The sequence below is a fragment of the Prionailurus bengalensis genome, chromosome B1 (assembly GCF_016509475.1).
Source record: "Prionailurus bengalensis isolate Pbe53 chromosome B1, Fcat_Pben_1.1_paternal_pri, whole genome shotgun sequence".
Taxonomy (NCBI): Eukaryota; Metazoa; Chordata; class Mammalia; order Carnivora; family Felidae; genus Prionailurus; species Prionailurus bengalensis.
In genome coordinates, this window is record NC_057344.1 from 113,198,303 (window position 1) to 113,269,554 (window position 71,252).

Consider the following 71,252-nt stretch of genomic DNA (forward strand, 5'->3'; position numbering starts at 1 on the left):
TATGTGCCGTATGTCAAAGTTACTCCTAGGCTCAAAACAACGTAATATTCAGCCAAAAATCATCCAGCAACAAATCCCACACTTGTGATTCATCTTCAGGCTGAACATTAGGCTGGACAGTTTTTACACATTACCATATCCTAGGACCTTCCACGGACTAATGAAATCAGAGGTTCTGGGGATGGAGCCCCAGCTTAATTTTTTTTTTTTTCTTCAAAGCTCTCCCCGTGATTCTTCTGTACACAAAGGTTGATAACCTCTGCATTTCAGTGGTTCTCCAAATGTGTCCCGGACACCAGCAGCCCAGCCGCATTACCTGAGAACTTGTTGGAGATGCAAATTCTCAGGCCCCACCCTAGATCTACTAAAGCCAGAACTCTGGGGGTGAGACCCAGCGAGCTGTTTTAAGAAGCTCCCAAGTGATTCTGGCTCACACTCAGGTGTGAGAACCAATGCCTTAAAATATTTCATTTATGATCAATCTTGTTAAACATCCAAAACGCCTCCTAAGCTAGTTCATTTCCTAACAGTAGAAGCCATGAACTACTTGAAAAACATACTTTGCATTTGGAAAAAAAAAGAGGGCCATAGTAAATAAATTGAAACGAAATGCTGTAGGGGCGCCTGGGTGGCTCAGTTAGGCGGCCGACTTTGGCTCAGGTCATGATCTCGCGGTCTGTGAGTTCGAGCCCCGCATCAGGCTCAGAGCCTGGAGCCTGTTTCAGATTCTGTGTCTCCCTCTCTCTGACCCTCCCCATTCATGCTCTGTCTCTCTCTGTCTCAAAAATAAATAAATGTTTAAAAAAAAATTGAAACGAAATGCTGTAGGGGGAAGAAACCATCACTTCAGTTAACTTTTTCTGAGTTTTTCTCCCATTTTTCACTGGTTTTTTTCCCCTTCTGTTTCTGCTGATCAAATGCTGAAGGTTTCAGAGTGCTAGCATAATGTAAATGAGTTCCCTCTCTCTTTAATTGCATGAGACACATGTGACTGCAGAAATATGAGTTACAGATTTATATGTATTAATCTTCGTGAAAGCAGCATTCTCCAAGTATCATGCAAGCCTCATGTGACAGTCTTGGGTGCCACAGGCAGGCATGAGTTGTTTACATTAGCAAATACATTTCAGCAAAAACACATGTTGGCAGTTAGCGCTCTCTCAGCAACTCACACAAGCCATTCTGTGGGCAGCAAGACTCTGTTAGAAGAATTTTAAAGTCCTTCTTTTATATTTGCTTCCTCACAACCATCTGAAGATCTCAAAACATTTTCGATATGTCAGATTTTCAGTTCTCTGTAAATACAAAGGTTTAATATGACGGATCCAAAACCAGAGGGTAAAGTAAGAAATTTAGAGGTCTGCAGGCCACCCTTGGAATGAACATCTTAACGTGAATGTTTTTGGGGGAAAGGCGTGGGAGTAACTTTTCATTCAGAAGCCAACAAAAACAGTCCATACCGTGGAAATGGGGACATAAGTAGTCCAGGTAAGTGTAATTCTGAAGAGCTGAGGAATGACATTCAAGTGACATAGGATAAGAACGAGCAAGCCATTTCCATGGGCAGGACTGATACTCAGCTGGTGGGGCCAAGCTATTGGTACAGGATGTAAATACTTCTGTGTTGACTGGTACAGAGTTGATGCTCTGAGCCCCCATAGTATTGTCTCATTGCCATGGCCACCCCCAATGCTCCCTGTCCTAGCCTGGGCCCTTCTGCTCTCCCCACCCCAATTCTGCAGCTGCACAGGCAAGGTCAGGAAGACCAGGGAGCTCCTGGGCCCTGCTGAAGCCCTGTAGCTGATCTCTTCTGACAGCCAGTCCCCATGCCATATAGTCTCTTGAGTGTTTCGAATATCACTCTGTGCCCATCTAGGCCTAAAAAGGACTCAAAAAGGAATGAAATAAATTTTAGGTGATTTAACAAATTACAAAAGCATTTAACGTCACATGGTATGGTTTTGTTCTGAAATGCCTTTGAGCCTATATACATTTTTTTAAGCGGGGGGTAGATTCCGGCACACGAGGCCCTGTTCCTGACAGTAGCATCGGCATCGGCAGCATTCCTGGTGGTCATTGTGGTGGCAGTCACGGTCACAGTTGCACTGACATTCCACCTGTGTAGCTTCTGTCATTGCACACACTTTCTAACCAGAGGGCACCGTGGGCCACCAAACCCAGGGAAGCGTTTAAAGGAGCACGCGATGTCTTGGGAGAAAAAAAAAAAAAATGCATAAACATCTCAACCTTTCGAGTTCGAGTGTGAAGACTTTTTTCCGCTTCATTCCAAAGCATTTGGTTCTGCTTTCTTGTAGGGAAGATTCTCCCAGTGGACGTGTTCCAATGGGCTGTAGATGACCTGTGTGGCAGAGTCACAGGCCAGGAATGCCCTCCTGATTGACCCTCCCCACCCTTCTCTTTCAAGACTTTTTGGCGAATCAAGAGAGGGGAAGGTGGAAGGAAGCACATGGTACTGTATAGTCCAGCACGGTGTATAAACTCCTGCTCGACAGGACCTAACTGTCTGAAGCAGGCTCAGACACAGTCACGCAGCCTCAGAAACATTTTGGAGCCCCCACCTCCCAAACTGGCTCATTCAGTTTTGCCTGTTGTCTGACCCACACCCATCAATTCTCTCCAGCTCTCCGTTTTCATTCTCTGCCAGCAAACTTAGCCGGGGCTTTACCAGTTCTTTTACTTCCTGTCCCACCCTTGACCCCAGTGTCCCATGGCTTTATGTTCTGCAACCTGGGGACAGTCGCTTCTATACGCTCAGCCTACGTTCCTGGAAGCCAGCCCGAGCAGAGCTCCCAGACCTGCTTGCTTGGCAGGGGGAGTGAAAGAGCCTGGTTTTATCTGCATCACCAGGACATTTTCACAAGAGGAGTTGCAGACCTCTGGATCATTCACTCCCCTACACCTTGCAGCACCATTTTGTCTGCTAACCACCTCTAAGCACCAACTCTTTACCAGTTACCTTCTCAGGGCTGCGGAATCTGTAGCTTACCAGTACCTAAATTATTCACGGCAGTAGTGGAGTCAGAATAAACATAAAAGAGATATTTTAAGATCTACGCAGAAAAAAAAAAAAACTATTTAAATAAATGTAAGTAGTTACCAGCATGGAAAACGTCCACTTTACATGCCTCTTCTTACACAGTTGCTAATAAAGAATTTCTAATCAAAAGAAGCCCCAGGGGCGCCTGGGTGGCGCAGTCGGTTAAGCGTCCGACTTCAGCCAGGTCACGATCTCGCGGTCCGTGAGTTCGAGCCCCACGTCAGGCTCTGGGTTGATAGCTCAGAGCCTGGAGCTTGTTTCCAATTCTGTGTCTCCCTCTCTCTCTGCCCCTCCCCTGTTCATGCTCTGTCTCTCTCTGTCCCAAAAATAAATAAACGTTGAAAAAAAAAATTAAAAAAAAAAAAAAAAGAAGCCCCAAAGGTATGTATCCCATTGAAAGTTCTGTTTCTCTTTTTTAGGGTACTCATTTGTGAGAAATTGTAGGAAATGATATTAATTTAGTGCCCAAGACTTTACTTTTGCCTTGAGTCCTCTCATCCAAATTCTGATGAGGTTTACTATGTAAAGAGGATTAACTTTAAGATTTAATTTAAGTACTCTAAGGATTATATTATCCATAAATGTCAGTAAATAAGTATTATCTTTCTCCTTTGGTATACAAGGTATAACACTCCTGTACCACACTTCTTTACCGATACCAGTTGGCAAGGTTGGGGGTGGGGGGGAGGAGGGGGCTTAAGAAACCGATTGGAAGGAGCAATATAGGGCTAAGATGTATCTGGCATTTAAATTCCTTTATCTTCCATTCACTCCAGGCTTATATAAGTTTTGGGTTTTAATAATCAGCCCCATGGTGATATCATTAATATCATCTTTGTCTTCTGGATTTTAGTATTTCAAGTACCTTCATTTTATAAATCCCTGCTGGTGAGAAACACTACAGTAGATAGATCTACTTTAGCAGCAGAAACCTTCAGTCTAAAACAACTTTGCTAATTTATTTACCACAAATATTTTCTTTTTGTTTCTTCTTAACTTTATTATCGCATTCCCTGTTGTCACGACTCTGCTAACAGATTTGCTTATAAATTCCTCAAAACCAGGACTTTCAAGAAATTTCCTATAAAATCGTTATCTCCAACCACTGTCCTAAGTCTCATCTCTATTAGAATTATAAGAATAATAAAGCATTTGATTTTCAATGTCGCTTAAAATTCTTATTTTCTTTACTTGTCAATTATTTCATTTTGGAGTTACAGTACAATATAAACATCAGGGGTTCACTTCACTTACAAAACCCCTGCAGAACCTCCAGTGACCTTATGTAGAAATACACTTACAAAAGAAGGTAATGCGATAAAGGAGTTATAAGGCAAAGAATTGGAATACCTAAAAGCAAAAAGAAGAGAGAAAAGAAATAACCAGTGCTCACTTGGTTTCTAACCGAAGTTTCACTTTTGAAAATGGTATAACACAACGATCTGCTTTTTCATGGATTACCTTTTTTTTTAATTTTTTTTAATGTTTATTTTTGAGAGAGACAGAGACAGAGCTTGCGCGGGGGAGGGGCAGAGAGATAGGGAGACACAGACTCCGAAGCAGGCTCCAGGCTCTGAGCTGTCAGCACAGAGCCCGACAAGGGGCTCGAACCCACAGACCGCGAGATCATGACCTGAATCGAAGTCAGACACCCAACCGACTGAGCCACCCAGGTGCCCCTTTCATGGATTACCTTTAAAACTGAAATCAATTTCAATCACTTCCCCCCCCGAGTGTATTCATAATAATAGCTACCGTAGCACAGTATCAGCCACCTTTTACATGTCACCTCTGAGCCTGTGAGTGCCAGCTGCCTCTGGGACTCTAGGCCGCCTGTTTTGCTTCAGCTGCTTGCTCTCAACCATCTCTGCAGGGGCTCCTCCCAGTCACCTGGGCTCCCCAAGCCTCAGCCCCACCCACAGCTCCTCACCTCTCATGCTCTGCACACCTGTCACCTTTCACCTCCTTGGCACCAGGTGCCCAGGACTTGTTCACCACCCTCACACGAGCAACCCGGAAGTGAAAGGTTTCCACGGAGGAAACCTTTGACCAACGGAGGCTAGGAAACAGGAAACTAGAAAAACGAAATTGTTTTCCCTTTCCATCCCCATGAGTTTCCCTACAATGCAACAATCCTCACGTCCTTCAAAAGACGGTGTCAGGAGAGTGTCTGTATGCCCAGTAGACCCAGGCTTGGTAGCATCCCCTTGTATTTGTTCTGCCTCCTTCCTAACCCCTTTCCCCTCACTCCTGTTTCCCCAGGACTGCATTCCTTTATCATTCCTCTACCCCTCTATTTAAGAGGGGTGGCACATGACTCTACACTTCAGTCTGTCTACTCTCTGAGAAACCTTGGTACACTCGTTAGCTATGCCTTCGTAACACAACTACAAAACCTCGGGGGCAAGTGACCAGCAGCATTTAATTCTCACTCACAAATCTGCCAGTTGGCTGGGCAGCTTTGCCTCAAAGTGTGACCAGCGACGTGACTCTGCTCCCGGCTGTGGGTCCGACTGGGTTTGGCTCCTTGCTGCAGGCTGGGTTCAAGTCCACTCCACGTGTTTTGTGTATTAGCCATGGAACTTGGACTGCAGGAGCAGTGAGGAAAGTTCTTCTTACATAGACGGCATAAGTGCAAGAAGGCAGCACCGTAGCCCCTGCTTGAGTCACATCATATAACATCTCTCATAGACCAAAGCAAGCCACATGGCTGAATCCACGTAAAGAGGGGAAGAAATGCACCTAGTGAGAAACTGCCAAGTTTCACGGCAAAGAACCTGGGTATAGGGAGAGGTACAAAAAAAAAAAAAAAAAAAAAAATCAGGCCAATGATTCGATCTACCGTGTCTGGCTACGATAAGCAGTCTTGTAACAAATTTAAAAGGTTATCTCTAGGGGTGCCTGGGTGGCGCAGTCGGTTGAGCGTCCGACTTCAGCCAGGTCACGATCTCGCGGTCCGTGAGTTCGAGCCCCGCGTCGGGCTCTGGGCTGATGGCTCAGAGCCTGGAGCCTGTTTCCGATTCTGTGTCTCCCTCTCTCTCTGCCCCTCCCCCGTTCATGCTCTGTCTCTCTCTGTCCCAAAAATAAATAAAAAACGTTGAAAAAAAATTTTTAAAAAAAAGGTTATCTCTAGCGTACAGATGAAGAAATAACCATCCCCAGAAACAAAGGAACGTTATCCGTTATGACTGAGCCAGGATACTAACACAAGTCAGGTCTGTCCGACTCCAAAGTCCATTTATTCGGAAATTGCGATTGAGTGCACCGTGTGCCAGGAAGTATGCAAAGTATTGGGGATACCAAAGTTAATTTATAAGTATCATTCTGACCCCAAAGAGCTTACAGACCAGTGGAAAGACATACTGATGTGCATGTACGATATAATCAGGTAATTACTCTAATGGGAGCTTGGGAGACTGGGCACCTAAGCCAGAACTCTCAGGAAAATCAGAGCAGCACTCATTTTCCGCAATTTTCCAGCACAGCAAGCTGCTCATCTCCCAGCACAGCATGTTTCCTACCTACCTCCAGAGCATTTATCCAGTTTAAGTTAAGACATTCCAGCATGGTAACATCTTACTACGTAGGAATGCCCTAGGCTTTATTTACAGGAAGATAGCAATGTGGACATTCCTTCTCCAACTGAGATCAGTTTCTTGTATAAGTAATAAAAGATAAAGTGGACCTTCCTGACACACTTTCTTGTTTTCCCAGAATTTAGGCTTATGTCACTGCTTGTGCTAACAGTCATAAAAATTACTTTTTTAATCCAAAAGTGCAATGCTGTCTATTCAATAGAATTTCAAATTACGGAAAGACATTTTATATCTCACAACACAAAATATGCTGCAGATGTTTAGGTCGAGATACCTTCCGGGGCGCCTGGGTGGCTTGGTCAGTTGAGCGTCTGACTTCGGCTCCGGTCACGATCCCACGGTTCGTGGGTTCCAGCCCGCATCAGGCTTTGTTGGGGTGGTGTGGAGCCTGCTTAGGAATCTCTCTCTCTCTCCTCTCTCTCTGCCCCTCCACCACTCATGCATCCTCTCTCAAAATAAAGAAATAAAAATTAAGGAAAAAAAAACAAGAAAGATAACTTGTGAAATACTGTATTTTTATCTTTCTTCTTTCCAAGCATTGCCATCTTTGTTCAAAATACTTAGAATGAAATTATTAAGAGCAATGAAACGAAAGAAGATATTGGAGGAATAGAAGGTTTTGTCCTACTGTTAGTTACCACCCAGAATCTGCACCAGCGGTTTTCCATCTTGGCTACATATCAGAATCAGAATTTATTTTTAAAAAAGACTGATGTTCAGGCCACATAGATGAAATAAATCAGAACCTCTGGATGGGGTCTGGACATCATTATTTCATAAAAGCTTCTTAGGTGATTATAGTGACCAGCCAGGATTGAGAAATACTGTTCTTCTATACCAGTAACCTAGATTTTCTTTATTATAACGTGATTTATTTCCTTACTTAGCATGAAGTCGCTATTTGAGATATTTGAATTACAACTAAAAATGTTGTTGTGGGGCACCTGGGTGGCGCAGTCGGTTAAGCGTCCGACTTCAGCCAGGTCACGATCTCACGGTCCGTGAGTTCGAGCCCCGCGTCAGGCTCTGGGCTGATGGCTCAGAGCCTGGAGCCTGTTTCCGATTCTGTGTCTCCCTCTCTCTCTCTGCCCCTCCCCCGTTCATGCTCTGTCTCTCTCTGTCCCAAAAATAAATAAACGTTGAAAAAAATAAAAATGTTGTTGTAATTCACTCATTCCACAAATATTTGCTGAGTGCCTGCTACATCCCCCGTTCTACATATAGAGCAGAGGTAAAGAGTACTAAGCAAGAGCCATAGTCCCTTCCTTTAGGGAGGTTATGGAACAAAAAGCAAACATTTAACAAGTAAACAAAGACTATTTAAAAAGTAAACCAAATATTATAAATTATAATAAGTGCCATGAAGTAAAAGCCTGTCTGGGGACAATACACGGAAGCTGAGATTTGAGGGATAAATGAGAGTTTACCAGACAAGGAGCTGGAGGAAGAGTGCTCCAGACAGAGGGAACGGCATGTGCAAATGTGCCCAGGCAGAGAGTCAGGCTGGTTCAGGGAACTAAAAAAAGAAGCTATGGCTGAGACAATGTGAAGTGGGAGAGGGGGCTAAGCTGAGAGGTCTGCGTCATTAGGGACTCCAGTTGTGTTAAGAAATATGTAGTAGAGAGGCACCTTGGTGGCTCAGTCAGTTAAGCATCCAGCTTCGACTCAGGTCATGCTCTCAGTGTCCTGAGTTCGAGCCCTGTTTCAGGCTCTGTGCTGACAGCTCAGAGCCTGGAGCCTGCTTCAGATTCTGTGTCTCCTTCTCTCTTTGGCCCACCCCACTTGTGCACCCTCTCTCTCTCTCTCTGTCTCTCAAAAATAAATAAAAACATTAAAAAAAGAAGAAGAAATATGTAGTAGGGGGGCCTGGGTGGCTCAGTTGGTTAAGCAATACTTCTTGATTTGGGCTCAGGTCATGATCTCCCGGTTTGTGAGCTCAAGCCCATGTCCATCTCTGTGCTGTCAGCACAGATCTTGTTTGGAATTCTCTGTCTCCCTCTCTCTCTGCTCTTCCTCTGTTTTCTCTCTCTCCCTCAAAAACATATAATAACTTTTAAAAAAAGGAATATTTGGTATACTCAAAGTACAATAGGAAGCTTTCAGGTATTTAGAAATGGGGAGAGGAGGTGAGGGAGAGTGACAAGATCCAATTCACCTCAGTTAAGGAGACTAAGTGCTCCTCCTTAACCTGCCAGGAGACATTGTAGAGTCAAATGCTCACAAAGTAGTGAGTCTGTAGTTAGTGGAATAATGTAACATAGTGTTTATGAAAATAAAGCACATACTTGTAAATCACACATACGTACATGCATGCACTCACACACACACACACGCGCGCGCACACACACACACACTACTATCACCTAAGGGTCATTCATACTAGTAGTAGATAAGTTCACATCAATACTCGGCAGTTCTGTGTCTTTCAATAACTGATTTTTAATACAGTGCTTGCTATTCTGCAAAATTGATAAATGGTGTTTGTAATCACCCTCTTTTATTGCCAAACCTAATTGCTCTCTTTGTTAATTATAGAACCTGGGTTCCTCCTGAGGAGAAACACTTCATCCATTTGCCAGGAAAGGCAGTAACATTTAAGCAAAATGTTGATTTGATGTTCATTGATGAACACTAGCCAGTTGATAAATCTTCAAAGAAAAATTTATACCTACATATAAGCACAATGGATTTCTGATATGCTAATAGGATCGGTCCTATGAAGAATCTCAGCAAGATAAATATACTCTGGGAGCAAATGGATTTTTTTTTGAAATGACAGATTAATGGTTTTAATGACTTTTTCCAAGTCTTCCTTCCATAAATATGGTGCCTGAGAACAAGTCACCAGGTGTGTGTTTAAATTATCATTTTATGACTTAGATGAATCTTCTATTTGTTCATTAAAAAAATAATAATAAGTGTGATCCTTTATAACACCTTCCCGGGAATGTCATAAAAAATTCTACAAACTTGTTGGCTTACAGCAAAAGCAATGTGTTCTCTCACAGTTCTGGAGGCCAAAGTCCAAAATCGCTGTGATAGCATGCTTTAGAGGAAAATCCTTCCCTGCCCTTCCAGCTTCTGTTGGCTCTTGACATTCCTTGGCTTGTAGCAGCATAAATCCAGTCTCTGTCTGTCTTTACATGGCCTTCGTCTCGGAGTCTGTGTGTCTAGTCTCCATCTTATAAGGACACATCACTGGATTTGGAGCCCATCCAAAATCCAAACTGACCTCATCTCAAGATCCTTAATTATATCTACAAAGATCCTGTTTTCAAATAAGGTCCCATTCATAGGTACCGGGGATAGGACTTGGATATATGTTTCTGGAGGACACAGTTGAACCCACTACACTCTTGTAAGCTCTGTAGTTAATAGTATGATTGGCTGCAAATGAAAGAAATCTCAAAATAATAACAGCTTAAACAAGAAAAATTTATTTTTCTCCCAAAGTAAAGCTCAAGTAGGAGGAAATGTCAATATAGCTCATATATAGCCCATGTTGTTAAGAACTCAAACGGTTTCTATCTTGTTTATAATAGGATGGCCTCTCTTCTTAATTTGCCTTATGGACCAAGATAACTGCTCTATCTCCAATCATCGCTTCTGCATCCCAGACACCTAGAAGGTAAAAAAGATAAAGGGAAGAATACAACCTTTTACTTTAACAAAATTTCCTGCAAATTTTTCATATCACTAGTATTTACATCTTGTTGGCCAGAATTTAGTCATATGGCAAACCTAGCTGCAAGGAAAGCTAGGAGTTCTTGTTTATTCTGGGCAGGCATTTGCTCCATTAAAATTTAAAGATTCTATTACTGAAGAAGAAGAAATGGAAAATAGTATTGAAAAAACACCTAAACATCTCTGTCCCAATAGTCAAATAACCTCCCAAGATTGTTTTTTTTAAGAACTAAACATCCTGAATTGCTATGTTCTATAAAAAATTGGTGCCTCTATAGGATCTGAATTTACTCTAACCTCTGCAATGATCACGCTTTTACAATAGTTCCCCTTTATTTTTTTATTTTTTTCCTTAGTACTACCTATTTGCTTGTTTGACCTCCATAGAATACTGTGATGTCTCTACCAAATGTACCAGTTAAAAAGTTATTACATTTATTGACTAGTGCAATAGTCGTTTCAATTGCCTTGATTGCTAATCCATTATTGAGGTAATATTCCCTTATATCTTATTGGGGTAACTGTCAAAACTGACACAAATGAAAGCAAATGATTCAAGTAATAGTGGACTGCATCCCAAAGAAGGAAACAAGTGAACTTGGGGAAAAATATATAGAAGAAGCAGCAGCTTCCATTTCAGTAGGAAATAAGCAGTTTGTTTCACCCCCAAATGTGGCAAAAGAACAACTGTTTAACAATAGAAACTTAAGGCCAGTATAGGTAATGGTGAGGGGGCATCTCATCTGAGCTGATGGAAGAAAGAAATGCTTCAGGATCTCCTAGAATGGTAACACTCAGAGTTAATTACAGACCACGGCATCAACTGGAAGAGTTAGCTTAACATAATATAAAGGGGGTGGGGGAGGAAAATCTGCTCTAGGAAATAGGATTTATTGGAATGAGATCAGAAACGACCCCCAATAAGCCAGCCAGAGTAGTGGGTTGCCCTAACTCCCTACTAGAGACCAAAAAGCTAAGACAAAGAAAACCAGAAATGAAAGAGCTGTGACGTAGGGAGACAGATTGTCAGAAGGCTCGACCAAAGATAGATTCAGTTGTGTTGGGGCACCTGGGTGGCTCCGTCGGTTCAGCATCTGACTCTTGGTTTCAGCTCAGGTCATAATCTCACAGTTCCGTGAGTTCAAGCCCCTCATCAGGGTCTGCGTTGGCAGTGTGGAGCCTGCTTGGGAATCTCTGTCTCCCTCTCCTTCTTCCCCTACCCCACTTGCACTGACTCTGTCTCTCTCAAAATAAATAAATAAACTAAAAAAAAAAAAAAAAGATAGGCAGTGTGGAGCCTGCTTGGGAATCTCTGTCTCCCTCTCCTTCTTCCCCTACCCCACTTGCACTGACTCTGTCTCTCTCAAAATAAATAAATAAACTAAAAAAAAAAAAAAAAAGATAGATTCAGAAAACTCTTGTCAGGTATTGCCAACCACAACCACAGAATAGAGTATCTTCTGGAACTTTGTCCTAAGGATCAAGCAAGCAGAGGATATCTGCCCAGTAGTAAGTGAAGAAAACATGTCTTAATACCTTCATAGGTGGAAGTTCCAGCACAACCTGCTGGCGACATCCATTTACTAATAGTGAGGACAAGTCCCAGCGAGAGAAAAATTTACTACTACTTTCTCAAACACGTGTACTTTTGTATTTAAAGTACCATGCTAATGTCTTCATTGATCCGCATCTGATAGCTCCAGTGTTAATCCTAAAAATAAGATGGTTCCTGTAATAAAACCAACAGCTAACTTATTTCAGGTCTTCAATTTTTCTGTTCCTAGTCATACAACGTGTATACACTCATCAATGAAAACGGTGTTTATTACTCCCTTGAGTTTAACTAGAGAGACAATCCTCTTATTCTGAGTCATTATTAAAATGAGCAAATCCATATTTCCCATTTATAAACCTATGGAGAAAAATCCTCTGAATTCAGGCACTAGTAGAAGAATTCACGTGTTTCCAAAATGCTAGAGAGTGAAAGGGTTTTTTCCAAAGTCGTAATTTGGAAGGCAGATTTCATAGTCCCCAAGACATTAAAAAAGAAAAATTAGCTTAAGTAACATTCCTACCATTACCAAAAGTGGCAGAAATGGCTGTGTGATTAAAGAGAACTTCTGTCTATTGTTGGATCAGACATCCATCATCAGACCAGCTATAGGTCAGGTAATTTTTTTCTTTCCCAAATGTCCTTTTTCCCCCCACATCTATAATAAGGGGAGGAAAATCCCTTACAAACACCAGAGTTCACATAAAAATCATATAAGGAAACAGGTGTGAGGGCACTTTGTGCGGCACAACGTAATATATAGATGCAAGATGTTCATATTTCAACAAAAATGAACACTTCCCTCTAGGAGTACTTTGCTCACTCTGACTCACCACAGGACCAGAGTAATTGCCAGAGTGTTGAGAGGATTTTGTTTTACGTTCATCGTTATATAGTTCGTGTTCCCATTTCATCTTTTAGGTCTTTATCTTGATTCTTTGATTTGTTTGCTGAATTTTCATTTGCTTGCTCAGGAATAAAAACCTTCTGTTTGTGATCCCTCCACGGCACAGTTTTCTCATTCCACAGCATGGAATTGTTGGTGTGTCTTTAAAGGCTCCTTTCACGGGAGGGCATGGCTTAAATAAGGAGAGACTTCAGTTGTTCTTCCCTTGCTGATTAACTTAGCAAGTCTTAGAAAGACAAGACAAATTAATTCTGTGGATGAATAGCGGGAAGAGGAGAGCATGGGTCTTCAGCCTTGCATTGTGCCTTCAAACGCTGGGAAGGATTGGAGGCACCTACTGAGACACGGGGTGTTTTCCTTCAAACAAGACCCCATCCACCCTGGCCTAAGATTTTCCCGGACACTAACAGTCACTGGGTTTTTTGAAGGACCTCAACTTGAGCACTGAACCAATAAGAAGTAAGGCAAAAGAGTCAGCTAATGAGTGAAATTACCAACTTTATTACCCATACCGACTGGGTTAGAGGACTTAGGTTACTGTGAGAACCCGAATGAGCTTGTTCATTCTCAGTGTTCAGCCTCATCCTGAAGGGACCACGAGGCTGACACACTTGCCCAGGTCACTGTCTCCACTTCTCCAAGTGGGAAGTGAAAAGAAAGAGATCAACTCCCCTCATGCTCAGGACTTTTAATAGAATAGCTCCCCACAATCAAGGCACTTTGAGTAATGGCTGTCCCTAGGCAAATGCTTCACCAGGAGGAGCAAGGAATTGGTCCAAAGGTTGGGAGTACACACAGATGACCACACTCACAGAAACAAGGAATGAGAGTAGGTACTTCTCTGGAATAAATACTAATAGCTAACATTTCCTGTGTGCTAGGAACTACTCTAAAAGCTTTACCTAGATTACCTGATTTAATCCTCACAACAAGCTTTTCCTCTAAGGAAAGCGCCAATGTTGTCTCCATTTTACAGATGAGGACACTGAGGCACAGAGAGGCTCAGTAAGTGAATGAGAGAAAAGGAAATCATGTCCAAGTAGAAAGCTTACCAAGAGGCAAACAACATTCTATCACCTCTAGAAATTCATGGACAGTCCAGCCCAGATGGAAGAGCGTCATTTCTTCTCTGTTCAGGGTTTCTACTCCCAGTACAACTGAGACTGTAAGAAAATATCTACACATAGTGGTACTCAGGAACTGGGCTGGCCTTGATGGACATGACAGGAAGGACAGGAAGAACGTTCTTCTCTCTTCAAAATGTCTCCCCCTTAGGCTGGCGTGGAACCTGCATGAAATCCCCACTGATTTCTCTGCTGGGGTTAATGCATCCAAAATCAGTTGTGAAAAAGAAGTCTGATTAAAACAGGTATAACCATGATGTATAAACTCCTGGCAATATATTCATGTGAAGGTGGGGGTTAGCTCTAGGGAAAGAGCCCTGAGGAAATGAGGCAGGTTGAATAAGGGTGAGAAGAAGGAAAGAGAGTTCTCAGGCTGGGGAGCTCATAGGGCTCACAGGTATCCAGGAAGCAGTGCAAGGGCACCAAGGCTGAAGGAATGTCAACACAAAACAGAGAATGGTCCGCCCCTCTCTCACACCTTCACTTGATTTGACTGGATGTTCCCAAGCCTTTTGAGGGGGGAGTTTTCTTTTTTTTAATTTTTTTTTCAATGTTTATTTATTTTTGGGACAGAGAGAGACAGAGCATGAACGGGGGAGGGGCAGAGAGAGAGGGAGACACAGAATCGGAAACAGGCTCCAGGCTCTGAGCCATCAGCCCAGAGCCTGACGCGGGGCTCGAACCCACGGACCGCGAGATGGCGACCTGGCTGAAGTCGGACGCTTAACCGACTGCGCCACCCAGGCGCCCTGAGGGGGTAGTTTTCTTATAAAATCCCTGTCACTTTCTAGAAGGCCGTTATTGCCTATCTATATCAGAACAAGGACACTCATCTGTCCCTGAAGCTCTTCAACTATCCACTGCCACCAGCAGATACCCACTCCCCTGCGAGTCTGTGAAGTCAGGAATGATAGGACATCATTTCTATATAACATCAGTTCTATAATATCAGTTCTTCCCCCTACTGTATTAATTTCCTGTGGCTGTTATAACAATTTATCACAAACTGGGTTGCTTAAACAGAAATGTATTCTCTCATAGTTTTAGAAGCCAGAAGTCAGAAACCAAGGTGCTGGCAGGGCCGCACTCCCTCCGGAGGCTCTAGGGGAGAATCCTTCCTTGCCTTCTCCGGCTTCTGATAGCTGTCTGCATTCCTTGGCTTCCTTGGCTTCTGGTCACACCGCTCCAATCTCTGTCTCCATGTTCACCTTGCCCTCACATCAAATTCTCCTCTAGGTCTTCTCCTCTTCACTCAGTCTCAGATTTTTTTTTTTTTTTCTGCCTTTCTGATAAAACCACCTTATTAGATTTAAGGCCTGCCCAGATAATCCAGGATGATTTCATCATCTCAAGATTTTTAATTTAAGGGGAGCGCCTGGGTGGCTCAGTCGGTTAAGCGTCCGACTTCGGCTCAGGTCGTGATTTCACGGTTCGTGGGTTCAAGCGCCACATCAGCTCTGTGCTGACAGCTCAGAGCCTGGAGCCTGCTTCGGATTCTGCGTCTCCCTCTCTGCCTGCCTCTCCCCTTGCCCCTCCCCTGCCCTTGTTCTGTTTCTTTCTCTCTCAAAAATAAACATTAAAAAAAAATTTTTTTTTTAACTTTTAACTTAACTACATCTGCAAAGACCCTTTTCCCAAATAAATTACCTTCACAGGTTCCAGGGATTAGGATGTAGCCATATATTTTAGGGTACTACCATTCAACCTACCATCAGAAGAACAAGTAAACAAAATGGGAACATAAATGGAGGAGTACGCTATTTTAGAACCTCACTCCACCCCAGCCATCAAGGAAAATACTAAAATGAGAGGTTGTATAGCGATGCCTCATAGAGCATACCAGAAAAGAACAATGGGTACCTGTCCCAGCAATTTTGACAGCCGGGTGTGTGATCTTAGATGATTCATTTATGCTTTCAGAGCCTCAGTTTTCTAATCCATAAAAGAGGGGTTGTGTGGGATGTTCTTTGAGGACTCTTCCAATCTCACCATGCTCTATACAAAGTCAATCCTACCCAAAAGGGAAAAAAAAAAAAAAAAAAAAAGGAAAGAAGGAAGAAACTTGGCAAAACTAATCTGAAGAAGCAAAGCAGACTTGTTTGCCACCAGGCATACCCGATTTTCTTCTGTGCTGTAGGGAGTCTCCGTGCCGGAAAAGCAAGCACACGGGTTTCTGGAGACTTGGTTCCACCTGAAATTTGTGCCAACTCTATGAGATCTTGAAAAAGTCATTTAAGGGGCTTCTGGGTGGCTCACTCAGTTGAGCGGCCGACTTCGGCTCAGGTCATGATCTCGCGGTCCGTGAGTTCGGGCCCCGCGTCAGGCTCTGTGCTGACAGCTCGGAGCCTGGAGCCTGTTTCAGATTCTGTGTCTCCCTCTCTCTGGCCCTCCCCCCCGTTCATGCTATGTCTCTCTCTGTCTCAAAAATAAATAAACATTAAAAAATTTAAAAAAAAAGAAAAAGAAAAAGAAAAAGTCATTTAACCTTCCAGAACCTGTCTGGCTTTTGTGGAAAATAGGAAAACCGCAAGAATGCCACGGGGAAATAGTGTAGACCCACGTGGAGAAGGTATGGAAGGCATTTAGCGGCAGCTGCCTGGTACACGTGGTTTCTTTCTGTTTGCCCTGCCCAGGGGAGAGTAAATAGATCTGATCTTAACCAAAGTTGCAAAGTGTTTGAACTTCACTTTTCACCTGCTTCCCTGCACTTTTCTTTTCCCTCTTACTGGTAACCCTTCCAGGCAAGGAATTTGTCATTTATAGATGTTTATTGATGAAACTGAAATGATTCATAACCAAAATGCCACCTGTGGCAGCCTTCCAATTATTTTGTCTCTAACTGTGGAATGCAGGCCACAAGATATTTGGATGTGAGCAACCAGGTGACAGAAGACCAGGGAGCAGGAGCAGAGAAGCTGCTACTAAAGTCCTCTGACGTGAAACTCGGCCCCTCTGCTGACTCAAAAAAGGACTCTCTTCAGATATTTAGACTCCCCCCTTTCTTACAAAGTCAGGCTGAAAACTAGAAACTCATTCTAATCTGCTGTGATTTAAATAAAATAATGAGAGTACATATGCTTAAGAATAAGAAGTCCATCCCATTGTCATGTTCACCTTCCCCAAATTTACTTATCGTGACTACTTCTTCTTCACCCAAGATATCAAGATGTATGATGAATGTTTTCTGAGATAAATTTGTGTTGTGCTAATATTCTATGAGTTTTTTTTTTTTTTAATGTTTATTTGTTTTTGAGAGAGAGAGAGAATGACAGGGTTGGGGCAGAGAGAGAGGGAGACAGGGAACTCAAAGCGGGCCCCAGGCTCCATGCTGTCAGACGAAGCCTGACACAGGGCTCGAATTGACGAACTGTGAGATCATGACCTGAGCTGCAGTCGGACGCTCAACCAACTGAGCCACCCAGGCGCCCCTGTTTGAAGAGGTTTTAGTGTCCAAACCTTCCCCAGGGCTTTGATTCAACAGTACAACAAATCAGATTTCTTGTTTCTTTTCATATAAATACATTTCAAAAGAAAGTGGCAAACGATACTGAATGTAATCCAGACCGGCTAATGTTCATGTGGAACATTATATTCAGAGGGAGATCATTTTTTTCATAAAATCTAAATTTGTTGTATTTCCAATACAGTTTCAATACAGTGGCATAATTAGCCAGACCTTTTGACATAGAGTATTAAGATGAATGAAAAGGGATTAGTTTTTACCTTCCCAGGGCCAAAACAATCTAGTCATTGGAATTAGCACATGAGACGTCATCTAAGAATATTCCAACACGTCATTTTATGCTACTAAGACCATGTCACTTATTTTTTTTTAATTGGTCTGAGACAAAGAGGTTTTCATTAACTCTTACCAACAGTATTCCGAAGAAGAGTCAGCTTCAAATAAAGCCATATACTTTTTTAATTATGTGTAACTGTGTCAAGGTGTTCTTGGGGAGAAAAAATATAAAGCTTCCTCATAACCCTTACTAAGAATCTTACCATGGGGACTTTGCTCTTACTTAAATTAAGAGTCAATCCTTTATTAAATATATCCTAACTGGCTATCACTATTATAGGAAAATCACCTCTATGAATGAGGAGATTAGGGGTAGGAGAGGCAGGGAGAGTCTGAACCGAATTGTTCTGTTACAATTCAGCAACACTTCAGAGATTGCTTTGCAAAAATATAAGGTGTTACTTTAAAATTTTAAGCATTATCCTATATCAAATGTAGTGTGCAGTTAAACTTTGTGCTAGAGCTTACGGATTTTGTGAGCTCAGTAAGGAATGAGACATCTTTGATAAATAAATTAGAAGTATTTAAAGAATTTATATTTCAGTTCTCTATATGAGTCAGAGAGTTTTCCCAGTTTGGTTATTACTTATCTCATTTTTTATTTGTTTTTGTAGTTAAAACTATAAGCAGATAGGACTTACAAGAAATGTTGATACATAGCATATGTATATATGTGCATAAATATTTATCCATACATTTATACAGGGTGACCTATCTAAAATCATAATGCTTTACATGGACCTCCTACTAGGAATGTTTATATATTAGTTTCTCTATATGTGAAAAACAGAATATAGACAGAGAGAATATGCTCATAATTATGTGACTGTTTTAAACTCTTTCTTAATTAAAAATGGTGAAAAATCAAATGAAACAAAGCACCAGCATAAAGTTGAGGCATTTTACTTCTAAGTAGACAGCCCTGATTTAGCTTATGACAACTTATTTGTTATAAGCTTTGTCTTAGTAAGTATAAACTCAAATATAAAGAATAAAAATCTGGCAAGAATAAAAACCTTAACAAAAGCCATTGTTGATAATAATAATGGGGGCACCTGGGTGGCTCAGTCGGTTAAGCGTCCAACGTGGTTAAGTGTCTGACTTCAGCTCAAGTCATGATCTCGCAGTTGGTGTCTGGCTCTGTGCTGACGACTCAGAGCCTGGAGCCTGCTTCTGATTCTGTGTCTCCCGCTCTCTCTGCCCCTCCCCCACCCACGCTCTGTCTCTTTCTTTCCTTCTCAAAAATAAATAAACATTTCACAAAAATAAAAAAAGGAAAAGAAAAAAGAATGAAAAACACCATCAATGACTTCCAAAACAGTGAGATATTTTTTCAGCTCAACAGTAATGTTTATCAACTAACACCTAATAGTAAAATAAATAAATAAATGCGGCTATTATATCACAGACCCGTCGAATATCAGTTGTTTTGAAGGTCTAATTTACGTCAATTTCATAGTTTTCAGATATCTGCTTATAATGTGAGGTAGGAAATCAGACATAATAAATCAATTAAAATCAATAAATTTTATCCAGATCAGTAATTCATCCTATTTTAGAGATAATTGAATTTTTTTCACTTCACAAAGAAATGTTTATTTTTGTTGTTTTCCCTCTATTCCTCAGCCCCACATATGTCTTTGTCCTTCACTATCTATAGGTCCTAGCCAGGTAGGCAGAAGCCAATGATCCAGTAACAAGTAGAATACAGAAATAAGTTCATAGGGGGCAGTAAATACTCTTAGACATGGTAATAAGGAGATAATTTGAGGGCCTCACTGCTTCTACCACAGCATCATGGCTCAAGTTCCTCTGCCCTGGCAGACTCCTCATTCCTCATGGGCTATACTATATGGCCCCCAAATATGGAACTTCTGGGATGTATCCTCTTTTGAGGAACTCTCACAAATACCCTTACCTATGGGAGACTCTGGTCTGCTGGTTTGGTGGTAAAGCAAAGTGACAACAGCCTTGAACCTGATCTAAACTCTCACCCCTGCCTTCCTTCCAATCCTGGGAGCCCTTTGAGGTCAGGATAAGCTCACTGATTGGCTTGTAGCTTTTCAGTGAAATAATCCTTGGAGGGACCTGGAAATAATGTACTTTCCCAGTGTTTACAAACCTCCAAAAGATATGTTTAAAGGAAAAAAATATAAGATAGCAACATTTAAGCCAAATCACAGCATTTCTTACAATACAAATGATTATAATAAAATGACTGGGGAGGTGAGACGTTAACTTAACCTATAGTTAGAAGTAGATTTTCAATTTAAAAATGCAATACTGTTTAAATTCAATGTGGGAAACAAAAAACTCAAAAAACACTCTCCTGGGGCACCTGGGTGGCTCAGTCAGTTGAGCGTCCGACTTCAGCTCAGGTCGTGATCTGCTGGCTCAAGAGTTCAAGCCCCGCATCAGGCTCTGCGCTGACAGCTAGGAGCCTGCTTTGGGTTCTGTGTCTCCCCCTCTCTCTGCTCCTCTCCCACTCACACTCGGTCTCTCTCTCTCTCTCTCTCTCTCTCTCTCTCTTAAAAATAAATAAACGTTAAAAAAATTCTTAAAAAAAAAGTCTCCTAAAATTAATCTGCAAACCATCCTACTCTCTAGTATGCTCTCATCTTCCCCCAACCAGGCACATCAGTATAACCATCTCTCTCGTCTTTGATTTTTCTGTGATCATTTCTATATAATTAAAAGATTTAGTCAGTCTTTTTTTTTAACTCAGCTTATGCCCATTAAAGATTTAGAAATATTGTTTCCATCATCCAGAACTCAGCTTAACAAATGACCACAAAGTGAACCTACTAAATTAACTGAATCATCTGGTTGAACCACAATCCTAGACCCTGACTCTGCTTTTTGTTCTCATTTTAATTCATTCATTCTTTTTCCTTTCTTGATTTTTTTTTTCTTTCTCTGTTCAACACATTCCCATGTACTTGGAGAAGGTGGAGAATGAGGAAAGCATCTGTGATCTGTGTGCCCTTTCTAACACATAAGAAGAAAATAAATAAGTCTTTCAAGATGAAAAACATTACTTTCATTTTTATTGACTTTTGTAGATCCTACTTGATTTTTGCAAATCAGAAACCAGTAGAATGACATTAATGCTTTGGGGAAAGAGGGAGGAGTTGTCAACGGTGGCAAAAAAGAATAAAGAGCTATAAGAATACAGTTTTAACTCCTACAACTCACAGTACCTCTCCTGTGGGAAAGGAAGAGAATACAGAATATTCTCCATAAATGCATCCTTGAGAGAAAAGACTAGATACTTCAGGGGAGAATACGGAGGGCAAACATAAAAGATAAAAAAAATTTTTTTTAAAAATAAGAATCCTATTGCTTTTGATTCATCAATTGCCTGCAGGAAAAGGGACTTTTTCACATATTCAGGTGGAAAAACCAGTTGCCATATGTGAATTTGTGTATATTTACACTCAGATAAGGACAATGATGGAAAACCATACTTGTTCCAGGATTACTCCAGCAGGACATTTAAACATCTTTCAGTGAGTCAGTGATTTTAGTTTCTTGAAAGTTGGGCTTGGGAAACACACTAAATACACCTGTCTGAACAAAAAGGTAGTTATTATAACTTCAAGAGTGACATAAACAAATGATCCAACATCCTCCCAAGAGACAGTGTAAATATCAAAAGCGCTAATAAGTGGAGGCTGTCCCCTCATGACAGAAGGTGGGGTATGTGTACAATTTCAAGATAAGAATGAAATCATGGCACTTAAACAGTAACAGCACTGTTAGCTACATGTAATATTTGAAAAATATGACAACCATCTCAATCTGCTCAAGTAGCTCTCGTAGTAAGGGTGAAATTTTATCAACATTGGTTAACTTATGGTGTATTAGAAAACTAGCCAGGAGATAAATTGATGGATTAAAAGATAAACTACTCACAGGCAGACAAACAGAAGGACAGATAGAGTTACAATCAAATGTGGACTTTACTCAGACGGCAAGATAATAACTTGCCCCAAGGAGTGATGGGTCTGCTAGGAAAGCCTTGAACACAGAATTTTCTGACTTAGTTTTTAATTTAGTTCTCATAGTGTCATGCCGCATAACAGAGAAAAACTCTAAAAGACCCTAGGACACTGTTTTCTATCTGTTAAATGAGGCTAATGGTATTTTCATACAGTTTTTTGAGGGCAAAAGACATATGAAATATTTAAAAGACTCTGGAAGAGATGCCCTCTATTTTTTTTTTAATGTTTATTTTTCTTTTTGAGAGTGAGCGCAAGCTGGGGAAGGGCAAGAGAGAGAGGGACAGAAGATCTGATGCAGGCTCTGTGCTGACAGCAGAGAGCCCGATGAGGGATTCGAACTCATGAATGGTGAGATCATGACCTAAGCCAAAGTCAGACCCTTGACCGACTGAGCCACCCAGTCACCCCAGAAATCCCTTCTATTAATTGGAGCTATTTGACATGACATCATTTTATTCAGTAATGGGAGTTCAGTCAATAGACAAGATATACAGAATGAATTATGAAGGGTCCTCAGGGGGCTCTTTGTTGAAAAGGGTAACTGACTATCTTTCTAGATTTCAACATAAGGTGAGAGAAGGGGTCACCCTCTAGATCCTCTCCAATTCTTATTGTATATTGATCCTAATTTCTCTTTTTTTAACTTTTTAATTTTTTTTTTTTTTTTTTGAGAGAGAGAGAGAGACAGAGCATGAGCAGAGGAGGGGCAGAGAGAGAGAGAGACCCTGATTCAGAAGCAGGCTCCAGGCTCTGTGCTGACAGCACAGAGCCTGACGCGGGTCTCGAACCCATGAACCGTGAGATCTGGACTTGAGCCAAAGTCTGACGCTTAACCAACTGAGCCAACCAGGCACCCCTGGATCCTAATTTGTCCTGCACATTTAGAGAAGTGCTAACTATGAGACCCATGGGATAGAGATGGAAAATAAGATAGTGTGTGCCCTCAAACTTTACTTTCAAAAATACCATAGAATTCTCAAGAGATTGTGTGACAGCACAGATTGAGAGCCCCTTTAAAATAGGGGTGCCTGGGTGGCTCAGTCAGTTAGGCATCCAATTCTTGATCTCAGCTCAGGTCATGATCTCCAGGTTTGTGAATTCCAGCCCTGCATCGGGCTCTGGGCCTACAGTACGGAGCTTGCTTGGGATTGTCTCTCTCTCCCTCTCTCTCTCTCCACCCCTCCCCTGCTCTCTGTCTTTTTCTTTCTCTCTCAATAAAAAAACAAACATTAAGAAAAAGTTTAAAATAGGGGCGCCTGGGTGGCTTAGTTGGTTAAGCGTCCGACTTCAGCTCAGGTCATGATCTCGTGGTTTGTGAGTTCAAGCCCCGTGTCAGGTTCTGTGCTGACAGCTCAGAGCCTGGAGCCTGCTTCAGATTCTGTGTCTCCCTCTCTCTCTGACCCTGCCCCATTCATGCTCTGTCCCTCTGTCTCAAAAATAAATAAACATTAAAAAAAATTTTTTTTAATTTTTTTAAAGAAAGTTTAAAATACACTCAACTACCATTTTTCATTATATGAACCACTCCTCATGCTACCTTACTCACATCACACAAAGAAATAAGAATTTTTGCCAGAAAACAGGAAACTGTATTGATTCTCCCATTTCTTCTTCTCCTGTGCTTCACAAAATTGGGAAGCTACACATGAACTTACATTTATCTGTCCCTTCTGAAAAAGGTCAAAATGAGCCAATTTTAAATCATTTTTGGCAATGAGACAAACTTGAATTGGGAACAACCTTTTGGATCAGTAAGTAATTGGTCTGCTGTGATGAAAGGGACCTTGTAGAAGGTTCCCTGGCATTCTTCCCTGGCTCACATTCTACCATCAACAACTAGTATAGGGTCTAGCATTGCTACCAACAGACAGTGTCCTTGGGATCATTATCTTTCCTCTTTGTCTCCTGACACCCATCCACCCAGGGTTTCTTCTTCAGCACGGGAAGTCATCTTCCTTAAAATTTCAAATGACTTTACTATAATAACAAAGGCATGAGGGTGCAAACTAGACAGGTAGGTAATGATAGGTAAAATTTCATTTCTCCTTTGAGTTCAGCGTGGTTTAGCACAATAACCAGATTCCTAACAGGTTTTCTACATTTTGCTCCTCACTCCATTTGCATGTTTTTACAATGTGGATGTCCTTGTCACTCAGTCCTTACTCGCATTTCTCTTCGGTTTCAAGATAAAACTACTCAAACCTCAATTTCAACATCTTATTCTCCCTGGGAGTACCTAGGAAAGAGTTCTTGTAAACTAGATTTCCGAGCTCTTATACTGGGCTTAGGTCAACCTGACAATCTGAGCATTAATTTTCCTACTGTTCAGAATGATCCCTGAATTCTCTTTTCTAGAATGACCCGCCCAGGACAAATAGTAGAGCTTGGTTTTTCTGTTCTCTTTAATTCAATCATTTCCCTTTCCTTCTCTCTAGCAGGTAAAGCATTTCTGACTTTCTCCATCCCCCATGTAATATATTTGCTTTTCTCATCTCTGCATTTTCCTCTCGTTTTTTTTTTTCAAATGTTCCACATGGACATTCTATATTTCTTTCTCCAGAGGATTCTAACCCTGTAGTTATGGTCACCACCAGTTCAGTGTACTAGTTAATATTTGGAGGTAGACACATCTAGATTCAAATTCCGACTCTGCTACTTACCACCTATGTGATCTAAAGTAATTTCCCACTCATTCTGCACACCAGTGGTTAGAAGCTAGATGACCTCGGGCCCACGACATAATCACTCCAAACCTCACTGCCCCGGCATTTGTAAAATGACAGTTGCCTAGCTCATAAGGTTGTTGTAAGGAATGAATGTGATGATCAATACAAAACTGCTTGGCATAATTGCTAAATAAACTAAGCAGCCCACAAATATTAGTTATTATCGTTATTACTAATGTAGACCCATACTGTCTACACTTTGTGGTCACTTTGTTCTCAATACAAATGCTATTATTGCTTCAACCCAGACTTCAGCATACCTCATTAGCCAGAGGCTTTCTCTCATGGTCCATACAAAGTTTAGAGTAGAAAGCTGGGGGAGCTGGAAAGACTGCCAGACTTTTTACGCAGCCAGAGCCATTGAAACACATCTGAATTTGAGTTGTGATGAGTCCTCACTTGTCCCAGCTCTTCTGTACGTCACAGCTTATGAACACAGCAGCTTTCACCTCCGGACACCAAAACCTAAACACTGAGATTATGATAAGTAGGAGAGCTACAACTAAAAAACACCATGGAACCAGAGACCTTCTATAAAACCACATGGTGAAGACTACAAGGGGACCATCCACGTACACATCAAGTGCTTCAGGATCCCACTGTGTGTGTGTTTGGGGTGGGGGGAGGGGGGCGTCAGTGCTCCAATTAAAGAGAAATGCAGGATGGGAGATCTGAGCCCTGCATCAGTCACTTCACTGAATTCTGGCTTGTTTCAGCTGCAACTTCCAAGGTCCCCATCCTCCTCCATTGCTCTAAAATCCATTCCTCCAGAAATGAGAGCCCATCAGAGAGAATATCTTCTGTGAGAGAGGTGGTCCAGTTGCTGCAAACTCTTGCTAGAAATTCCAAGGAAGTTTACCAGGTATATCTATAGGATGGTGTTGAATAAAGCATTTGAGGTACTGATTATTCTACAGGAAAGAGCTTAGCTTTTAGAGTTTGTTGTTTGTGGCAGTGGTGATGATGAAACCCACCCCACTTCCCTGAAAAGTAAAGGGAATACATAGAGTACTACAAATTATTTGTCGTAACAATCGAAATGGAAGTTCTGAAGTGAAAACCGGGAGGTCTATATATTAAACTAAAAATTTTTATTTGAAAACCAAGATTATGCCGGCAGAAAGGCCATTTTAAAATCAGCACAGTAACTGGACTCTTCCTATAATGAATGTAGACTCAAACAATGATGTCTGTTAGGTGAAGTCTGTTAAAGACTTGCAAACCCTCGCAGATTATCTAAAACAAAAATAATACTATACTCCTGAACTTACAAGAGCAGTCAACCCAAAGGCTTTACCCAGTTCAGGGTGTCTCTCGATGGCTTTACTTTCTGAAATTGCTATCAGAAATTAAAAGAAATTCCGTGTAGCTACTTTTGATGGAAATTCAGATTAGTCAAACTACATAAAATATATAAAGCCATTTGTGTCTCAATTCCTGTTATAAATGAAGTAAAACCATTGTAGACTTTGGGGGTCTTTTTCTCACTGATGATCCCAAGGTATTTATTATCCTCCCCAACACCAATAACCATGTTGACATACCCTTTCCTGTCCAATTCTGCATGTACTAAAACCATACGGTTATAAATAAAACTCCGAGTCATCACTTGCATTTGAATGAAATAATCCTGAAACGATTCTACGTTTTACTGTGGCCTTACCTGTTTTGGTCCCTGTGGGCCTCCCACTTGAAATGATTCAGTGCAGAAGATGGCCAGAGCAGACTGAGGAATCCTGAAATTGGGGGTTCTGATTCCTGATGCAACCTCTATCCCAATCTACTGCATTAGTTCCTTCCTCTTTATTCCCAGTTTGGTAAAGAATGTAGGTGGAGATGCTGTGGGCACATTTGCACACATGTTCCAACTGATTTGGAAAAGGAATGGGCGAGAGAGGGGTATCCGAGTTAAAATCAGGCAGGCATTTCAGATTTCAAGAGACAACTGAAAAGGGAACATCTGTTAGACCCCTGAGTTGGAGGGCAGCCTGTGTTAGTCTTCCTAACTCTGAGTGTGTGCACGTTGTGGAGCGGGTGGAGTCGTCCATCCTCAAATCTGAAAAGATTGAGAGATTTTGGAAGGCCCAGATGTGCCAAAGGTCAGAAGGATCAATGCACAGACCCTACCACGGAAAGGTGGTGGGGAGAGACGCGGATGGAAAACCGCTGCAAAAGGGAAGCCAATGAAAGGTAAGGAAGTTTCTGAATAATTAAAAAGTTAAGAAGAAGCAAACTCAGTTGCCAAGGGGGAAGGAGGTGGGGGTGGGGATAAAAAATTTAAAAAAAAAGCAGTTGATGTGGTAATTAAGAATTTGGTGAGAGCCTGGGCAGGTCACCTCCTTTCTCAGATCAGAGCCCCATCAGAAATTCTTTCAAGTGTCCTTCTGCGTCGCCAAAGATGACAACAGCAAATCAATAAGTGCTTGAAATGAAAGGGGTTGTTGGCGAGCCCCCAGGCTACAGATTTCCCGCCGCCAGCCTTTTCTGAACTCCTAGCGTGCCTTTGCACCGCCTCTCTTAAGAAGAGCTACCTTTTATTCTTATTCTCAGGACGAAGGTAAGTGCTCAGTTAGCATATCTATTAAATGTCGGCTGTATTTCCAGCTCTCCGAGCGCGCTGAGAGCGCGCTGCCGCAGCTGGCCAGCCGGTCCGCTAGGCAGGAGGAGAGGGGAAGACTGGCCAGGCGGCCAACGGGTCCACACACCTCCCGGGCTGGCCCAGCTTCTCCCAGGATTTAGCACTGCTGGGTTAGAGCTCAACAGTCTCTGCCAGAGCAAAGGGCCTGAGTGACCGCGGGCGCTCCTTCTAACTCATTTATTTACAAGCAAGCACAAAATCATTACCCACAGGAAAGAACCAATGCTCCAAAATTAACGCTTGCAATCACCGGAAACTCTGTTCTGAGTTCCAGACACTGGTCTGTTACCCTTCCAATATTCATCCCTTCCCTAATATGTCTCAGTTTAACAATCTTTCCAGAGCCCAGCATCCCCGGGACGTTTTAATTAGGTAATTCATTAGTGAGTCAATACAGACATTTATATATTCTTTTAGCTCGAGTGGTTAAGTACTAATTTCGAAATGATTATAAAACACAGGAATAGGCAACGCATAGTAATTTTAATTTATATGCAAATCAATTGGTTCATCTTAATTCCTTAAAAAAAAAAAAAACCCCAAAAAACAATTATTGTGTTGTAGCATCGGGGGTATGGATCAAAGCGCCCGAATGGACAATTCCGAAACCGGACCTGGACTGGGGAGGGAAATTCTAAAACCGCCAACAAATCAATAACGTTTGAGGCAGTTAAACATCTCTAGCCATTGGTATTTACATACTCGCTTGTTGTCAGATAAGGAGCTGGGGAAATTGCTTGCCTGGGTTGAGATCATAATCCAAAGTGAAGAAAGTAAATGATAGCACGCACCCCGTCAGGGCGGGCTCTAAAATAATACTGTACCTTTCCCAAATCCTGACTCTTGGGTGAGAGTGAGTTGGCGGAGGTCATCCTAAATTTGTCCTCGGTTTTGCCCGCTTTGCTCACAAAATTTGTCTGTCCTCCCTATGCTTTGATTTTTGTTCTAACAGTTGTCACCCGTCTGAAAATACTAGAGGGAGGGGTATAATTCAGAATCTCACTAAAAATTCTATGAATCCATTTAGCCAACACCGCTCTTCTTATGCGGATTTGGGGGTGGGGGGGAGGGGACGCATATGTTTAATTCCCTGTGTCCTCCCACCATTAAATTAGATGACCAAAAAAGACAGAAAAAGCGGCTGTGAGAAATTATCTAGTGCATTGGCTTACTGGAAGGTTATTACCTTGAGATATAGTTTAAATTTTTTGGAAAAGTAAAAAGGGGGTATTGTTCCAGAGGACAACAAAAAATTGAGATATTCTGGAACAGTGACTCTCACTGGGGATCACCGGGAGATCCACCGGAGTTGTTTACGTAAAAGTGTAACATCCTTGAAATTCACAGATACATAAGGTCAGTGTCTCCCCACCCCCGGCTCCCGGCCCAGGCGATCTGGCCCTCAAGGAGCTGGTACCTTTGATGCTACAATCTTGTTTACATCTGCCGGGCAGGGAATTGCTTGCTTTGCTCGGACGCTCCCTCCACCCCCTTCTAATTTGAAGTAATCGGAATCTAAATACAATCGCCACGGCCCACTCTTTCATTTCTGCTCTGACGAGGGAAAAACCTGAAATCCGTGTCTTAAATCAGCTCGGTGGTTTGTAGCCCCCCAGCACCCTGCCTCTCCGCTGCATGCCTAATGTATTCCCTAGTGGTTCTGAGCATTAATTAGTTGTTTAATAGGAGTATGACTAAAAATGTAAAAGAAGGATTAGGAGCGTGAAACGTATGTCCAGCTCCTTCCGCACACTCGAGGAGGGAATGAGAATCATTCTGTATCTTCTATTTCTCCAGGAGCCATTAGCATTTCCCACCAGCTGCTCACTTCAGCTGCACTGGCGCTGGGCGAGGCGAAGACCCAAAAGCTCAGCGCGATGTCTGAGGCGGCCGGGACTGGGGTTAACCAGCCCCTGGCGGACGAGACTCCAGACAGAAGGAGGGGGGTGGGGAGGGGAACGTGAGCTTCCCGGAGCCCCTTCATCCCAGCCCGGGTTTGCAAACCTCCGAATCTTGAAAGGGGGTGGGGGGTTGCACGCGCTAATCTGCGCGTCTCTCCAGCGCTGCCCCTTTCTCTTTTCCTCGTCTCTCTGCAAGTCTCTGAATCTTCCCGTCTCTGATTTTCTCACTCTTTTCCCACTTTTCCATGAGATTCCTCATCTTCGCCACCAGATGAAGGGAGGTCGTTCTGCTAGAAGCGTCTCCTAATCTCTGTAAAATGAAAAGGAAAAATGGGGAGGACATTAACCCATTACTCAGGGGAGTGGGAAGACAGCAGAAATCGTTGATGGATACAGATGAAAATGTCTTTCTCAGACCACCTTCTCTGGTTTGCAGTGACTTTAGATTTCGGTTGTGGAACTTGTTGAAAGAATTTGATTTTCTTGATTCAGCCAGAGTTCAAAAACCAGAAATAAAAATTCTCAGGAACAGAGGGGAAATAAAGATAAAAACAGCACGTGAGCTGTTCCTCCTCTTGTCTCTCCCTTTAAGTAAAACGGTCTTGACTCTCCAACGGGTAGAGAGAGAAAGTTTGAGTTTTCATGGATGTTATGGAGAGGTTAGAGATGGCTTTAAAATGTAGATCTCTCAGTCAGTTTTCTTCGTGGCTGAAGAGGCTAACCCTTTCCATAAAATGAGTCCATCTGTCGACTGTTAGCTATTTCAAAGTGAAGGGATTTAGCACTCAAAACAAATTGAGCAAGTTTGTTTGCCTGTTTTTACTGCTAACTCAAATGAATTCAAAACACGGAGTAATTCAAAAAAACACATAACACGTTCTAGACAGCCCCCAAATGCAGGGAAAGCCCAGCACCTATAGGGTGACCTGGGTTATTTTAAACGCCAAGCTTTTTAAAGATGTATGTATTTCACACATGCTTTCCCAAAAAGTCATTTATTTCCCTAGAACTGAGAGAATTGGTATCCTGATTGAGGAAGAGCAATACAACTTTTGGAAGGAACTTTATTCTCTATTGAGGACAAAAGGGGAGGGCTTTTTCACGGCGCGCCTGGGCGAATTTTGTTCCTATGCAGAAATTAATATTGATGGGAAAACCAAACCGGAACCTATGACTGCTTTCCGACGCTTTCCAAAAACATACATTAACAGGACGCCCTTGAAATTGAAAACAAACTTTGTCTAGTATGCCTGGCAGAAGCCTTCACACCTGGTCTTCCAGACGAATCATATTTATAGTCCTTACACCCAAAGGCAGGACGAAGCAAAAACACCCTGCTAGCTACCAAAATACACGCCCTGCTCCAGTCAAGAAATCGGAAAATCAGGGCTTAGAAGTAAGACACACTTTCCGAATGAAAATGACTCCTCTAACTTCACGTGTTCTTCGATTTTTAAGAGCAAATGTGAATTCGAGAGTAGCTTCCACTCCCACCCCCACCACCAAGCCTTGCAATTTAATACCATGCTCGCCAGGAACCTTAACCTCGTCATTTTAAAAAATGAGATATCCGTGACCCGGGGTGAACTTGTTGAGTGTAGGTACAGCAGAGGAAATTCTAGACTCTATGAACGCCCGAACCTCGTCCAGAGCAATCCTTTCGTGTACTCTGGTCAGTGCGCGACCGTGCCCACCTGCGCGCGGACAGCGGGTGCAGCGTGCTTGGTCCACCCGCCTTGACCTCGGGCGTGGTGTCCCGGCCGGCGGTGCTGGGCCAAGTCTCTGGGCCTTCCCTGGCTGACTAGTCTCGGTTGTCGCCTTCCCAGCCCTCTTCCCCACCATCCCCCCTCCCCGCTGGCCCCACTTTTCCAGATTACTCCTCAGTCATCCTCTCACCCCCACTCCGCCTACTTTCTCTCCAGCCTCCAGTGCGTCCCTCACATCACCACCATCCCCACTCCGCAATCTCTCCTCGTTTCTGTGAACTCGTCTCTCAACCCTGCAGGCCTGAAAGAAGGTCACATACAGGCACTCTCGTACTCACACCCCACATGCCTCGCCCCAAACAAAACCCATGCACACAGTCCTTTGTTCCATTTCTTGGGCCACTTTCCCTGGCCTTTCCTCCTTCTCCGTCCTGGTTTGCTCCCCAAGAGTACGTTTCTGTCTCCCGGACGCTCCGGTCTCCTCCCCACCCCCACCCCCACCCCCACCCCACCTCTGATTTATTAGAGCTCCCGGTTCGGCGCAGATTCCTTGTTCTGCTCCATCCCACCCTCCCCTCCTATCCTCCCATCCACAGTGGGAGTGCTTGCGCCTGCTGCTCTTCTGCTCCAGTCCCAGCGCCCTGCCCGGTCCCCTGAACCCTCTTTCGCTCTCCGGGCTCTTCCTCCGGCTCCCGAGTCTCCGGCCTGCCGGCCTCACCTCCCTGCCCTGCCTCGCTTCTCGTCGCCCCTGCTCGCTCCCCCCGCGCTCGCCCGAACGCTGTGCTCGCTCCTTGAACGCCCGCCGCGCAGCCGGGCTCGGCCGCCCGCCCGCCCGCCACTGTGCAGTGGAGTTTGGTGGAATCTCTGCTGACGTCACGTCACTCCCCACACGGAGACCGAGCTGAGGGAAGAGAGAGGGATGAGAGCGAGGGAGGGGAGAGAGAGTGCGAGACCGAGCGAGAAAGCTGGAGAGGAGCAGAAAGAAACTGCCAGTGACGGCTAGGTTCCGGCGGCCGCCGCGCACCCGTGGACTCCCTCGGAACTTGGCACCCTCGGGAGCCCCGCAGTCCTCTCGGGCTTGGCTTTCCGGCGCTTGCGGTGCAGCCTGCGCCTCGGATCGCTGGAAGTCTCCCTGGGAAGCGGTGGGACGCGGAGACAGCAGCTCTCTCCCGGTAGCCGGTAAGTGGAGGCCGTCTCTTTCCGCAGGGATGTGAGATAATGCGAGTTTGGAAATTTGTTCCACTTTGGAGAATCTTCACCGTAGGTGATTTGTGGTTCTTGGGGCTGCCTTCTCGCCACCCCCCCCCCCGAAGTAACTCAGTTGGCAAACAGACCTCGCAAAGCCCTGTTCCTCCCGTCCCCAGTCGCAGACACTAACAATCTATGGGGTTGCTGAAGTCGAGTGGGAAGCGAGACCATGGCTGGCATTTAAAACGAGGTATCTTCCCTTAAATCTCGGTGCCAACACTGCAGGGACAAATCCTCAGGCTGAGGATTAGCATTCTCAAGATAAAGGGCAGGGTACAAAGTTTCAGCTACTGGAAGATTAGCCCCTTTCCCATTGTTACCAATTGGAAAAAAGATTCCATCTTAACTGGCAGTTAGTGACCTCTCAGGCCCAAGCGAATTACCTGGGAACCAGGCCTGGATGCCAAGCTTACACAATTACTTCGGATTATAAATCCTTTAAATTGATCACCAGTCAACTCCAATCTTGCACTTCAGGAGATACATTTTAAATGGGTAGAGAGGAGAGGACTATTTTCCAACTGTCGAGTAAGAAAAAAATTATGATTCTAAATCTGAGAAATATGGTTCTCTTTTCATTCCAATTCAATGACTTTACTTTCCTAAGTAATTCAGAAATCAAGCCATCATAGGGCAGTGTGATTTTTACTCCTTTTTGTGTGTGTATTATGTCTTAGTAAACTAAATGAAAAAAAAAACTTTTACTATTATGAATTAAAATAACACAGGCATTCATATATTCTAAAATATTTTTATGAAAACTAATCTGACTTACAGAGATTTCCTTGCAGTTCTTAGGCCATTAATAAGAATTAAAGGTGGTTCTAATATAAGTTTGGAAGAAATTTATCTAAAAATCAAATACCAATTGTGTCAAGGAAACAAAGCACCGGCACAGAATAGATGAGGATTTTTACTAGTGTAACATAAAATAAGCATACAAGGTTTTAATAATCAAACAGTCCCTAAAATTTGAATAGCTACTTCATTTATGGAATGTTTTACTTTACCTCAGCAAAACTACACTTAAATTATTCAGGTGCTTTGTTCCTCAAGTTGAGCATATTGTCTTCAAGTGTTCCTAAAGCATCAATATTAATTGGTTTAAAAGAAGGCTTAAACTGGTAAAATACAGAATTGTGTTAAGCAGTATTTTAATTTCCTTAAACGATTACCCACTGCAAATTAATTTAGTGGCTAATCTCCTTAATTTAGTTCATTTAAAACATATGTTCTTGTGCTGTTTATTTTTAAACTTTCCACTGAAGATTTTGTTACGGGGTAACAAAAAATGGAAAGGGGGGGAATGTAAAAGAATTTGGAATTATTAGAACTGTATTTTTTTCCTGCGATTTCCTCTTATGGCAATCATCAGAAATTACTTTTAAGAAAATTGTTTTATTTCTCAGGCTTCTACTGCCTGCTTTGGCCAGTGTGGTTCAGTATGCTTCATTAACTATGTGGTGCTTTTTAGCATACTCACAATAAAAAACTCAAATTAGGCAAAACAAGATTGCCTGGCATATACGTTCAAACCAGGACTTGAACTTTTGGGATGAGAACAACTTCCCATCAAGAAAAGTTGCGCATCTTAATTTGTGAGATTAGTGGTGGAGGCTGGCCCCTAAATCCTGCAGCCAAATTTGCCTAGTAAGACTTGTCTTGCTTGACAGGGCAAGTTTAAGGATCAGCAGGCAGGAATTGGAGGTTATTTTTAAAAACTATCTCCCTCAGTTATTTAGATTCAGTTCGTCCAGTAGGCCTGGTAATTATATGAAGAAAAAAAAATGCAGGTCTCACGGCTCATTTTGACTGCAAAATAAATCCCCAAGTCACAAGGACACTTAGGAGTGAGCTAAGGAACACGCCTTGACCTTCTTTTCAATCCTTAGAGCAGAGTTCTTGATTTGTTTTGTATTGCTTTGTTTGGCCTTCAGCACTGGAGCTTGGGAGTGGGGGGGGGGGGGAGAATGTGTAATAATTGGCTGACTTTATATTGAGCGACCCCATCTTTTTCTTTTGTATATTTCATTTCTTTAAAAAATGAAAACTATTTGCAGTTACCATCTGCAATGCTTCGGCTACCCGCTAATAATGCAGCCAGTTCAGATGTTTAAAAAAAAAAAAAAAAAGATTATCGAATTGATGGTGACATGCAAATTTCCCCCGAAATTATCATAAGTAAACATTTGAAGTCTGGACTAATAAAATCCCATCTGTGTTACTTCATATCGAGTTAGTAGAAAGCTGTGATAATGAATTTTGTAATATCTCACGAACAGACATCTCAATCAGGGACTAATCCTGTGATTTTACTGCAGAATCACTAAATCTGGAGCCGCCAAACTGCTACTTCTGGGTCCCCGGGCCTGCAAGGATCGGCAGAGCCCCCGCCCACGTCCCAGCTAGCGGGTGGGGGGGAACCCCTGGACACCCACGCCGCGGCGCCGGGCAGCCCCTCCTCTAAGCGGCGACCTTGGCCAGAGGCTCCCGGGGCTCGGCTTGTTCCAGCAGAGGCCAAGGAGCGGGGAAACACGACCCAGACTAGAGCCAGACCCGCAGCTCCCTGCCCCGCCTCTGCTCTTGCGCCAAAGGGGCAACGCCCGCTCCTCCCCTCTACCCTGGACCACAGCGAAGTGGGCCCTCCCGCCGCCGGCATACCCTGGTTAGCGTGGAGAGAGGCAGGCACCGAGATCCAAAGGGCCTGGGGAGCCCGAGACCTTCTTTCTTTCCTTCTGTCTTTAAAGCTGCCGCGGCTCTTCTACCCACCCGGACAGAGCCTCTCGCCACCCACCTCTCCCGGTTTGCCTGTGGCGGAAAAAGGGGGCGCGCGTTAAACGCTTGGCTCGCTGCGTTGTGGTTGGAATTTTGAAAAAGATTTGGTTTGCCGGGGTTGAATCGGGGCAGCCGTTCTCTGAGAGTTATTTCTACATCCTCGCTGGGTAGAAAACCCTCCGGACTTTTGCCCCGTTCTCTTCTGTCTCACTCAGTCCACTTCGTTTCCCTCCTCTGCGATCTTAAATCTTAGTTTAGGGTAAATAAATGGCCGGGTGAGTATCTCCAGGGAAAAGTGTGGCTAAATATGGAAAAGTGGCTCCTGATGGATGAGAGGCCCGAAGCCAGCTCGCTCCTGGAGTACCCTAGGCCAAGAGCTTTAAGAGTCCCGTTCATTTCAGAATTACAGAAAATCGAGGAAAACCGCTGTCTAGGGCAGGTACAAGTTGAGTCTGATAGTCTACAAATGTTTACTTAGCGTCTACTGACCGAAAGTCCTGTGCTGAATGGTGGTCTTCCACACAACCTCTTACATAGAAAAGTCCTCTCCACTCACCCCCAAATTCTGTACCTGCTAAGGTTGCCCCTGTGTTCAGACGGGCTCTTAACTCCTGACATAAACACCTTGAGAGTAGTTCCGCAGCCTAAGTCCCCCAGGACATGATGGATTTATCCGTCGAGAGCCCCTGCACCCATTCACCGCAACTCTGGAGGGAGATCCCCCTCTTGGTAAACATTCAGTTGTTCTGGACCAGGGGCTAGGGTGGGGATGAGGCTGAGAAGCACGCCCGAAAACCCAACCCAGAGTAGGCACTTAAGAGCGAGTTTGCAGTTGTCCGCCCTACAGGTAGCGTCCACTGAACCCTGCACGCTCGGAGACCCCGCTGCTTCTCACGACCCTCCTTCTCTTTTATTTTGCAGACAACGGGGAATGGAGACCAACTGCCGCAAACTAGTGTCGGCGTGTGTGCAATTAGGTAAGAACGCGCTTCTTCCGCCGGGGTCACTCGACGGGACACCGCACCATGCGAGGGCGGCAGGAGGGCACCGGCCCCTTGGCGAGGCGGCGGCGAGGGGCTCTTCCCGGAGAGACCAGCCGGGGCGGAAAGGGAATCAGAACCGGGACACCGGCAGCCTCTCCCGGGGGTAGGAACTGGGGGGTGTGGATAGGGAGGGAACTGCTCACCGCGTCCCGATGCCCGGGGCCTACTCCTCCCTCTGAGGGAGCCGCTGGCAGCCTGGGAGGCGCGGAAAGTGTGTGCCGCCCTGCTCCGGGTTGCCAGAGGGTCCGGGAGACGCGAGCGACCTCCGCCCTTTCCTCTAACTGGGTCTTTGCTCTTTGTCCCTCTTTCTCTTCTTCGTCCTGCCTCCTACCCCCACCCCCAACACCCTCGCTTCTTTCCACCGCGGTCCGGGGCGTCTCTCTACCCGCTTGTGGGGCGGGCGCGCGCGGCCCAGGCGTGCAGCCGGCGGCCGTTGAATGCCTCTTCTCCAAAGACTCCGAAATCAAAAAGGTCGAGTTCACAGACTCTCCCGAGAGCCGGAAAGAGGCGGCCAGCAGCAAGCTCTTCCCGCGGCAGCATCCCGGCGCCACTGGTAAGGCCGGGAGCGAAGCGCAGGCCGCGCGCAGGTCACCCGCCTCTGGGCCTCTGGGCTTCGGGTACAGCGCACCAGAGGCTAGGCCGCCAGACAGGCGCGCCTGTCCCTTGACTTAGACACTTGGCCCCTGTGTGGGACGGGAAGCAGCCGTCCCAGGGACGTTAATTCCTTTCCCCAAAAGTATACTGCACTCCTGAGACCCAACACCTCTCTCTCTGGCTCTTTTTCGCTCTCTCCCTGTGGCCTCATCTCCTACGCACACCCCAACCTACCTCTGCGCCGCTAGCTGGCGTGGAAAAGTAGTCCAACAGCGACCTCTGTCGCCCGCCATGTCCCACTGCGTGTAGCACCACCAAGGGTGCTCTCCGCCCCGGCCTCTCTCAGCCTTGCCCCGCCCAGGCTTGTGGGCGCGGGGTTTGCCGCGGAAGGCATGCACCGGAGGCTTGCGTAGGGCGAAGATTTGCCTGGCCGGGAGTTGGAGGAGCTGACTAGAGCCCCGCAGAGCCTGAGGGCAGCGACTGTGCGCCGCAGCCAAGGGTGTAATGAAGTGTGCGCCCCGTCGACGCGAACCTACCTGTTGTGCAGGTTGCAAGGCCTCGGGTTTTGGTGGTGTCGTTGCTTGATTAGCTGGTTTCACTGTGGACGAGTCAAGGGGCCCTGCTGCTCAAAGGCTTGTGTAAAAGCCAGAATGTCTCCAACTCACTGCATAGGCCTTTGCTAAACGGAAACTTGCCCTTTAGGGGTGTGTGTGTGTGTGTGTGTGCGCGCGCGCGCGCGTGTGTGCAAGCTTTCCCTTGGAATACATGAAAAATTCAAATTTAACAACTGTCCTGTTCTCCGGGTTTCCCAGGCTACTGTAATAACAAGTGCCTAGCCTTAGGAAGTTGTTGACCTTTGATAGTGTGAGGAGATAAAGCCCCCCCCCCCCCCAGCCCTCGGCCCCTAACCCCCTCTTTCCGGATTAAAGTGTAAGGATACAAATGTAATGTGTGCCGGAGGGGGGCGAATTGGGACGCCCCGCCAAATAAACAAACCGTGTTGCTAAGAAGAAAACAAAGGCCCTGCATTCGTGCTTCCCGGTAAACCTGAGAAAATTATCATTTGCATAAGTAAAACTTCTAAAATGGTCGGGAGCGAAGCTGCCTGGCACTGCACGCTATCGCGAGTCCTCCCGCTGGGCTAGTTAAACGCTCACTTGTCCGGGATTAACCCCATGGGGTTAAATGGGGCCGTGCAGAGATAACGTCGGGTGATTTCTGTCATTAAGATTGTGTTAAATTCTTCCTCTGTTTGATAATCGGTCGTAAAAATAAATTATTAGACCGGAGTATATTTGGGATATGGTTAAAAATCAAGAACAGCGATGACTCCTGGAGAAATGTTTCGTGCGGGTTCCGTCTGGCCAGACTAGGGGAGCTCCCCAATCTCGCTTCGCGCGGGGCGGGCTGACAGTCGCCCAGCTGAAGCTGACGTTTCCCGATGCGTTGGGAGCTGGAGAGCTGCCTAACGTCTCTTATCCCCACCCCAACCCAGGGCTCCTAGACCTCAGGAATGGTTTCTGAGGACAGGTGGTCTCCATGGGAGCCCCTCCGAGGGGAAGCTAGAGATGGGATGGGAACCTCTTAACGTGGGCAAGAAGCCGTGGTCAGCCGGGGAGTCCTTTCTGTTCCTGTCACAGTCGCCACTGGGCATCCACTTTTGATAATTAGTAGATAAATAAAGAACTAGAAATAATGAAGGACTGTTTCCTTACCCATTAACTTTCCGGCCCGGATTATTCTAGTGCACTGATCCTCCACATTGGCAACAATCTGTTTTCTACCTTTTGGACAGAAGAGGAAAATTGCTGCCTAAACATGTTTAATACCATTAATTAAGGAGAGGCATGCGATAGGGAGAAATCCTGAAAATCTTGATTCTATTGGCTTTTAGGGATGTAATAAACAAAAAAAAATGTCACACATGAGTAAGCAAAACTACAGTGCCTCCAAGGAAGGTTGCCAGAGTCCCCTTTACTAAATATAAGTAAATTTAATCTATGTCATATGCAAACCCCTGGCCACAGCCTGCTTTGAAAAGAAAGATTTTTCTCCCTTTTTTAATAGCTTTTTTTTTCTTTCAGAAAGAAAAAAAAAATGTTTACAATGGCATGTCTTTTTTCAAAAGGGGCCATGGTACTTTATTATTGGCACTACCCTCTCCTCAACCCCTCCAAAACATCGTGTCTTCGTTAAAGACTGAAAACAGTCCCCAAGTAGACAAGGTTAACCTCTGGAAGGCTGGGACTCTTGCGTTCCTTTCCAAGCGAATCTTTGTCCCCTTGATACCCATTGGGCTGGCCCACGGCCTGGCTCAAACCCTGAAGCAGGTGGAGTAGGAGGTCGGCTGGAGACCCCTAAATCCAGGGGTTTGAGAGAGGGTAGAAAAAGGACAGGCTAGGCATCCAAGTGGAGGCGGGAAGAGTTGGCAAGTTTAGCTGTAACCCAGAAAGAAGGCTCAGAGGTCTGCTGAGAATGTCCCCCTAGAACAGAGATCCTTGACTTCCTTGCTTTGAGTGTCCCCCCCAAAAAAGCCTGCTTGCTGAATTCAGAAAGTGCTCTTGACCTTCAGGAAGGCGGGTGGGGGGAACCGATCCTCCCTTGTCTGTAACCCTTAAAGTTTCGGGGTGGTGGCTCTGGATTCCGGGCTGAAATCGGACAGAGCTGCCGCCCTGCGGTCGGGGTGCCTAGCTTCGGTGACCAGACTTGGGCGGGCACCTTCCCCAGAGACGCCATTAATTTTTAAGTAGCCTTGGCTAAATGAGTGAGCTGAAAGAGTCTCACCAAGGTCTCTGGTGTGTGCCGACATCCTTCCCTTGGGAGGGGGACCCCAAGGCCCCTTGTGGCGCCCCCAGCCGAGACACACTCTCTCAATGGCAGCTTGGCCCCAGTCTTCTTCAGAGAACCCGGGGTAACTCCCCGCCGCCTTGGCGGCAGCAAACCCTTCATTCATTCAATCAGCAAATGTTTGCCGAGCACATACTACGTGGATTCCTAATGTACCCCCTGAAAGCAAATAAGCCGGTTTCCCTTCGCCGTTATGAAGCAGCTTTAATGTTAGCAAGGAACTAGCTAGAGCAGGTTCAGACCATCTCCTGCAAAACGCGATGTGGTGGTACCTGCGGCAGTGCTTGGGGCCTGAGCGTTGTTAGAAAGAAAGGGGATGCTTAGAAGGGTAGAGGGCCATTGGTGAGGCCTGGGGTAAGGGACAGGGGCTTGCAGAAGGGGCAGGAGGTCCGAGGAAGAAGCCACGAGAGAGGGGAACTGGGTTAAGGAGAGGGATTTCCATTTTCTTTTCTACCACCCCTGCCTCCCCACCCCATCCTACTCCACCCGCCACCGAGTCTAGCTTATTGTCAGCAGATGCCTCTGCCTTTTGTGGGTTTTTTTCCCCGTCAGGGGAAATTGTACCAGTTGTGCAATAGGTAGTCACTCCCTGTGGATCCCCGCCCGCAGAGGTAGTCTTTTTACAGGTCGTGTTCCTTGCTACTGACACCAAGTGCGCTCAAAGTTTCATAAGGCTGGTTGGGTTGTTATTCCAAACCGCCTGCTGTTAATATATGCAGCAGTTGTTAGAGCGACTCGGAGGGAAAAGGAAATGTATAACGAAAGCTTATTCGTGAGCAGGAATATACTAATGGAACAATCTGATGTCTTCTTAATCCTATGTAAAAAGCTTTGTCGTCTTCCTAATATTGACTGAATGGGTAATTAATGGCTCTTCATCTAGGCGAATACCCTGTAATCCAAAGATAGGCAAAAGACAACAAGCCCAAGGTAGAAGACAAAAGGCCCAACTGTGGCCGCCACCCCCCTCCCCCACCAGGGACTCCAAATAGGAAAGTTTCTTTTCTGGAGAAAAGGGCAGAAGTGGGAGAATACAGGTACCTTTCCTAGGCTGGGCTTAACCACTGAATCTGGTCACCCAGCTCAGTTCTCCACTACTCCATTTGCCCCCACCAGTCCTCTCTGCATTTCTTCTCAGTTCCTCTAGGAAGTCACCTTCGTTTGGATCCTGACCAGAACCTTTTCTTCCCCAAAGCCCCCATCTTTCATTTGGGGAAGTGATTGATAACAGAGCACCAATACACAAGGTCCTCAAAAGGCTCAGGCAGAGGATTGAGCTCCTTCTGATCCAGGTGGAGACTCCTTTCTTTTACAATCTAAGGCAGAATCTGTGCAGACTTAGATAGTTGAGAGGGGAGGGAAGAAATTAATGGAAGGAGAATGAACAGCAGAATTGGGTATATGTATTAAAGAGTGATCAGGAGCGGTGGAGTCGACTTCCTTGTGAGGATCTGACATGAAGAGTACCCAAAATTCTTCCACCATGTTTTTAACAGGATGACATTTTAATTTAAACCTTTAGAAGTAATATATTACTTGGGTTACTACGATGAGGTGGGTTCCTTTTTTTTTTTTTTTTTGTCAGCTGACAGCTTTTAAAATATTATTTCGCTAGGGAAATAAAAGCTTCATCTCAGATTATAGGTGGGTATTTTTGGATTTATGTGATTTATGGTCACCATGACAACTAATGCTGAATGTTAGCTACCAGCATGTCTGGGAGAGGGAAGACAGAAAGAAGGGAGAGCAAGAGAAATAGAAAAGGGAAACAGACATGAGCTAGAGAGGAGAAATAGAAAAAAGAGAAAAAGGCGAGTTTTAATCCAATTTTTAAAAGTGACTTTAGTTAGTACCTTTCCAGTTCTCTCTGGACCTGGATATTAGTGTCTATCTCATTTTCATCCTCCCCCCCCCCATTGCTAAGACATATTTATACCACTCTACTTTTACTAGTTTTCTGGGATTAAACATTCTCTGAATAAACCTGTTGTGTTAACAAACTAACGTGAAAAGGCATTGTAGCACGTGGGTTTAATGATTTCAGCAGCATCCCCCCACCCGTCCTGACTCTGCTAATCCCCGATTTTCTCTTCACCTGCCAGTGTGGGGGTAGCTCTCCCACCCCGACACTGAGCACCCCCAGCTAGTTACTCCAAAGCTCAAGTGTGAGACTAAAATATGGGTGCCGTTGGCAGAGACCCAGGGAATGTAGGTGCTGCTCAGTACGTGCACAGACTTTGATTCAGAAAACAATCTGCCCCTTTTTACAAACCAGCCCTTTTTAAATCCGTTTAGAGAATGGGGTAGGAGGGGATCAACCACAGTAACGTTTAAATGTCTGGGTGCTTCCGCTTCGTGCCTGGAGCACGGGGTACAGCGAAGGGGGCCTTTCCAGATTGGTTTGTGTGCGGAGAAAAGGCAGGCAGAAGAAGAAGGAGGGGAGGAAGGGCCACTTCTTGAGCGGGGTGCAAGGTCTCCATCTGACCTCTGCGCCTTATACCACACGCGCACGCACACACATGCCTGTCACGTGGCTCTGAGCTGAGTCTGGGCCGCCTCAGCCTTGAACTGGCCTGGGCCAGAGCAAGACTCCCATCCCTCTAAGGTCTGACAGCCAGCGCAGGGAGACATCTAATGAGCGATCTTACAGGTGAGCTTTGAAGACAGATTCCACCCCACCCCACCCCCCCAAACAGTGGATTGCTTGGTTGGATTGAAGTCCATACTTGGACCCCGCACCCCAGACTTTGGAGGCATAACCCAACCAATCTCCTCGCGAAGGCCAGAGGGGCTTTGCGCAACTAACACTAAAGAGTGTGAAATTAAATAAGACCTTAAGACTGGTAATCGGTGGCAAATACCAGCAGCTCAAAACACGCCTGACCCCGTGTCACACATTTCCCTCCTCAAGGGTCTGGCTTTGCAAGAATAAGCAAAGAAAACCCAACTGAGACAATTCTTGAATGTCTTCGGACTTGAAAACCTAAACCCGCACTGGGCTTCCCTTCCCCCCACCCCTGCCCTCCGTGGGGGCCTTGCAGCACCTCCAGCTTCCCTGAACTGACCATCCTGATATTTCTCTGGATTGGAAATTTCTGTGATGGAGGCTGAAGTCATAGAGATTTCTAGAACCAGTTAAAGAAGACTGTGCAGAGGTGGGGGGTGCAGAGGTAGTGCTCAACCTGCAAAATACATAGGATTGCTTTCAACCCCTTCCTTATCTATACTACCAATATCTGTGCACCCACAATATTAAGTGGATTAAGTTTTTGTAGACTAAGTCTCCTAAATTGCCGACCATTATCACCACTGTTTTCATTGAAAAGTGTTTGTTTGTTTGGGTTTTTTGTTTGTTTGTTTCTTTTGTTTTTGGGTTTGTTTTTTGTTTGTTTTTTTTGGGGGGGGTGTCCCACTACTCACTTGCTTTTCTCCATCTAGACTTTTCATGTTGGTGTGCTCCCACCATCCATGGAACTGGGTCTGAGAAGGGGGTCAGCCGATCTCACCATGTGTGAAGTGATTAGGAGATTAGGAGAGAGTTGAAACTCTGGTTGGAAAAATGCAAAGAAATGCCTTACTGGCTCAGTTGAGTTGGGGGGGGGGGTATATATTTCATATGTGCATTATCTAGATAGATGGTAGATAGATACATAGACATGGTTATGTTTTGTGTTTTTTTATTAATTTACTTTAACCAGATATCTCCAGATAATTGTCTTTATTCTCCACTTGACTTTGCAGTGGATAGGTACAATTTAAGATTCTCATCCTTTTAGGCTTTTAGGCTGCCTGAAGATCACCAGCACTTCCAACCTCTACTACCCTTTAGCACTATGTTGAGCTGTCACTCGCCCTGGGGTTTTTCAGCTGCTTTGGAAGCTGGTTTGGAGACTAGGTCTTCCCGTTTGTGTATCTGCCCTGATGAGAGTTGTTAGTCAACAGAGCCACCGAGTTTAAATCAAAATTCTGTGGGTTTAATGAGAGATGAGCTTAGAAATCTATATGTTTCTGTGGAGCTCCTCAGCTCTCCTGAGTAAGGAGTTGTGAGAAACACCCAAAGCCTCCACCAAAAATTGCCTCTCTGGGGTTTGAATCTCAAAGAAACTAATACCAAGAAAGAAAGTATACTCACTGTAGTTTATCATTTGTTCATATGATGGAATCTCTTCATGAAATGAAGCTTTATGGGGGTGTTATTTTGGGGACTGGAGCTATACTGAGGTTTAAAAAAAGAAACTGGAATATGATTAGTAAACACATTGGGCAGAAAAGAGCTGAATTCATATTGACTTAGTTATAGGTCATCGGCTGGCAGTGCAATGGGAGGAAATATTTACTTTACACATACACTTTATGATCTTGGGGGAATTAGAGGAAATTCAATAAGAAAACGGCTAGAAACATTTAAAACCCTTATTTAAAAGACTTAAGCAAATTAGAGTCTTATCAGATTAAAAACCACTACAAATGTAAGAGCATTGTCTTCGGTGAAACGCTGTGGGGTCTGAGGAGATTCTCCGCCAAATCTCAGGGATAAAATGCGTCATTTAAGCACCAGATAATGAGCAGAATGTAAATTAATTTAACCTTCTTTACCAACAGGCTGCTGGTGTAATATGTATAATTTAGTGATAAGATTGCAGGACCTAATATAGCTGGATGTATGAGCCTCAGCTAATGCAGACTTGTCACATGAGGATGTGTTCTGCTCTGAGCAGGTGTATGTATGCTTGGAATGGGGCGAACTGGAATAAAAGGTTAAAACTAGAAATGCTGCTTTAAAGCTTACTATAAAGAAAATTCCTCCTTTCAGCTAAATTTTTCTTAAAGTGGGATGATACTTCTGGGGAGAAACTGAAGAACAAATGTCATTTGCTTCTTTGGATGGCTCTCGAGCATGTTTAAAATGGGGGAGGAGTTGCAGATAGGGTTTGGCAGAGAGAGCCCGGCAAAGTAGAGACACATAGGTTACAAACATAATTTGCAGTCTGCCTCATCCACTCTGCCCCAGACTGAGTAAGTTTCCCAATCTTGTGAACAAGGACAAGGAGGGAGTTTTCTGAAGATACCTCATACTGATGTTACAAATCATTGACTGTAATGTCAAACAAATACACATTCAGGGATGATAACACTAACTCCACAATAAAGCAATCACCAATGCAGAAACCCAGAAGAGATTAGTTTGTGCTCTCCCCATGACCTAAGTAAGCAAAGGACAAAAGGACTTTCAAAAGTTATTTTGAATGATACGTTTGTATTTCTTTAATTCCTTTGGAAATTAAATTTTTTTTTTTTTTTTGGAAATAGTGTTGTAAGAGTTGTATGTCCCCAAGGTGTTTCTTTTTTTCTTTTTTAAAAAAATAAATGAATAAGGCTTTGGTTTTTCTGAGCTGAGTGTTCTCCTAGGCTTTTGCCCTTCGCCCCCATTCTACTGCCTCTGCCTGCTTGGACTTTAAAGATTCAGCAGCCTTGAGTTCTCTAGGAAAAGAAAATGACTTAAAAAAATATCCTTGAAAGTGGTTATTTGGCAACATTCTTAATTGTATGGAAATTCATTAAAGCACATTTTATATATAATTAGCTCAAGGTTGTTGATTCTGCAGGCTTTATGGATTTGAATCTGATTGATAATAAAGTAAACAAGAGAGTCGAATTTAAAGCGGGCTCTCTCTAGGGTTAGGACAAGCTTAATACAGTGTACAAGGAATTTGAAAGATCTTGGATATGTGTCTTAATCAACGCTAAGTAGAATGGATAAGCTTTCAGCATTTTGAAAATGCTGGGTTAGGGTTTCTATTCTATTGTGTATTTTCTGTCTGGGGTCTAATAAGCATTACAGAGAACGTGATCTGAGGCGACTTTTTATTCTTGTATAAATCCAGAGTGAACCGCCAAACAGTTGTTCGTTTAAAGTCAAGGTAATTTTCTTTTGACGGGTCCATTTGCTTCTCGATTTCTAATTTATTAGCCGGCCTTCTCAGGGCTTTGTCTTCTTTGCAATTAAAATAAAGCTTCTTCAGATTAGCGCAGCATTCACTTGACAGGCTGTTTGGAAAATTTAAGAGCGGAGAGGTGATGTGTTGCTGTTTTTCAATTTTTTTCTGGTTTTAAGTAGCATGCCCCCTTTCCATACGGGGGGGATAAAAAGGCATCTCTCGCTTAGGAAATGGATGTAGTGAGATACAAAAAGGAAGGGATGCGAGGCATGTTGATCCTTGTACCTTTCAGCTCTGGACCTTTCCGCTCCTTTCTCCCGAGCCTCTTACTCCCAGCCTCATCTCTCCGCCTCCCCGCCTGAACTAAAAGCAAGATCTTCTTCGGCTGGGCCGGAGCAGAATTCCCGGGAGCCGGCCGGTGTAGACTTGGTGGGCACAGTGAGGTATTAGCCCAGCCCCGCACAGCTGATAGGTGCAGACAGGGCTGTCCTCCGCCGGGGCTCGGGGCCTTCTGATTGGTGCGGAGCCACGTCACTCCCGCTGGGCGAAGGGTCTGGGAGGAGGCGGAGGCGGGGAGCGTTGGGAGGGCCGCGGCAAAGTGACGTCTGGGCACCAGGAAGCCCGCCTCTGGTTTTAAGATGTTAGGCCAACAGGGAAGCTCGGAGCCGCAGAGCTGGTCCGTCGCTCGCCTGGGTGCCGGGAGCTGAGCTGCTGCGAGGCCGCGCTCGAGCTCGACGGCCCGAGGGGGGTGTGCGTGTGCGTGCCACGGAGGGTGCGCCCAGAGGCCCGCGTTGCTGCCGCAGCCGCTGCCGCCGCTGCGGGGGATCTAATATCAGCTACCTGTCCCTGTCACTCTTGACACTTTGCTGTCAGGGCTGCCGCGCGGGGGGCGGGCAGAGCGCGATCGCCGTTAGCTTTCCTTATTGGAGGGGTACGTGGGGGAGGGAGGGAGGGAAGAAAGGGGTCTTTGCCCACTCTTGTTTCGCTTTGGAGCTTGGAAGCCTGCTATCCAAAGACGCTCCGAGCTGCGCCCGCCTACTTACATCCCCATGTCTCCGTTTGCCCGCTGACTTTCCGCCGCCGGACCCTAAGGCTTGAGCCTTCCGAAGGAGACGGGGGCCGCTCGGTTCAAAAAGACTCAGCAGGGATTGTGCTCCCTGGCTTTGCCCGCGGCGGCCACAGCGCGGAAACTCTGCGCGTGTAGTGGAAAGCGGAGCAGGCGGCGGCGGCCACGGGGCTACGGCCGGGCGGCAGCCCAGGACTTGTAGGGCGGCGCGCTCCTTCGTCCATGAACTGCATGAAAGGCCCGCTGCACTTGGAGCACAGAGCAGTAGGGACCAAGCTGTTGGCCGCCTCCTCGTCTTCCTCCTGTCACCATCCCCAGCCGCTGGCCATGGCTTCGGTACTGGCTCCCGGTCAGACCCGCTCCCTGGACTCTTCCAAGCACAGGCTGGAGGTGCACACCATCTCTGACACCTCCAGCCCCGAGGCCGCAGGTAAGGCGCCGCGCGGCCCCGCGGACACCGGGGTCCAGCCGCCCCTCGCCGCTGGGCTCTTCCCGCCCGCAAGGAAGTCGACCCCTCCAGGGGGAGGCGTAGTGGGAGTGGTCGTTTAGTTTGCCTCCCGCAGAACTTCCGGAGCCGGGATTCTTTTGGCCCCGAGTTTCTTTCGCCCTACCTCGACCGCCCCGCCGGGGTGGGGCGAACTGCGCGAGCCATTCCCTGCCCTATTCCTATCCTGGCCTCCCTATATTTGTTTCTGGGTCACAAAAATCCCAGCATCTCCATTCGAAGACGTTCAGAAGCCACCACCCCCGACTCCCCAACCCAGAGTCTGTTCTCTCCGCTTTCCGCTCCCGAAAAGCTCCGCTTGTTAGAAAAGTATTTCTGAAACGATGCCGCAGAAGAGGCGGTATTTCTAAAGGGTAGAGGAACTTGGGTGGGTCACCGAATCCCAAAGTCTACCTTTACTAGTCTCCTGAAACCGCATGGAGATCTGTGGGGGTCTGAAAAATGCGCGCGTGTAGGTGTCCGGAAAAAATTTGGTGTGTCTGCGCAGAAGAGTATAAATATACTTGAAAGAGGCTGTAAAAATGAATGTGCCTTCACAGTGAGATAAACATGTAAATAAAACGTGCGGCGCTGGGGGAGGGGAGGAGATGGGGCGCTCACACCCACACGCACGTCTGCACGCCCCACAGTCGCAGCGCTCACCGCGGCCCGGAGAGGCCGCTCGCACACTCCTCCCCTGCCTGGCAGCCCATCGCTTCCGCGGCCTCTGCAGCCCGGTCCATTTGGAGTTCACGGGTAGCAGGTGGGACTTGCTGACGGGAACCTCTCTGTGTTTCGTTTTCAGAAAAAGATAAGAGCCAGCAGGGAAAGAATGAGGACGTGGGCCCCGAAGACCCGTCCAAGAAGAAGCGGCAACGGCGCCAGCGCACTCACTTCACCAGCCAGCAGCTGCAGGAACTGGAGGCCACTTTCCAGAGGAACCGCTACCCGGACATGTCCACGCGCGAAGAGATCGCCGTGTGGACCAACCTCACGGAAGCCCGAGTCCGGGTAGGACCCCTCACGGAGCCTGGGAAGGCTAGGGAGGAAGGCATTGTAGAAATGCGGGCCACTTAGAACCGGAGGGAGTGTGGAAGGCAGTCTCCCGAAAGGCACGGTGTGCCTTTGCACAGGCAGAAGGCCTCTCCGCAGCCCCAGTCGCGAGGTTACAGCTCCCCCTTACAGACCAGCGGTTGCAGGCCTAGCGCAGGCTCCGCGAGCGGCACCCGCTCACTGCCCCGCTACCCTGAATCCTTCGGAACTGGGCCGCGTGGCATTCCCCTGCATAGGGCATTGTGTTCCCGGCTTGCGGTCGCCGGAAGAGTGCTAATAAAATCCCGCCGAGGCCAGGAGCCGAGAACAGGCTCCAACCTGTGCGCCTTTTACAAGGAAAACCCACCGGAGACAAGCAAGGCTTGGCCCTCCTGGGGACACTTTCTCCCCCCCCCCCCCCCCCCCCCCCCCCCCCCCCCCCCCCCCCCCCCCCCCCCCCCCCCCCCCCAGGCTCGCCCGGCCCTTTCTCTCTACTCGGCTCATCCTCCTTACACAGTCTTTTCGGTTTTCGGCCATTCAGGTTTCTCCCACACCCTATCCCTTAGTTTTGTGATACACGGAAGCATTTTGACACACAACTACTATCCTGCTAGTCCTCTTAGAAAGAAAAAAGAAGAAAGACTTTTTGGTTTGGTTTATTTATCTTTCTCAGGAGATTGTTATTCACACCCTTCTTCCCAATGATAATAGTTTTATTTTTTAAAGGTGGGAGGGCTTACCTTTGTAGCAAATCTGTACTTTATGGATTGGCAAAAGTGCACTTAAATAAATTACCCGGTAGCAACATCCTGGTTTATGCCGGCCAGTGGAAAACTCCAAATGTGTTAGGATTCTGGAAGCAGAAACACCCATAGCAAGATCCAGAGGCTTTGCTGTTAAAAACAAAAACAAAACAATTCTGGATAGAAAAATAGAGCCTCCAGTTAAAGCGGAGATGAAAGAACAATAAGATGGCAATAATGATGAAAAGAATAAAGACCAAAATGCATTCCCAAAGCAGAGGGAAGGAAGGTACTCTCTGGGTTGCATTTGTGTAGGGTATGAGGCTTTGCTGGTGGATAAGAGCCGGGATGAAGTTGGAGATGGTTTTAGTTTAACTGCACAGAGCTAGAGCTCTGACTCTGGCCGCGTGGTTTTGCGCAAGGTCAGGCTTTGATTAGCTCTCCCGTGCATCAGGGGAACGGGCCTTGCACGTACTCTTCTTGCCTGAGCAAAGTTTACACGGCCTAGGGTAGAAATTAAAACTAATTAAAATAAAAACACAATCAGTGGGTTCTCTGGAATCCTTCTGAAAAGACCTCTCCCACCCCTCCAGCTTTCCAGGAGTCTCTCCCAAGTCCCCCGCCTCTACCATGCTGGGCTGTCGCTCCTTCTGGCTGCCTCCTTCCAGGCCCGCTGTGTGTCCAGCCAAGTGGGAGTGAAGCGTGCTTTTTTATAGCAGTCGGGTGCAAAGAGGAAGGAGGATAAAAAGGAAATCGAGAATGAAAGGGAAAAGGGGGGGAAAGGAGCGGATTAGGCGTCTGGGCCCGGCTGAGATGTGTAATGTGAAACATCACCGATGTCAGCTCTGAAATCTGGGGCCAGGCCTCGCTCCAATACACAAAAGCCGCAGTCTGCGGCGACGGGCGGGTCCGATGTGGATTGAGAGAAGGGTTGCGTCGGGGCCACCGGACGCGGGGTGGGGACTGACGGGCCAGGCGACGGCTTGCAAAGCCAAGCAAACCCGCTGGGCCCGGCGGGAGCAGTGCTGGCAGCCGGGGCCTATACTGGAGAGGGCGCAGGATGAGTAGGAGCGGAGGAAGGGAGGGGGAGGTTGCAGAGTGACCCATTCTGGGTTCCCGGAGATTTACAAGCCAAGCTTTTGGAGTTTAGGAGACTGAAGGGGAGGCGGCCTTTTGCTTTTTAATTCGCTATTTTGCTAGGCGAGGATAGGGGTCGCGGCCTGGCGCCAGTTGTGAGAGCGAGTTCTGTGGCGTGGGGGCCGCAGGGAAGGTCTGAGACTGGAAGGAGGAGCTGTGCAAGAGAGCGCAGGCCTCTGGTGCCCTCTTAGCCACTAGTCCTCATCACTGTGTCTGTGGCTTTGGAATGGAAGCAAGTTTGCAAGGTGGCAGGGTAAGAGTTGGGCAGAAAACCTGCTGCCCCGCGTTTATTTTACAGTAAGTGAGTTTGGATCCAGAGGAGGGCCTGGGTTAGTGAACAAGCCGTCCACAGGCCGCCAGGCGTTGGACTGGGGTTTGTGGCGCAGTTCAGAGCCTGGGCCTCAGCCGGCCAGGCCTCCCTCGCTTTAGACGCGGTTCAGGCAGCTCCCGCCCGCGGGGCGGTGGGGGGTGGGGGAAATTATGGTGTGTGTGTGTGTGTGTGTGTGTGTGTGTGCGCGCGCGCGCGCACGCGCGCAGGCGCGCGCTGGACATGGGTGGCCTCTGGTGCTTTCTGTGATCAAGGTTTTACTAATCCGATCTGTGGCATCTGTTTGCTCCTTTGCCGTCAACCCCCAGGTTTGGTTCAAGAATCGCCGGGCCAAATGGAGAAAGCGGGAGCGCAACCAGCAGGCTGAGCTGTGCAAGAATGGCTTTGGGCCGCAGTTCAACGGGCTTATGCAGCCCTATGACGACATGTACCCGGGCTATTCCTACAACAACTGGGCCGCCAAGGGTCTCACGTCAGCCTCCCTGTCCACCAAGAGCTTCCCTTTCTTCAACTCTATGAACGTCAACCCTCTGTCGTCGCAGAGCATGTTCTCCCCGCCCAATTCCATCTCCTCCATGAGCATGTCGTCCAGCATGGTGCCCTCAGCCGTGACCGGCGTCCCGGGCTCCAGCCTCAACAGCCTGAATAACTTGAACAACCTGAGCAGCCCGTCGCTGAATTCCGCGGTGCCGACGCCCGCCTGTCCTTACGCGCCGCCGACTCCTCCGTACGTTTACAGGGACACGTGTAACTCGAGCCTGGCCAGCCTGAGACTGAAAGCGAAGCAGCACTCCAGCTTCGGCTACGCCAGCGTGCAGAACCCGGCGTCCAACCTGAGTGCTTGCCAGTACGCCGTGGACAGGCCAGTGTGAGCCCCGCCCACAGCACCGGGATCCTAGGACCGTGCCGGATGGGGCAATGCTGCCCTTGAAAGACTGGGAATTACGCTAGAAGGTCGTGGGCACTAAAGAAAAGGAGAGAAAGAGAAGATATAAAGAGAAAAGGAAACCACTGAATTAAAGAGAGCTCCTTTGATTTCAAAGGAATTTCCTCAATGTCTGACATCTTTCACTAAAAGTATTTCCAACAGTTGCAAGGACATACACAAATGTTTGACTGGATATGACATTTTAACATTACTATAAGCTTGTTATTTTTTAAGTTTAGCATTGTTAACATTAAAATGACTGAAAGGATGTATATATATCGAAATGTCAAATTAATTTTATAAAAAGCAGTTGTTAGTACTCTCACAACAGTGTTTTTAAAGGTTAGGCTTTAAAATAAAGCATGTTATACAGAAGCGATTAGGATTTTTCGCTTGTGAGCAAAGGAATGTATATACTAAATGCCACACTGTATGTTTCTAACATATTATTATTATAAAAATGTGTGAATATCAGTTTTAGAATAGTTTCTCTGGTGGATGCAATGATGTTTCTGAAACTGCTATGTACAACCTACCCTGTGTATAACATTTCGTACAATATTATTGTTTTACTTTTCAGCAAATATGAAAAAAAAATGTGTTTTATTTCATGGGAGTAAAATATACTACGTACAAATTGGTCTGGATTCTTTCTGCCCTCCTCTGTCACCTGGCCAGGGTCTCTCAGTCATTGCTTACTAAACAAACCAGTTTTCCTCTGCCCGCCTAGTTAAACACACAAGGCATCAGGCCTTATTTAAATTTGGTAGAAATAAATTATAGTCATTCATCAAAAATGAAAAAGAAAAAAGAAAAGCCACTCCCAGGGGGGGAAAAAGCCTGTAAAGTCTGGTCTTGTCTCCCAGATTTTTCTTTGGCTTAAACCCAGAGGATTCCATTATTGCTAGGAAATAATATAAGAGAGAAAGAAGAAAGGAGAAAGAAATTTATAAAGTATGCCAGCTTTCAATGACTCTCAAATATACTCTTTTGGCGGGGGTGGGAGGGCGGTTCAACACATTCGGTAAATTGTTCTGGAGAAGCATGTGTGTATGTATACATGTACAGTTTATATACATTCCTCTCAAGAGGAATACATCTATAATAAGTTTACAAGGAAACACCTCCAGTTCAAAATATTTAGGCCTCCACGTTTATCTTTCAGGCTTAAGTAGAGAGATTCTTCATGTTATATTGCATTCTATTTCCAAATCCTTAGGAGACATTAAAAGAAACAAAGACCATTTCTAATAACTACAGCCCCTTAGTTTCCCGAAGAGCCCAGGGGGTGAGAGGTTAGAGTGGAGTTTCCTGAATCTTGTCGAGCAATATGTAGTTGAGGCAAAGGTCATGCTCCCCGTGTTTTGTTTTAAATAATATTGACCCATTAATTCTAAACCTGCTTGTTCCTGAAATTATACAGGATTATAGTTTGCAAACTGCGGGACAATGAAGCAAATCAAGATGAATTACAACCCTGGCCCTCCCTCCCATCCTCTGACATCTAAACGGGGAATGAGGTCCGTGTGAGTGTTTCAAAGAACTTTTAAGCACCCGCTCTTCCTTTGTTGGTGGTTTTCAGCTTTTTTTCTTTTTAATGTGAAATTCGATTTCGTAACAAATCGTAGCAAATACGACTTAGTCCGAAGGAATTCATTACCGAGGCGCTGGGGGAGGGGGAGTGAGGGGTAAATCCTGAGGTCCTTTGCTATTCTGGTCACCGTCCTCCCCCCAGTGGGTGAGGATAAACACAACCCTAGGGAACAGGGAGTGAAAAGTAGCCCGAGTTTTCTGGAGCCGAGAAAACCTGTGTTTTTGCGCTTAGGTTACTTTTATCTAACTGCAACTTTACCTATAAGTTTTTGAGCCTCGGACACTGAGTCTTTGTTCTGCATAGGACTGCTGCTGCCACTTAAAGAGATCGCAGATAATGTCCCCGGTTTAAGATCAGTGCTCAATGCACATTAACTTTCTTTCTTCTTTCTTTTTTAAGCTCTGCCTCTAACCTACGGAGGGATCACGCGGCAGTGGGGGGCAGATAAAAGCCCTTTGGCCGAGGGTCACCTCCGTCCTTGTTGTTCACTTGAGAGCAGTGGAGAGGAAAACGGTCCCCACGGGCGGACTTTGGCTTCTGGAGCCGCGGAGCCCAGCGGTCCGGGCCTCCCCGAGCTCCGCCCGGTATGGGGGGAGGGGCGACGGGGGAGGGGGAGGAGGGGACTGGGAGAGGGGATTTGGGGATGGGGGCTGGAAACGCTAACGAGACCTGCTGGGAGGACTTGCGTCTCCTGCAGGTCTAAGAGTGACTTGGGAGAGCGGGATAGAGGAGGCGGACCTGGGCCTAGTTTGCTGGCTGAAATAGAACTCTATTTCGAGGAAATCAATCAGTCTGCAAAAAACAAAAATGGAAGTCGAGGTTTGGGAAGAGTTGTCTCATCCCCAACTTGAGTGGTGCGGGCTTGGGGGCGGAGACTCGGGACTGAGGAGAAGCCCTTTTTCCCACCTCAGCTCCTTTCCCTGGACTTCCAGAAAGAAGAATTACCCTCCTCACCACCCCCCCTTCTTCCCCACACCCATCCCCGCTCGCCCGCCAACCTTTTTCTGCACCTCTTTTTCCCTTCAAGTGAGAAAAGCCTAGTTCCTGAGCCAGTGGAGTCGGTCCTCTCGCCCCTCCCGCTCCCACGCGGGTCCCCCCTTCAGCCACCGCTACTGCCACCACCTCGGTTCCACTCAATCGATTTTTGCTGCATGTCAACACTTATTACCGGTGAGTGTGAGGGTCTTTTTTCTCCTTCTCTAGGTCTCTTAATGATTTCTGAGCTAGTTGTGTATTAAAGCGCTTAAAGGAACCTTTAAGGTAATCTATAGCATGAACACCACCAGCCTCCGCTAGGGACCAAAGATGGCGAGCCGGAGGTCTGGCCCCCAGGAGCCCAGGCCTGCAGGCCTAAGCCCTCTGCGCGCCCAGAGGCTGGGGCGGGGGTGCTTGGGGCAGGAACCCCACACTGATAGTTCGCGGTCTCGGGGCTTTCCCCTCCCCCCTCCCCCAAACAACCACCCCTCACCTGTTACTCTAACCCTTTCTCCCGCCTGCCCTCGGTTTTTAAACTTTTAAAATTCCTGAGGCCTCAAACTCTTCATTCCCCTAGTAGCGAATTCAGACTGGCGGAGACCTAGGAAAAGGTGTATGTGCCCCACGTTTGTCTCAACTTCCTTCCAGGTCCTCAATCTGAGTTTTACTGCCCGTAACTTGGTTAGAAATTTAATTTTAAAAACTATGTTGGGCAACCTGAGCCGTGTAGGCGTCTTGATTTGTAGGTAAATCCTCCCCTTCGCCTCCCGGCCCTGCTCTTTCTTCCACCCCCCACCCCTGTCCCGCGAGGTGCTGAAACCCGGGAGTGCCTTTAGGAGTGTAACAACAACAAAAAATAATGAGAAAAAAATGAAGAGCATCTTAAAAGTCGCAGTATTCCTCGAAAGCCCCATAAATTAACCCTGTGAAAAGCAGCGAACTCTTTTAAGGACAGTCTATAAAAACCTGGCGCGTTCTCCAAGGAGGATAACCTCACCCCCACCCCCACCCCCATCCCCCCACCCTCACCCCCACCCCGCGTCGCGAATGTGACCAAACAAAGGTCTGTCCTGCAATCCACATCCTAATCCACGGGCGCCTTCGCCGCCGTCGCCGGGGCTGGCCAGCCTCCCGCCCGCCGCTCTCCGTCGACGCAGGCAACTTTGGGAGTCCCAGGCTAGCCGATGTAAATTTTTTAGAGAGGGGGAGAAAAAAGGGAGAGGGTGTAATCAGATCAGAGGCCTTTATGAATATAGAGTCCCTATTGATTGATTTATAAACCCCCCGGCAAGCAGCAGTTAATCTAAGCACAGGGGGAAAGCAAGAGACGTGGCTGATTGAGAGAGGAGAGGTCTTGAAGTAAACGGGAGAAATTTCTTGTAGCAGATTTTCAGAAGGGATTTTTAAAAACTATCCTTCCTCCCCCAGCGTCCCTAATCTGACAATTGCATTTTAACTAAACTTGAGAAAGTGATTTTTAAAAAATAATAATGGGTTAAGTAGAAATCTGATTTTAGATACATAACTAATTTTCCTTTTCAGGTTTTAGCAGACTAAAGCAGGGACATTTTACTCTCATCTTAAAAGTTTATCATCCTGCTTCCCAATCCCCCCACCCCCACCCCCCACGAAGGGAGGCCTTCTCATTGTTAACTTTCTATTTGGAAAGATAGAATCCAGAATTTACTGTGTTTGGGATGCATAACTCCATTCACTTCTGAGTATTTTATGCATTTTATGTAAATGTTGATTTTAGATTTTGTTTGAAGATTAGAGAAGGCCTGGAAAACATAAAATATACCATTAAAGATGTATTTAATTCTACTTAATTGCCTTTAAAAAATCATTGCTACTTCTGTTGTAACAACGTATGAACAGTTCAGTGGCAATTGTGGAAAACAGGAGATAGTTGAGGCTTAAGTTACCTAGCCAAAAAAAGTGACTAAAAGAACTATCTAAATTCCTCTTTATAAAAACATAAAAAAAAAAAACATTTAATGGATGTATGGTAAAGTTGTTTGGTTTTGGAAGGTTGTGTGGGGGGTTGCATTTTTTTTTCCTCTCTCTGAAGGGCTAAGAGAAGTTGAGACTCATTGATTTGGTCCTCCCTGAGCCGGTGTGTGTCTGCACCCTCTGACTTTGATGGATCTTTCCAGACCTAGTTCTCCTGTTCTTCCTGCAAAAATGTTTAAAGTGTCCCCCATCCCAACCTTGCCCTGTCTCTTTCTCCTCCCCTCCCCCCCCATCTTCTCTCTCTCCTGTTTTCTTTACCCATTCTAAAGTTTTTTGTCCTTGCCTTTTTCCTGTTCTATCAACTTAGAACAGGTCCGCTGATGCTGGGACCTCATATACTAAGCAAAGCTAAGGCTTGGTTGGGGTGGTTTCCTTAGAGCCCCAGGACTCTCTACCAATGCTTCCTCTGTCCAGAAGAAGCAAGGCCTCTCTGTCTTCTGCGACAGTTTGCGGCAGGGCAGCGCGGGACCCCCTGGCACGCGGTCCTGGGCAGGAACCTCTATCCTCGTCCCTCTGGGGAGATGGGACCTAGAACTGTCTCAGCTGAGAAGGCAGTGGGGCAGCACATGCAATGTGACGTGGATCCCAGACTAGTGGCAACCCACTTCTTGGACTCTTTCCCCGTTCGGCTTGTGTCAACAACCCCCTCAACTCAGTTTCTCTGGGTTTCGGGGTGGGGCTGCTGAACCCAGTTGAAGTTTGATGGCATCTTTCTCTGTCCTCCGGGATGGACTAGCGGGGCCTTCTCTGTCGTCACTTAACGCGGCTGCTTGCCTTTGGTTACGGACGAGTATATCTGACTGATTTCACCAGGAAGTGTGCGGGCACCGGGTAGTGGGAGGGTAGGGGACGCTGATGTGGACAGAGGTAGATGGTAGATGACCCTGCAGGCCATCCCCAGTGCCGAGGAAGGGGCTTTGCCGGCCAGAGCCCAAGGCTACAGACGACAGGTCACTTTGCTAGAAAATAATATAATATCAAACAAACCAATAAAAAAAAAAAAGGAAATTAAAACTCTTCTTCTGCGGGCCTCGGGCGATGTTCATTCGCAGTGTTCTACTAACCTTAGCGTCTCCACCCCTCGCTTAAAATCCGTGAAATCTTAGGAGCCACTCTTATCTGATGAGGCAGGGTCTTGTTTGTTTCTTTGACAGAAAAAAAAAAAAAAAATCCCGCCTGCGGAATTCTAGGCTGCTGCTCCACGGCATGAAGCTCCCCTCCCCAGCTCGGAACCTCCTTTTCCCGTGCAGCACCCCCCCCCCCCCCAACCTCTGCCCGGTCCACCTCTGAGCTCCAAGAGATGGCAGTCTGGACATCTGACCAGGACTTTCTGGACCCATGGATTCCGCGGGAGCCACGTGGCCCAACTCTCAGAAGGACCCTAGGTGCCGCCGCTCTACCTGAACTTGCCCCCAAGGGTAGCTTCGCCTTGGGCCTCACTGAAGCGCCTGAACTGTGGATCGGGGACAGCCGTGTCCTACCGCCTTCTATTGACCAGAACAGCTGCTTTATCTTAATGTTCTTTTTTTATTTTTTTTTTTAAATTTTTTTTGGCCCTGCAACAAGGGGAAAAGGGCGATGGCAAGTCGTGCTGCCTCGCATTACCCTGACGATATTTTCAGAGGCACCCGGAGAAGTGGCGGCCCAGAAGGCAACCTACGCACCTCCGGGGATCCCTTTCGTGTCGCCGCACTAGTGTTTGCACGTCCCCTGGGACAACAAAACGGAATCTAATCCTCAACTGCCGCCGCGCACCCACCTCCCTCCGGCGTCCCCAACCGGCAGCGGCAGGCTGGCGAGCGTCGAAGCCCGGACGCTGGGGCAGCACAGACTCGCCCCCGGGGTCCTTCTGGGGCAAAGTGCCCGCCCTGGCGTCCGCGCGCTCGTCACCCCCGCACGCGCCGCTCCCGGCCCCAGCAGCGGCGTCGTGGGCGGTCGGGGCCCAGCCAGAGCTCAACCTCTTGGCTGCGCCTCGGGGACGCCTGCTGCGCCTCGGCCGCGGACCCGCTGGTTGCTCTGAAGTCTCAGAGGCGGCCTAAGGAGGCCCAGGCCGGAGCAGCGACCCCTCCCGCACCCCCGCCACTTCTCTCCTCACCCTCTCTTGGGCTTCTGTGCCTTCATTCCCGAGCGGCCATATACCTTGAGTGGGTCATTCCTGCCTGCCTCCCTAGAGCTGCCTTTCGAAGCCCTAGGGTTGAACATTAACCAGACGGAGCTATAGAGTAGGGTAAAACGTTACATATAAAAATGAATCATCTATCCGATCCTGGGAGCGAGGACCTATAGAGAGCTCCGCGCCTGGAGCTGCCCGGCTACGTCCCCGGCCCAATGCACAGACCCTTCTGGCATCCACTTCCTAGGGACCATTGAGCCGCCCGCGGCTGAGGGTGGGTGGAGGCGGGGAGAATGGGGGTTATCGAACCTGCCGTTCTCCTTGAGTGGCCTGATGTTTAAGCTTTCTAACGCAAGCGAATTTCCTTTCCTTTTACACTTGAGGTACACAGGTCTGGAGCAGCCTTTCCTGTCTTAGCAAAGTTAGTGGGAGTACCTGAGGTTCTAGGAGGGGACGCTGCCCACAGGGTCGAGAGCCCAGGCTGGTCGGTCGACTCTGGGAATCGGCCGCCAGCCCTGGCGCTCCCGATGGACCCTGAGAGGCAGGCTGGGCGGGTAGAGAGTGGAGCGGGAGCTCTGCAAGCCCAGGTTGGAGCCTGAGGGGAGGCGCACGGTGGGCGGCGCAAGGGGCGGGGGTGGGGGGTGGGGGGGTCTGGCCGGGAGGCTGAGCCCGTGCGCTCGCCCCGGCCAGCTGTCCTGCTGAAATCCCAGGCTCAGGTCGCACTCCCATCCCCCCTCGCCTGGGCCCTGCCTGTTTCCGATTCTGATTTTTTTTTTTTTTTTAAACATAAGTACTGACTAAACCCACTTGCCCAGTCAAATACACAGAATTTATGAAAAGATAACAGCGGGGAAAGAGTTCAAGAGAGAGCACGTCCTCAGTTCTTATGCCCTCACCTGGAATCATTAGCAACCCGTGGTGCTTGGTAAATCCCTGAATAGAAAGGTGATTCCGTTTGTGTATCTCTCGCTCCCTCTGTCTAACCTCTCCATTCCCCTCTCGCCCATTCAAGAAAAGAGATAAAGTTAGGTGCTAGCAAGAGAAAGCTGTAATGTTATACAAAGCTTTCAGGAGTTGCCAATCAACCTGCAGAGTAATTGTACTTCTTAAGATGATTGGTTTATTTCTACTATCCATAGTAGCTGCTTTACTCAAAATGTGGTGCCTGGCCCATAATAACCTCTGAGTAAAGATTTCTTTAACAGGTAACACCCCCTACTTCTTACCCACACCTTGGAGTCTATCTCTAACCTGTTCATTGAAGCAGTGTAATTTTTACTGAGAGCATTCACCCAAATCTTTGTACTTAGGGGTGTGAGAAAGTGGCTGTGGTGGTGTGCATATTTGATGTGAGCTGTGCATCATGCCATTACTCTCATGGTCATGCTTTAGCTTCTTAAAAAACTACTTCTTCTCTAGTGTGTTTATAGCCTGTACAGCAATTGTGAGAATTTCTGGCAGGAGGTAGAGACCGACAACAGTGACATTCAGGGGACAAGATTTCACAGACTCAGCAGGCATCAAGCATGTGATGAATACCATATATTTGTATTAGTTGGATATTAGTTCCAGGAGAATGACTTTGAGTGTAAGATGTAATTACAGAATGTTCCTCACTTCATGTAATGTCAGTGCTCTGCCTTCGGAGCACACAGTATTCTATGTGATTCCCAAAGAGCAACACAACCCCAGATTGTCATCACCCAACTGTGTGCTACCCCACTTCTCCAAGAAAAATAGAATGGACTCAACTGTTCTACCAGTTAGCTCCCCAGAGGGAATGAACACATCAAGGCAAAGAAATAAAAAGAGAGATGAGTCACACTCAGTTGGCCCACAGTGACTTACAGACACAGAGAAACATAGGTGGAAAAAGGACATTTACTTTTAAAGGTGCAGGTAGCTGGGGAAAGGGATAAGATAGAGAGCATTGCAGTGTTCACTCAAACTGTCTTCTCCCCCATCAAATTACCATGTTATCTGACACTCTCAATCTATTTGTGTCCTGGGTAACAGACAGTTTGACCAAGAGGTCATAGACGAGAGGGCTTGGGTGATTGGAAACAAGTTTGACAAGAAAGGAATCTGGGTGGGGTGCCACCGTGGAGGTGGAAAGATGAGGCCACCGTGGCTGCAGCGGCCTGGGAGCCCCAAGTCTCTGCTGGACTCTGCATTCACATGCAATGCCTCGTCAGAGACCAGAGAGGAAGAGCTATCCACACAACTTTATGGACAGGAGAAGCTTATGTCTCTCTCTTCACAGCCCTTGTCTTTACCTTCTCCTTATTTCCTGTCACCCTCATTTCCTCCTTCTCCTTTTGCTCTTTTCCACCTCAGTTGGCTGTCTCCAGAATTCTGGTTGCTCTTGGGGTTATCCTCTACCTGTCTCCTCTTTTGAATCAAGGCTTTAGATTGTAGTGTTTACAACTCCAGATATGAAAAGTTGTTTTATCCAATCAATAGCCTGCTTGTAAACTATTTGTATTCATAAATATAGAGTGCTTGTATGAACAATAAAGGTGTCAGGGCCAATAAGTAAAACATGCAACATTGGAATATGTCTTTTCATAGCAACAGAGGGACTGCGAACATTCTGTTACAAAGCTCCATTGAAGACTGGATATCCTGGAAGGGTCAGTGAACACACTCCTTTAATCCCAGGAAGCATCACCCTTGGCATTATGACCAGCAAGATGGTAAATCTCAGTTCAGTTTACTACTCTCAACTTGGAAGCTCCTCTTCTGCCTGAAACCACCACCTGTAGGCTTGGACACGTTCTCAAAATTATGTGTTCTAAAAGAAAAAAAGTTACAGTTCGGTGTGGAGTTTATGTGCTAACATGAGTTTCTTTCTGCATCTTTTCGTATAGAGGTACTTGGTTTTCTTGTACTATATCCTATTGTTATTGGCTCAGCAGTATTTTTTTGGTGATTTTCCTGCCTTTTATGGTTGGAAAGCACCTTCATTGTCATCCTCCATTTTCAGATTAGAACTTAGTAGAACGTTGTCTTTCTCCATAGAAGATTTGTCCCATTACCATCCTTCTTTGATTCCTTTTCCTTTGTAACTTCTTCCAACATCTCTTTTAGAGATAATTCTAAATCTCACAATTCTCTTCCTTTTTACTTTTTAAATTTCATTTCTGGGCACTTAGTGTTCCCATACCTTAAACCTCTAGATTACTCCTTTGTCAATTACCATGTGGGATGTATTACTAGGAGTTGAGATTTGGGACTTATTTTCTTTTAAGCTTTTTGTGGGAGCCTGGAACAATACTTGCTAAGTAGTAGGTGTTCAATAAATGCCTACTGATCAATTGGTAGAATTAAAACTTTTGTTCACAAAAATTAAAGTTCAAAGATTAAAATCTATAGAAATAGCATGAATTAAATCTCAGATTATTTCTAATTCATTTCTTTCTTTTTTAATGTTTATTTTTGAGAGAGAGAGTGAAGAGAGCGTGAGCTGCAGAGGGTCAGAGAGAGAGGGAGACACAGAATCTGAAGCAGGCTCCAGGCTCTGAGCTGTCAGCACAGAGCCCAACGTGGGGCTTGAACTCATGAACCATGAGATCATGACCTGAGCTGAAGTCGGCGCTTAGCCAACCGAGCCACCAAGGCACCCCAACTCTAATTCATTTCTAATTTTCTCTCAACAAATCAGATATGTGAAAGAATTCCATAGTAGAAATTTCATCTTGATCTTTTTTTTTTATCATCACTACTATCATTTTTATTACATCAGAGCATTTTTAGGATAATGAATCAAATCATTCATCATTTTTAGGATGATAGGGCTTGTAGGATACTGGAAAATTTTTAATGTTTCTTAATAAATAGTATGGAGAATGTGTGTGGTGAGGGAGACACTAAGGAGATGTGTATGTGGTGGTTGGCGGAGGGGGGCACATAGATGACAGATGTATTCAGCTTATAATGTCAGGAAGTAGAATCGTGTTACTAGTTAAGATATTATGATCTCCAATCTTCACAATTATTTAACGCACTTAACAATTTCACTCTTTATAATAAATAGTAAAACATAGTGCTTCACAATATACAATAGACAAAGTTCTTTTTTTCATTTTTATAGTTAGAGATAAGGAACTTGAGAAATTAAGTTAAACTGTTAGTCAACCCCAGAACAACAAAAAAGTATTAACCCAATCAGACTCTCACTAACGTCATAGACCAAACGAACCACAGTTATTTTTATTTCTGCTAATTGTTGCCCCCACAAACCTCCAATATTTTTGATTAATTTATTGGTGGCAAAATATTCCCTAGATCACTTACCCTATCCACTCCCACTTGCCAACTGCTATCATAAACAATAAATACATTTCACCAGAACAGTAGGAAGATTGGCATTACCTTTGATGAGACAAGTATGAAGCATTTAATAATTCTTGTTACATACAAGAAAAAAATGTTTTACCTTATTATACTAAAAAAAAGCAAACAAACATACATATGAACAAACAACTATATAAATGGGGAGGCTGAAATGGCAGAGAGTTACAATAAGGTGAGTTTTACGGTGCCTATATGGCTTTCAAAACCACCATGTCTACGTCCCTGCCCTGCTGTTCTTTAGAAGAACACTCTAGACTAGATGGCTGAAGATTCAAAAAATCAAGGGGGAAGATGACTGGGAATCTATACGATGTGATAGGCAAATTACCTTTGATTGGTTCAGGCACTCTAATCATCAATTCAAAAAATGATCTAGAGGCGCCTGGGTGGCGCAGTCGGTTAAGCGTCCGACTTCAGCCAGGTCACGATCTCGCGGTCCGGTCCGTGAGTTCGAGCCCCGCGTCAGGCTCTGGGCTGATGGCTCAGAGCCTGGAGCCTGTTTCCGATTCTGTGTCTCCCTCTCTCTCTGCCCCTCCCCCGTTCATGCTCTGTCTCTCTCTGTCCCAAAAATAAATAAACGTTGAAAAAAAAAAAAGATCTATACACTCAAGAAACAATGGGCCAATATTATTCTCACAGTACTTTAAATATATTTTTTCCATTATATTTTGACCTGATTTTATATATAATCTTTTCTAAATGTAACTATAGGGTGATGCAAAAGATCTGAGTTATTGAATATTTCTAGGAGCTACGCACTGCGCTAAGTGTTTTTCACATATTATCTCAATCAGTTCTCATAACAATCCTCTAAAATAGATACTGTTATGTTTTAATTTGTCAGATGAGGGAACTGATGCTCAGAAGTGACTTGCTTCAGGATGCTTGGCCAGTGAGTGGCAGGACCAAGCCTAGAATAGGACTCAAACCAGGCACAGTCTGACAAATCAGGCCAATCTAAACAAATGGCCACTGTAAAAGAATTCTGTCTTCTGTACCACTTTCTGTTGATGTTCATTAGAAAATGTCATTCATAAAAGACATACAGATTAAGGAAATATATTAAGAGTGCTATGGAAATAATGTTGCCTAGTTAGTTTATGAAATGCTCAGTGTTTGAAAAAAATGATGATTATAGTAACCGAGACCATTAAGGGTAACATTATTCTACTCTTCTGTGTGTGTCTCAAGGCACGTTTCTCAGACTAAAGTAATAGGTATAACCTCTTAAGCTATTTTGAAGTGTGACATTTTATTATTTTTAATTTTTTTAAAATTCTTTATTTATATTTGAGATTGACACAGAGTGTGAGCAGGGGAGGGAAAGACAGAGAGGGAGACACAGAATGTGAAGCAGGCTCCAGACTCAGCTGTCAGCAAAGAGCCCAACACGGGGCTCGAATTCACAAATCATGAGATCATGACCTGAGACAAAGTCGGATGCTCAACTGACTGAGCCACCCAGGTTCCCCTATTATTATTATTTTTAAAGTAATCTCTACCTCCAATATGGGGATTGAACTCATATCCCAACATCAAGAGTTGCATGTTCTACTGACTGAGTCAGCCAGGTTCCCTTGAACTATGACATTTTAGATATGATAGGAAATGGAGCAAACTCTTGCTAATATTAAAGAAAGAATTTACACACACACACACACACACACACACACACATCAGTTGGCATATGATGAAATGATTTTTCCTTCGTCTTGTACGTTATGATCTGCTTCCTCCTTTCTTGCCTCTCCTCACCCTCCATTGTCCCTTTCAATGCTAACTCTAGGTATCAGCTTAGATATCCCCGGAAAAGGCTTCCCTGACATCTTGGCATTGGATTAGGTCAAGGTGCCCCTTCTGTATGCTCACATACCTGTAAAAAAGCATATAACACACTTCCATGAACTTAACACTTTTGAAGATTATAGGTCAGTTACTTTGTAGAATGTTTTTCAGTTTAGGGTGTGTGTGTGTGTGTGTGTGTGTGTGTGTGTGTGTGAGATATTTTCCTGTGATTAGATTCCAATTACATATCTTCTATGATATTCAGAAATATCACAGAAGTGATGCTGTGTTCTTAGACACACAATGCCTGCTTACACATAATTTCATGATGTTACATTGCTTATTTGGTTTAGGTGACATCAGCTAGCTTCTCTATTGTATTATTACATCTCCTCTCTTTGTAGTTAGTATTTCACAAGCATGAAGTGTTTCTTTACAGTGAGAAACTGAAGCCTCCTGCCAACAGCCATGTATGTGAGCTTGGAAGTGGATTCTCCAACTCTCTAGATGACTGCAGCCCTGGTCACTAACTTCACCCCAAGTCTGAGCTGCTCCGAGATTCCTGACCCTCAAAACTGAGTGAAATAAATATTTATTGTTTCAACAAGTTAAATTTTGAGTAATTTGTTACATTGCAATATGTAACTAATCCACTACATACGGACTTCCTATCTTCCAAAAGTTTGTCACTTTTTTTTTAAATTTTTGTTTGTTTGTTTGTTTGTTTTTCTGTCATTTTTTATCTATTATAGTCCTCCCACTTCTTTGCACTTAAGGGTTCTCTCTCTCCCCCCCCCTACCATTTTAATAGCATTTGGGGGGGAAATAGAGATAAAACTATTTGATCTACCAATTTTCTTAAGTTTATTTATTTGTTTTGAGAGAAACAGAGGCAGCACAAGTGGGGGAGGGGCAGCAAAAGAGGGAGACAGAATCTCAAGTTGGCTCCATGCTGCCAGCATAGAGCCCGATGCAGGGCTCAAACCCACAAACTGTGAGATTATGACCCCAGCCTAAACCAAGAGTGGGACACTTAACCAACTGAGCTACCCAGACACCACTTGATGTGACAAAATTTTACCAGAAGTCCATGGAGGGGAATCTTAAGCACAGATTTGAAGGAGGGAAAGGATAGGACTTAGTGATGCTGTTTAAGAAAGACATTTGAGTTAGAAGAAATATGAGATAAACACTCTGAGACAGAAAAATAAACTTACAGAAAATAAGAAGCAACTGAAAATGATATTTTACTTCATATTTAATAAATAAGATTCTGAGTTTTAAAAGTATAATTTAAGAATATTTCTTTTGTCTGCCCAGCACTGCTCTCCTTCTGGAGACAGAAGTGTCTTCTTTTTGGAGGAAATGCTGTTTTCTTTACTTAAACTGTATTGTTCTAGTGGAGGCTGCCAATTATAGAAATGGTCTCTCTCTTCACAAGAGGAGGCATACGACCTAGGCCAGCCCTTTGGTCCCTCTCTGGGAGTTTTCAAGTGGGATTTAGAAAGAAGTAGTCCTTTCATAAAGAGATATCAAAAGCGAGGTTCTCAAGGGCAGAATGTTGCGGTCTCTGGTAAGACAGAAAGCTGACTCAGAGAGAAGCACAGATGACAGCTGGATGGAGAGAGTGTCTAGCCTGTCTAGAGTTCCTGTTGCTTGTTCCTTAAGGTCCGTGCCTTTCCTGAGATTTTGGTACTCAGGTCAGTATTTACTTCCTGTTTTGCCCGTCTAAAATTGGGTTTCTGTTACTTGCAGCCAAAAGAATTCTTGCTTCAATAGAGTGTCCCTTTTCCCACCCCCATAAATGTCTTCTTCCTTGAGGAGAGCAGAAGAAAGTGCTTTTGGAACCATGATTTAAGATGGTTTTGGGGGATCCTCAGAGGCATCAGTGTAAGAAGAAAACTCTCATCTTCTAGTGCCCTCTGCTAACACTGCCTGTAAAGTATTGAAGTGGTGAAGGAGAGTTGGGTACACACACACACACACACACACACACACACCCGTTAAGTTTTTTTGCCAACACGATAATATTTATTGAAAGTCTATTATATTTCAGGCACTTTTACAAACATCTGTTCTGCATTAGTCCAAGAAACTAGATTTTTCATACTGTTCCTAATTATAGATGAGATAATACCTTTAAAGGTAAAAGATGTCAAATATTACTTTTTCCAGAAAGAAAAAGTTATGAGCAAAGACTCTCATTCTGTTCACCTTTCTAAACCTCCGCCAGGTTTAACCATTATTTGGATGTCTCTTTCGCTTTCATAGTGAAAGGCTATCCCAAGAAACTTAAAACAAGATTTCAAATGTAAATGGTATCACAGTACTACTATTTGATTTGTTTCTAAAGACATTTTGAGAAAGATTATAAAAAATGAACAAAAACCCAAATCAACTATAACTAAATAGTATGACTTGCCTTGAAATTCTAGCTTTATTCCTATACATTTGTTTCCTCCAAAGAAACTGACTGAAACAAGTCAGTCCAAATCTATATAAACAGACTTAAGTTTGGGAGAGCTGTGATGCTAAAGGCATTAAATCCACATTTGATTATTACTTTGAAACTTGGACAATTAGTGCTTGTCCAGTAATTTCTCATGTGTTTTCACCCCACCTTGTTCTTCCTGGGGAAAATGGTTACAACAGTTTAGAGCTCTTTTCTGAAGAAATTTCCACACTGGCAAAGGTACCAACTTTTCACTTTCGTAGTGGGTGGTCTGGCACAGAAACTCCCCAGTGGCTGAGAATCTGGAGCCTGGCTGGGCCTCCCATAAGCTACAGTATTAAACATTTTTATATGTAATTTAAGATGTGAACTACTATAATTAAAAATAAATAATTAGGTTTTTCCCATTAGAAAATTGTAAGAAATTCTCAGTGTATTCTGTAGAGTTAAGACTGTAAGTCTGTATCAAAAATTAATCTTTTTCTTGCTCATTTAAAAAAAGTACTATCTTGATTTCTTCCTTTGTTCTTCCATTTTTTATCCTGTCTTCTATACCCTTCTAATGTTTTTCTTAATTATTAAATATATATGCATATTTAAATTACAATTCATAATGTTATTGTGTTCTAAATAGTTCATTTATTTAATAAAAAGTTATCAAACACTTCTTCAAACACAATAGAAGATAGGAAGGTAATAATTATTTATTAAGATAAGTGCATTATACTCAACACCTTGGGAATGATGACGAATCTATGAGATCGGCATTCATTCCCACCTTACAGATAAAGAAACTGAGATGCCAAGAGATTAGTTGATTTGCTGCAAATCATGTACCTAGAAACTGGTAAAACCAAGTTTAAATCTGGTATCATTTGATTTCTAAAGGTTTTTCTCTTGACCATACTATACTGTTTTCCTATTCACCACCCCAAATCAATGTATACTGCTTACCAGCTCATTCCATGATGGTTACAACTCAGGGACAACCACGTCTAACAAAAGTAGATTTGCTAAATACTACACATGGTATGATATAACCTATGCTCTCAGGGAGCTGAAAACATGTAAGAAGAGAGAAATCATGTAAGCATATAACTGAAACCTAACTTAGAATTCAGTAGGTACCTTAGGAGTGGTACAAAGTACCTCAGACTTTCAGAAAAGAGAATACTTCTGGCTGGGAGCATTGAAGCATCATGTCTGAGATATCTTTTGATTTTTGTTTCGAAAGATGGGCAAAGCTTTAACAGAAGTGAAAGGAGAGCATTTCAGGTACAGAAAAAAGTGCAGTAGAGATTTAATGGTAGATCTGTGATGAGTTTAGTGGACAGAATAATCTAGTGTGTCAAAGTAATGGAAGTAAGACTGGAAAGCTACATTTTATTTTATTTATTTTTTTAATATATGAAATTTATTTTCAAATTGGTTTCTATACAACACCCAGTGCTCATCCCAAAAGATGCCCCCTTCAATACCCACCCCCCCCCTCCCTCCCACCCCCCATTAACCCTCAGTTTGTTCTCAGTTTTTAAGAGTCTCTTATGCTTTGGCTCTCTCCCACTCTAACCTCCTTTTTTTTTTCCTTCCCCTCCTCCATGGGTTTCTGTTAAGTTTCTCAGGATCCACATAAGAGTGAACACATATGGTATCTGTCTTTCTCTGTATGGCTTATTTCACTTAGCATCACACTCTCCAGTTCCATCCACGTTGCTACAAAGGGCCATATTTCATTCTTTCTCATTGCCACATAGTACTCCATTGTGTATATAAACCACAATTTCTTTTTTTCAATATATGAAATTTGTCAAATTGGTTTCCATACAACACCCAGTGCTCATCCCAAAAGGTGCCCTCCTCAATACCCACCACCCACCCTCCCTTCCCTCCCACCCCCCATCAACCCTTAGTTTGTTCTCAGTTTTTAAGAGTCTCTTATGCTTTGGCTCTCTCCCACTCTAACCTTTTTTTTTTCTTCCCCTCCCCCATGGGTTTCTGTTAAGTTTCTCAGGATCCACATAAGAGTGAAAACATATGGTATCCGTCTTTCTCTGTATGGCTTATTTCACTTAGCATAACACTCTCCAGTTCCATCCATGTTGCTACAAAGGGCCATATTTCATTCTTTCTCATTGCCACGTAGCACTCCATTGTGTATATAAACCACAATTTCTTTATCCATTCATCAGTTGATGGACATTTAGGCTCTTTCCATAATTTGGCTATTGTTGAGAGTGCTGCTATAAACATTGGGGTACAAGTGCCCCTATGCATCAGTACTCCTCTATCCCTTGGGTAAATTCCTAGCAGTGCTACTGCTGGGTCATAGGGTAGATCTATTTTTAATTTTTTGAGGAATCTCCACACTGTTTTCCAGAGTGGCTACACCAGTTTGCATTCACACCAATAGTGCAAGAAGGTTCCCGTTTCTCCACGTCCTCTCCAGCATCTATAGTCTCCTGATTTGTTCATTTTGGCCACCCTGACTGGTGTGAGGTGATATCTGAGTGTGGTTTTGATTGGTATTTCCCTGATGAGGAGCGACATTGAGCATCTTTTCATGTGCCTGTTGGCCATCTGGATGTCTTCTTTAGAGAAGTGTCTATTCATGTTTTCTGCCCATTTCTTCACTGGGTTATTTGTTTTTCAGGTGTGGACTTTGGTGAGCTCTTTATAGATTTTGGATACTAGCCCTTTGTCCGATATGTCATTTGCAAATATCTTTTCCCATTCTGTTGGTTGCCTTTTAGTTTTGCTGGTTGTTTCCTTTGCTGTGCAGAAGCTTGCCTTTGGGGATGTGTCAAGTAAGAAATTGCTACGGCTGAGGTCAGAGAGGTCTTTTCCTGCTTTCTCCTCTAGGGTTTTGATGGTCTCCTGTCTCACATTCAGGTCCTTTATCCATTTTGAGTTTATTTTTGTGAATGGTGTGAGAAAGTGGTCTAGTTTCAACCTTCTGCATGTTGCTGTCCAGTTCTCCCAGCACCATTTGTTAAAGAGACTGTCTTTTTTCCATTGGATGTTCTTTCCTGCTTTGTCAAAGATGAGTTGGCCATACGTTTGTGGGTCTAGTTCTGGGGTTTCTATTCTATTCCATTGGTCTATGTGTCTGTTTTGGTGCCAATACCATGCTGTCTTGATGATGACAGCTTTGTAGTAGAGGCTAAAGTCTGGGATTGTGATGCCTCCCGCTTTGGTCTTCTTCTTCAAAATTATGTTGGCTATTCAGGGCCTTTTGTGGTTCCATATGAATTTTAGGATGGCTTGTTCTAGTTTCGAGAAGAATGCTGGTGCAATTTTGATTGGGATTGCATTGAATGTGTAGATAGCTTTGGGTAGTATTGACATTTTGACAATATTTATTCTTCCAATTCCATGAGCATGGAATGTTTTTCCATTTCTTTATATCTTCTTCAATTTCCTTCATAAGCGTTCTATAGTTTTCAGCATACAGATCTTTTACATCTTTGGTTAGATTTATTCCTAGGTATTTTATGCTTCTTGGTGCAATTGTGAATGGGATCAGTTTCTTTATTTGTCTTTCTGTTGCTTCATTGTTAGTGTATAAGAATGCAACTGATTTCTGTACATTGATTTTGTATCCTGCAACTTTGCTGAACTCATGTATCAGTTCTAGCAGACTTTTGGTGGAGTCTACCGGATTTTCCATGTATAATATCATGTCATCTGCAAAAAGTGAAAGCTTGACTTCATCTTTGCCAATTTTGATGCCTTTGATTTCCTGTTGTTGTCTGATTGCTGATGCTAGCACTTCCAACACTGTGTTAAACAACAGCGGTGAGAGTGGACATCCCTGTTGCGTGGAAAGCTAAATTTTAGCTAGAATGTGTAGGACATTGAAAATTAGACTCAGAAGTTTGGAGTTAATTGTGTAGGCACTGAGTAGATGGGAGTGAGGTTTTTGAGCAGAGTAATGAATGGATAGATGCTGTGCTTTAGTAAGTTAATATGTACCCACACTGCAAGAAGAACTAAAAGGTTTAAACTGGGGTATGGTAAAGGGAAAGGTAGAGTTGAGAAAGCTAGCCAAAAGACTACTTTGGATGAGAGGGATAAGGGAAAGGACAAATTCAACAAACTTAAAGTTTTTGAGTTTATGTGATTGACTGAATGATGAGTCCATTAGCAGAAATAGGGAAATGCTATTCACTTAAAGAACAGTTTCCTAAGTTAGGAGAACAAGAAAAGGAATCATGGTAAGGCACATAGTGAGAAATACAGTTTTGGAATCTCAAAATTAGGAAGAACAGATTTTCCTGGCAGAGAATTCAACAGTTGACATGTTCAACCAAGATTGATCTTACTGAAAAGGTGAATTGATAGCCATCTATCATGGTTGTAAGGCAGTCAAAAGCTTGCTCAAAACTTTTTATTTATTTGTCAACTGTATCAGAAAATCCACATTATTAGATGCCCTAATATGGATTCAGACATTGACAACAGAAGGTCCGTAAATGTTTTAGATAGTTCAACTTCTTCCTTACCAAAAATAGTTAAATTTTGATTGAATAGAGGGAGATTGAAAAAGATTGTCATCTTGGAACATTGAGGGAGGACTTCAGTAGGGTAGCTGGTACAGGCAAGAGGAACTGCGTACCAAGAAATTTTGGAGAGGGGAATTTATGATCTGTTAATCATTTATTAACTAATTCACCAGTTAAAAAGTATTTGTTAAGGATCTATGAGCTTGGAGCATTTTGCTAAGTCCAGTGGGAGAAAAAAATTACAAATACATTGTTTCTGTTCTTAAGGAGTTTAGTGAGGAAAGGATAATGAATTTATCATACCTCATAATTTTGCCAAAGGTTGATAATTTGTGCACAGTAAGCTAGCAAATCACTTATATTTTTCAGGTTTTCAAACTAGAGAATTTAAAACATTGTACTCCTCAGTTCTCACTTCTTGAGGATTTTGCCTAATTGGTCAATCTTTCAAAATATATTAGAACTCCTGGGGCGCCTGGGTGGCTCAGTCGGTTAAGTGGCCGACTTCAGCTCAGGTCATGATCTCAGGTCATGAATGGCCCCATTCAGCCATTACTCTCATGAGTTCGAGCCCCGCGTCGGGCTCTGTGCTGACAGCTCAGA

At 44.8% G+C, this 71,252-nt stretch overlaps 1 protein-coding gene and 2 long non-coding RNA genes across 5 annotated transcripts; 2 read left to right on the top strand and 1 right to left on the bottom strand.

Annotated features, from left to right (window-relative positions):
* Window positions 1-28,230: 28,230 nt before the first annotated feature.
* Window positions 28,231-30,803, bottom strand: LOC122477417. Its single transcript, XR_006295694.1, has 2 exons — window positions 30,684-30,803; window positions 28,231-29,299 (listed from the first exon to the last, which is right to left on the bottom strand). It is a non-coding gene; the product is annotated as an uncharacterized LOC122477417 (long non-coding RNA).
* Window positions 29,293-51,500, top strand: PITX2 (paired like homeodomain 2). 3 transcript variants are annotated; one of them, XM_043570372.1, is made up of 5 exons: window positions 29,293-31,874; window positions 35,640-35,695; window positions 36,177-36,314; window positions 47,497-47,702; window positions 50,240-51,500. In XM_043570372.1, exons 2-5 carry the CDS (start codon window positions 35,650-35,652, stop codon window positions 50,801-50,803), a joined length of 954 nt encoding a protein of 317 aa, XP_043426307.1. In that variant the 5' UTR covers window positions 29,293-31,874; window positions 35,640-35,649; the 3' UTR covers window positions 50,804-51,500. The 3 variants fall into 3 exon arrangements, with proteins under 3 accessions (XP_043426307.1, XP_043426314.1, XP_043426302.1); XM_043570379.1 differs by lacking the exon at window positions 36,177-36,314; XM_043570367.1 differs by lacking the exons at window positions 29,293-31,874; window positions 35,640-35,695; window positions 36,177-36,314 and adding an exon at window positions 45,784-46,637.
* A 1,208-nt stretch (window positions 51,501-52,708) lies between these two features.
* On the top strand, window positions 52,709-64,308 carry LOC122477423. Its single transcript, XR_006295695.1, has 3 exons — window positions 52,709-53,037; window positions 53,481-53,623; window positions 64,135-64,308. It is a non-coding gene; the product is annotated as an uncharacterized LOC122477423 (long non-coding RNA).
* Window positions 64,309-71,252: the final 6,944 nt, after the last annotated feature.

Coding starts and splice junctions, on each gene's coding strand:
- PITX2 (XM_043570367.1), top strand. CDS start 46,430: ATGAACTGCATGAAAGGCCCGCTGCACTTGGAGCACAGAGCAGTAGGG. Junction 46,638..47,496: donor CTCCAGCCCCGAGGCCGCAG/GTAAGGCGCCGC, acceptor TTTCGTTTTCAG/AAAAAGATAAGAGCCAGCAG. Junction 47,703..50,239: donor TCACGGAAGCCCGAGTCCGG/GTAGGACCCCTC, acceptor GTCAACCCCCAG/GTTTGGTTCAAGAATCGCCG.